The following is a 67,926-nucleotide window of genomic DNA, read 5'->3' as shown; positions in this document are numbered from 1 at the left end:
TGAGCCACACAAGTTTTAAATAATTTTAAAAAAATATCTATTGCTGAACTTGATTCCTAGGCCACAACTGTCCTTCTTTGCACACTTCACTGGAACAAGTGTGCATCACGGGGAATTGTTTCAGACTAAGCCCACACAGGATTTCATTAAAAATCCAGTACAGTATTAGTATAATAATACCGATATTTCATGATATTTCTGTATCTTCATGAATAAGATACAGAATGATTGGACCCCCTCTATTCAGCATGGGTTAGGCATCCTCTTCTGTACTGTTCTGGGCACCACAGTTCAAGAAGGATGCCGACAAACTGGAGCGAGAGCAGGATATGTAAGAAGGGGCTCAAGTTCTAGGAAGCCATATGTAGGCTGGATATCAGAAAAAACTTCTTCATTGTGAGAGCAGCACAGCAAGGGAACCCACGACCTCCTGGGGAGATGGGGCATCCTCCAACGCTGGAGGCCTTCAAGAGAAAACTGGAGAACCACCTGCCAGATCCGCTGTGACTTGGATTCCTGCCTTGAGCAAGGGGTTGGACCCAGTGGCCTCATAGGCCAATCTTCTAGCTCCATGACTCTAGGATTAGCCATGCACTCAAGCGGAGACGAGAGTGACCAGATGACCTCTGCTGGCTCTACCATCTATGCTGATGACAACTTCGAAGTCCCTGATCTGCCCCTGTCTGGCTCCTTCCCTTTACACCAGACAGCCCCCTCAGTAGGGAAGACCTTTGAAAGAAGGGACCTTCTCCTCCAGGAGGACAAGCGGCCACCCTATAGAAGGAGCTCACGTTCAATCCTGGAGCACTCTGGGGAGATTCAAAACTCCAGGGAATCATGGCCAGTCAGGCTAGGTAAGACTTGGTAGACCGACCAGGTCAGGTGATAGCTCCAGAGCATCATCTGCATTCCAGATTTACAGAAGTGCATTGCATCGGAATCATATCATGCATCTATAAAGCAAAGATGAGGGGACATAGAAAGGACTTCAGCCGGTAGGGGTTTTCTTGGTAGCAGGTAAAGGATGCTAGGGAAAGGCGGCGAGTTCCATCTCCAGTCCATGCTGATGCCTGGTGGAGGATGAAAAGACCACAAGAACTTTGGAAAGTTCAGCAGAGAGTGTTTCATGGTTTGGGTCATGGGTTCAAATTCAGCTTCATCCCCGGACTACCAAGAGACCTGGTTTGGCAAGTAGAGTGAAACATCCTGAGCTGGGAGAGCCGTGTGAAGGTCGCAAAGGTCTGGCCGGTGATCCGTCTTCCTTATCAGCCATTCATGTAACACTAATGAGCAGGAGATAACAGGGGAACCCCTTGGCAGCTAAAGGGGGCTCATGCAGGCGTGTGCCGGGGAGGCCGCTGTGCATCTGTGGGAAGGAGCAAGGAGTCCCACCCCCACCCCTTTTCTCGGGGCTTTGAATTTTAGGGGTTAAAACTTTGAAAAACATCACATTTGCTATTTCAAAAGGCAACCTGCCAGCGTAGGACATCCATCAATACGATGTCGAGACAGGTGAGACTGTGGGCTTGCATGCGTGTGGGTTCTGGACATGCGTGCAAGTAGGGGTGGGGGGGTGCCGGAGGTTGCTGGGGCAACAGCTGTGGGTGATAAGGTGCGTCAGAGGCCTGTGTGCGCCCTCAGGCAAGGCGCACCAGCCCCGACCCATGGAATGAGGTGGTGGGGACCTTGACTAGTTAATAAAGGTCACCCTGGAGCTACCCCTCCCTCCCTTCCTCCCTCCTTTCCTCCCCTAACGTGTTTCTCCCCCCCCCCCCGCCATCAGCATTTAAATCTTGGCTCCACTTGGCTGGATTCTGAGACCCGGTTGCTCCCTGTGCGCCACGCCATGAGATCTGGGCTCGTCCTCCTTCTTGTGGGGGTCCTGGCGGGAGTCCTTGAGGCCAAACCCCCATCTGCTGCCGCTCGTCCGAACATGAAGGCTGTGCCTGCAGGTGAGTTGCAGAGCGGTCAGTGTATGTTGGGAAGGGACCAGGGGTCCGTGGGTGGACAAGCAAGCCTGCCCTTCACTGCCCCCTTTGGTCCTAGGCCAAGAGGCCAGGACCCAACGCTCCTGGAGGAAACCGCCAGGACTGGGGGGCAGAAGCCCTTGGGAGGGGCAGGAAAAAGCCCGCTGGGCAAGACCAGGGAGGTGGCTGAGGACGACCAGGTCAGTTTCGGCCCTAGAGGATGGATGGATCTAAGAGGTTGGTCGCATTGGGGTGCCTTATTTTCCTGCCTGCTCCCCTCCTGGAGCTGGTCTGCTCTGAACGTGACCAGGAGGCATGAACATTGAAGGGTGGGCTTCTGTTCTGCCCTGGAGCCATGGCATGGCCTCCTGCGAGGAAGGTATTTCCCGTCCTTGACAACTTAGCCAGGCCCGGCTATGCACCACGATCGATCGTGGTTTGAGGCACGCTCCTTGCTGGCAACGGGGATGCCTCCCTGCACAGCCTCCTTCAAGGTGGAATCCAGAGCCCTGGAGGAGGGGGTCCCCAACCTTGGATCTCCAGATCTTCTTGGCTTCCAACTCCCAAAAATTCTGGCCAGCACAGCCAGGAACGTCTGGAGACCCAAAGTGAGGAGCCATTTGTCTGCAGAAAGGAAATGCAAGCAAGACATGAGCTGTGTTGACGGCTGGGGCAAAGAGCCACTTCCCTCTTGCAGCTCTCCTCCCGAGGAAACTCACCTGTAGCATGGAGTCACCTGGCATTTCAGGTGAGGCTCTTTCCAGTCCCGCTGGTGTTCTGTCATGTTCGCCAGTTCTGGTGGAGAGTCGCTGGGGCTCATCTCTGGCTATGAGCTGCTTCAGGTCCTGCTCTCGGTGAACATCCCATAAGTGATGCTTGTTCTTAAAGGGTCCCAGGGAGGGGACACCAACCCACACTTCCGACATGTTCCAGAGACGTGGGAAGTTCCTTGGGTGGGAGGCTACCAGTCCCAGAACAGCCTAGCCAGCATGGCCACTGTCCAGACTGGCCGGAAGAGTTTGAGGATTTTAATTTGAGACCCTTTACGTTTCCCATCTCTCATCCATGCGTAAGCAACTGGAGGAAAAGTAAGACCTAGGAGGAGGGAGCGGGAGAGAGAGAGAGAGAGACTGCCATGGACGTTTAGGGGGAAAAAGGGGGGGCCCTGGGGTCTCCGAGGCAATTTCAAGGCACGGGCGTGATTCCCAGAGCATCTCTTTTCAGCTCTGGGTTCAGTTCTGTCCTTTCCCTCTGCCTCTCCCTGGAAGAAGAAGCTGGTGAAGGCTTTGAGGAGCCAGAGTGTGCTGAGCAGAGATGCCCACAGGCGAAGGCATTTCCTCCTCTCTTTTTTTTCTTTTCTTTTTTTTAATAATTTTTTTTATTTTTTAATATAAGGGATGACAGAAAGGAAAAGGGAATTGGAATTAATGAGGAAGAGGGGAGACAATAACATACTTCCATCCATTCTGTACCTATTGCCATATCAAGATTTTAAGTTATTCTATTTACTCTTTTCTGCCTTCTAGATTGAGTTCTCATTTCAATATATGCTATTCATAAGTTGCCTGTTGATTCAGTCCACTTGTTAAATAGATCCCATCTTTCTGTTGCCTTTTGCAAGGGATAGCCCTTCATGACTTCTGATAAAATGTCCATTTCGGCTATTTCCCGTATATTTTCAATAGGATCTTCTTGTTTCAGTACCGTTGGTCTTTTCCAATTTTTAGCATATAGAATTCTGGCTGCCGTAACTATGTAGATAACTATATAATCCTTTGACTTATCTATATTTTCAGGTATCATACTCCATAAAAACAGTTCTGGGGTTAATGGCACCTTACAGAGCAATATTTGTTCCAACATAGCATGCACTCTTTTCCAATATTGTTCCGCTACTCCACATGACCACCACATATGATAATAGCTTCCCACTTGTGTTTCACATTTCCAACACTTATTTGATACATCTGTGTACATCTTTGACAATTTTTCTGGGGTCATGTGCCACCTATAAAACACCTTATATATATTCTCTTTCCTCCTCTTGGCCAGAATGCTCTTCTTCCTCTTTGCCTGGCAGGGGGTAGCGGGTGGGCAAGGAGCCCGAATAGTCCCACCTCTCACTTGGGATTGTGACCTAAGCCTCTATATAAGCACAGGGGCCACCAAGGGATGACTGCAGCGACACTCTGGCCATGCCAGTGCCCTAGAACCACCTGAAACCTCCAACCCAGCCCCCCCAAAAAACACATCCAGGGACCACTGTTTCACTCCTGTCCCCCGCCACGCCTGAGCCCAGATCCCTCCACAGGGAACTCGTGGCTTGGTTTCAACCACACTGCAAATGGGGGGGGGGGAGGGGAAGGGTTAGCAGGGAGGGGAGGGGCCAAGGATTCTCCCATCCTTCCTCCCCATCATTGTGTAGAGTGGCTCTCCCACAGAAGGTGGTCTCCATCCCTGCCTGCCTGAATGCAATCTGACAGGACCTGGAAGCCAGGAGCCTCTGCCTGGAAGGCTAGCCCTCTCCGGCTACAGTCCCGAGCATGGCCGAACATTCACCATAGCACCATTTCAGGGCAGACATCCTAAACCCCAAGGGGAAGAAACCGCACTTGTGGAAACCACATAGAAAGAGAGAACAGCCCCTGCAGGGTCATCCAGTCATCCGCAGGCTGGCACAGCAGCATCTACAAACCGAGCAAAATAGCCCGGTGGCTACTCGTAGCCTGTGGGCTAAGTCAGATGTCTCCCCCCAGCCCCGGATGTGGGTGGGGAGCCCTTCGCCCCCAGGACTCAGGCTAGCCCTGCCGGTGGCATCAGGAAGACTTGACTAACACCTGTTCCAGCACGGACAATTGCGTGGGCAAGAGTCATGTGCCGTAACCAACGCAACCGCCTGTAAGTTGCCATAGGAGGCCTCCTGGCCCTGTGTGGTGGCTACTCCCCAGCTGGAAACAGCTAGGACAAGGCAGAGGGGATGCTCAGTGGCTGGGCAGGGTCTGTCATCATGGGCTGTACGAGGGCCCACGTGTGGCCTGAGCAGATGCTGTGAATCCTGAGTGCAAAGCGTGGTCCCTTCTGGGTTGTGAGTGGGAGGCAGGGGGACGTTTGCAAGAGGGCGATGCAAGAGGGACACCCCAAGGAGGCCCAGGCCCTTCTCTGCCCCTTCTGTCTTCTCCGTCCCTCCCTTCTCGGGGCTTCAAAGAGGCAAAAACAGTCTCCACTCAAGGACGCGATGGTGCAAATTTAGATCTGGCAGGCAACTGGTTTAAGTTTTGTGAGTGAGCTTGGAAGGATTTTCAAGTGGACAAGCAGCCGCGTTAGGGTGGGGGGGAAGGAGAAAGGGAGGGAGAGCCTTGAGTGCCACAAAGCCAGAGGAGATCCCTTCCCCTCTGCTTGCTCACACTGGCCCCGGCCCCAAGCAGGCTCAGGAATGTGGTGGGACCAGAGCGAGGGAGGGAGGGAGGGAGGGAGGGGAGGTCAGGCAGGGTCTTGCAAACATTAACCGCTGCAGAGGCAAAAGACAAGCTCACGCGGTGCCCTTTGCTGCCAACTTAAAAGTCACGATCGCCAGGCAGGTAGAGGCACCTTCCAGCCTGCGGGGACCTCCGGGTCTCTCCCGGTCCCAGCGCCAAACTCTACCACAGGAGCTGCTCCCAGGGGATACCCTTTCTGGGTGCAGGTGGGGGGGTGCCTCTTCGGGGCAGGGCGAACGTGCAGCAAAACCAACAAAGAAGAGCAAGCCTAGAGGCCAAAACAAACGAAACAAACTCAGGGGCAGCAGTGGCTTTCTAGCTCTGGCCGAGGCACTGAAGCCACCGCCTGTTCGTTCCCCAGGGAACTCGGCCTGATCCATGAGAGACCAAGTCTCTGAAAGATAGGAAAATTCGATGGCCGGAGCCCAGCGCTGGGCCTGAAGCATCCAAACTCCACTCACTCCTCCCCTGTAGACCAGCTGTGTGGTTTCGGAAACTAGTAAAGTCTATCTGCCAGGTCTCCTGTGATCTGGATGCCTGCCCTGAGCAGAGGGTTGGATTGGATGGCCTCACAGGCTCCTTCCGGCAGGTAGCGCAGCTGGATCCGAGCCGCTCCAGGCTCCCTTCCGATGAGCTCGGAAGCAGCGGTGCTGAACACAGAGGCCATCCTTGGGGGGGCTATCCCGTGGGGAGGAGCCCCCAGCCCGCTGCCCCTCCAGATTCTGAGCCTAATGCCTTTCTGCCTGGAGGCTTGATTCTAGCAGCCACCAGTTCTGGTATTTCGCCCGACATTCTTCATCTTGTGGAGGCAGCTGTGTGTGTGTTTGTTTGTGTTGGGAGGGGAAAGAAACAGACCGGCTGGCCTGACCTGCTCCCCCCACTTTACCTGCTGGCCAAGCCAGCTCTTCTCTCACAACACGCCCACCTCCCACGTGGGCCCCACCAGGCCAGAAGGGCCCACAGACCTGTTGCTTTGAGCCTCGAAAGCAAACAAGGGCAGGGCTTTCGTGTCACAAGGAAGAAGTCGTTTTACTCCTGCTGGGCAGGAATGCAGACGTCACCGCAAAAGTCGCCCTCTGGATACCCAGAGTTTCTCTCCGCTTCCATTCTAAACATGGAGATCTGGATGGCATCCAGAGCAGACCAAGTCCTCTCCGGGGGGGGGGGGGTCTTCTCTTGCACCCCCAAATCTCCTCCTGATTCTAGAGTCATCTTGGACTGGGTATCAGGAGACGGGTCTCTCATGGGCTCCCAGAGGCCTCTGGTGGGGGCCCCGGTGAGATCTAGGAAGCCAGCCTAGAGGGGCCCTGGGCCTGATCCATCAGGGCCCTTCTGAGGTTCTTATGCTCCTTACATAAACTAGTCTTGGGTGGAAAGCTTCTCCGAGGGTGAAGATTGTGAGAGCAGAAGCAGCCGAGGCAGGAAGATTGTGTGCAGTCCTGGACGTGAACTTTCCAAGGAGGCCCTCTTGGTTTGGAGAACACGAGACCATGGGGATCAGGGAGGCTCAGAGGGCTCCCCCAACAGTGCAGGTCACTCATCGTGCTGAACTCACCTGGTGCAGAAGCTGCTCTCTTGTGTGGTCACAGTCGGGAAGCATCTCCATTCAGGCAGGGGTTGATGCCGGTGGTTTGCACCATGGTGACATGGCTCACGGGTGGGCTGCTAATTATACTCCTGCAAGGTTTAAAATCTACAAATATCGGTGGAAATGGAAAGTAAGTCCTGAACTTGTGCTCGTGGCAAGCATAAAGTCACTAGTTGGTTCACCTTGGTCTTCCAATGGTTGTCCTCCCCCTTTTGTTAAAGACACAGTGAAGTACATGTTGTTGTTTAGTCATTTAGTCGTGTCTGACTCTTCATAGCCACCGTGGACCAGAGCACGCCAGGCCCTCCTGTCTTCCACTGCCTCCCAGAGTTGGGTCAAATTCATGTTGGTCGCTTCAGTGACATTGTCCAACCATGTCATCCTCTGTCATCCCCTTCTCCTCTTGCCTTCACACTTTCCCAACATCAGGGTCTTTTCCAGGGAGTCATCTCTTCTCATGAGATGGCCAAAGGATTGGAGCCTCAGCTTCAGGATCTGTCCTTCCACTGAGCACTCAGGTTTGATTTCCTTTAGAATGGATAGGTTTGTTCTCCTTGCACTCCAGGGGACTCTCAAGAGTCTCCTCCAGCACCAAAATTCAAAGGCAGTCAGCCTTCTTTATGGTCCAGCTCTCACTTCCATACATCACTACTGGAAAAACCATAGCTTTGACTATGCAGACCTTTGCTGGCAAGGTGATGTCTTTGCTTTTTAAGATGCTGCTTTCCTCCCAAGAAGCAGGCGTCTTTTAATTTCGGGGCTGCTGTCTCCATCTGCAGTGATCATGGAGCCCAAGAAAGTGAAATCCATCACTGCCTCCATATCTTCCCCTTCTATTTGCCAGGAGGTGACGGGACCAGTGGCCATGATCTTAGTGTTTATGATGTTGAGCTTCAGAACATTTTTGGTGCTCTCCTCTTTCACCCTCCTTAAGAGGTTCTTTAATTCCTCCTCACTTTCTGCCATCAGAGTGGTATCATCTGCATATCGGAGGTTGCTGATGTTTCTTCCGGCAATCTTAGTTCCGTCTTGGGATTCCTCCAGTCCTGCCTTTCACATGATATATTTTCCATACTTGTATGTTAAATAAGCTGGGGGACAATATACAGCCTTGTCGTACTCCTTTCCCAATTTTGAACCAATCCATTGTTCCATATCCAGTTCTAACTGTTTCAGCCATTCTGCTTTTTCATTCTATTAAAACCTCTGTCTTCTGTGTTTATGCACATAAAACTGATCAACTCCAGGCTGGTGTCAGAGGAAGCACACAAACGCACATGCCAGAATGGGGACTCACAAAGTCACTGTCCCCAAAGTCATCAGGAGCAGGCCTCTTTGGCCAAAAAGGAGTGACCGCTTTGTCTCTGGTGCCAGTCCAAGAGCTCAGCCTTCAGCTTCAAGAGCTGGGCAGACGCTAAGAAGGCAGCGGAGCAGATCCAGCGTCGGCCTTTTTTCGCTGTGTTGCTGTTTTCATCCTCACCGCTGCCCTCTACACGGGTTGGCTGGGGGATGCTGAGAACTGTAGTCCCCAAACAGACCTTTCCAAGATTCTGGGAAGGAGGGGGGACAGAGGGCAGCCTTTCCGCAAAAGGGGAGAGCGAGAAAGGGATCAACTCCAAGCCACCTTGCTCTCCAGCTTCCCACTTCCAGAGCGTGCTCCTCTCCGGGCTACTCCCAACCACATGGGAGCGCCGAAGCTCTGGGCTGAGATTTTTTATCAGACCAGATTGATTTGTTTTTCAAGAGTAAGCCTGGCCGTGTCTTCTGTCCAGCTGGTCATTCCACTTTCCGATTGCAAGAGATATGATGTCGTCATGAAACAGATCCTGCCTTCCTGAGTGTTTGCCAAAGTTTCCAAAGCAAAGCAATGCAAAAGAGCGCATTTGACCTCAGAAAATGCAAAACAGAGAGAAAGGCAAGTTCACGGAGGATAAATCTATCAATGGCTGCTGTGGGTGGTTTTAGACGATCCGTGGCCCCAAGTTTCTCCCCGCCCACCGAGATCTCCAAACAGACAGACAGACAGACAGACCCATACCTGTCCAAGCACCTCTCCCTTCCCTCGGCCAAGACCGATTCGTCTGCACCACGTCTGCCCTGTTGGGCTCAGAGCTCCAAGAGCCCAGACAGGAACGATTCCTGTGCCTGATCTGCCAGGAGGAAAGACTGGGCACACCACATCGGGCCAAAGTGAACGGGAAGAGGAAGGAAGGAGATGGAGGGACGAGCAAGCAGGGAGGAGAAAAGCAAGGAAGAGGGTGGTCTTGTGGTCAAGGAGAGGAAGGGGAGGCCAGCTGCAGCCTTCCCCGCCCCCTCCCCTCCACCCCAGGGGGCTCCAACTGAAAGGGCCCCCCTGGCCCACACAGGGCCTTGCGCTGGCAGGAGAGACCCTCGGCCCTGGCAGCTCTGCTCCTGGAGACGACAGAGGGGCCCTGCTGTGCTGGTACCCAGGAAAGGGGCTTCCTTTCACAGACCGGTGCTGGATTCACTCGGGTGCTTCTGCTCACCAGGGATTCCAGATCCTCGGGGAGTTGTCTCCAAACACCGGGTTAAAACTTGGCCCTGAGCCCACGACGGAAAGAAACCCCCTGAGCTCCTCTGAGAGACTGGCAAGAAGCATTGGGATGCTTTCCCCCCCCCACCCCTCCCTCCCTCCCTCCCTCCCTCCCTCCCTCGGGAAGGCCAGTGGCTCACGGGGAGTCCTGGCTCTGAGGATCTCTCATTGACGATAATCGGAAGGAGTTTTTCGCCAGCCTCACCTTCTGCCGGCACCCAGATGTTCGTTCCATGGGCTTCATGGCAGGCTTCTCCTCCTGCCCCGCGTTCTCCCTGGGGAAAGCCAAGGCAGGCCAGGTGAGGCTTTTTAGGCCAAAGCACCAGCTTAACTGGAGCCCCCCCCCTCGCATGGATTGGATCTGAGTGTGGCCCTTGTCTCCCCTCCCATCACGAGGGGATGTCCAGTGGGACCCAGGGCCATTTACCTGGCCTTTAGAAAGCCAGGTTTTTGCATCCTGTCCCCCTCCCTGAAAGGAACAGGAAGGGGGGAGCCAAGCAGGAGGTCGGGACATCAAAGATTCTTCCCTCAACCCCATGTAACCCAGTCCATGCGGACTCTGATGAGTGGCGACCCAGGGCAGTTCCTGAGCTCAGTTACCTAACATGATACTGGTGGGGGGGGGGAGAGAGAGAGAGAGAGAGAGAGAGAGAGAAGCCCAGCCTTCTCTCAGCAGCCCCTGCAGTTTCCGAACGGCCAGCCAAGGTCAAGAGAAGCTCCAACAAGGGGAAATTCAGGAGCGAATAGGTTACGATGAGGGTCAGACCAAGAGGCAATTATGCAGCGGTGAAGAGCAGTTCAAGGAAGGGGAGATGAATCATCGTTTGGGCTCTGCAGGTCACATCCCAGTGGCCACAAAAGGAGAGGCCAGACCTCCACCGCGAGGTTGTGGCATCGCCTGAGCCAAAGGGCGATCCCGTAGCAGCCCCGGCTTGCCCTCGTCCCTACGCCCTGCTGTGGTACCAACCCCTCCCTTTGCGCCTTTTGTCTGCCCGAGGAAGTCTGGCCTCTTCCAAGGGTTGAGCAAGGGACGGGGGGGGGCTGTCCTTCCACCCCTCCCTGTCTCACCAAGAGAAACCCGGGTCAACTGGGCATCGGAGTCTTCTTGACCGAGCTCCGAATGGGTGCATATACCTTTGCAACCACCTAGGGAGGGGGAAGAAAGGTGGCAGAGAAGGGAAACACAGAGGAAAGAAATGCAAGAAATAGAAGCAACCACCATGACTTTGACCCAACTCCGGGAGGCCATGGAGGACAGGAGGGCCTGGCGTGCTCTGGTCCACGGGGTCACGAAGAGTCGGACACGACTCAACGACTAAACAACAACAAAAGAGGGGGAAGAGGTTAATTCCAAATCTATTTCTTGCATTCCTTTCCTTGGCGTTTCCCTTCTGTGCCCCCTTTCCTCCAGCGTAGGGACCCACAGCTGTTCAAATCATTCTGGCCCTTTTTGCTGCTAAGCCAGAATTTTTCCTCTGCTACTAAGGGCTTCTACTTTTTTCAAGTCAGAACAGTTTGAATGGATGGTTGTTGTGGTTTTTTTTTGGGCTCTTTGGCCGTGTTCTTAAGGTTTTTCTTCGTCCTAACCTTTTGCCAGACTCTGTGGCCATGGGCATCTTCAGAGGACAGGAGTAGGAACTCTGTGCTCTGGTTCATTTTGTTTGGGAGTTGAGTATTTATGGCTGTGGGATCAGCTTTTGTCCATTTCATGACTTTCCCCCCTGTATGATCGATCAGTTCTCTCTTTTTGCAGAAGGAGGCGGGGGGGTATCTGGGTGGTGTTTAGGTGACATTGGCAGTTGGGGTGTGGTGGTCAGGGAGGGTGTGAAACCCCTCCCCCACAATCTGTCTTCCAAACATCTTCAAGTGTTTTAATCTTCTTGTCAATAAGTGAATTTAGTGGAGTGGCATTAATTTGCTAGTTCAGTGCTCCACCATCTCTGCAGAATTTTTTTTTTAGAAAGCAAACCATAAACGGATCGGCAGAGGTTTGAACAGACAAAGGAAAGGGGGGTGCTATGTGCAGAAATGTGGATTGCCCCATGAGAAGTCAGGGTGGACACTGGCTCCGAATCCGTCCGTGGCCCCTGAGTGACCACTCAAAGCGAATGGAAGCAGAAGATCAGCAGCCAATCAAACTGTTAAATTTGGGGTGATTCGGCTTGTCCACCTCAGTCACAGCCTACAATGACTCCTCGCCTGCCGGCCCAGCCGAAACCCGAAAGGACTTTGCCTGAAAGACCGCAGGAAGACCATGCCTCAAACGGAGCAGACCCCCAAGAAGGCCCTGCCCAGCTGGCCTGTGAGGACGGCAGGACTGAGAGACTGGCCTCCCCCAAAGGCCCTCAAGCCCATGGCACTGCATGGGGGGGGGGGCAACGAAGTCTTTCCAGGGAGATGAAGGGGATTCCGGTTGGGAGAGAGAAGGACTGTCCCAACTTGCCCTCTGCTATCGATGGTGGGCAGGGGGTCATTTTCACAGCCAGTGCATGTGGCTGGTTCCAGCCCCGCGTCTTCCCTGGGAGCCAGAAGCCCCCTCCCCGGTTCCCTCCGGGGGCTTGGGCACCCACCCTCCCACCCAGGGGCTGTAAGGAGGCTGAGCCATTCCCTCTGCTCCCCGTCCAGGGCCCCAGGCGGCGGCTGGGGGTCACGTTTTCACGCCGGTCCCTGCGGCTTGCCCCGCAGGCAGGCGGCTGGCTGGGAAGGTCCAAACCACAATGACATCAGCAGGTGTCTTTGCTCAGGGCGCGGCCGAGGCGATGGCAAGCAAACAGTCCCGGCCCTGACCTCACGGTTGACCTCACTGATCGAAATGGCTCAAGAAGGGGCTAGGAAGGTGAGAAACCTGCCAAGCGCCCTCTGAGCATGCCTCCGTCTTGAAGAAAGAGGACGAGTCGCTCTGGGGCTAGAGAACGTCTCGAGGGATGGGTCCGAGTCTCCACTCATTCACAAAACTCAGTGGAGATCTTGGGCCAGGGCCAGTCTGTCGGCCTGACCTTCCTCACGGGTCTCTTTTGGGGGGAAAAGGAAAGCCACGGATGCTCGCTGGATTAATAAAGGCAGGGAATAGCTCAAGGCACCCCACGCCAGCAACACCTGCCTCAAGAAGGTCCACTCCAACCTGCAGGTTGACCAGGATCGGAGAGCCCAGCCGGTGCTCCAGAACGACACCCGGCTAGTCTGGAGGGGCAAGGACCCCTTCCAAAGCCCAAATACAAGGACCCCGAGATGGGCTCGCCAACGCAGCTCAGCTCAGCCAGGAGTGGGAATTCCTCGCCCGCCTTCGGTCTCCATCCGCCTCCGACCAGGGCCTTCAGAGGGCAGAACCTTTCCTCTGGGCTGGGCTCCCCAACAGCGGGCACCGAGAGTGTGCAGGGGAGTCACCCGGCAGTTGCTCCCAAGCGATGGGGCTGGATGCCTCTCACCCTCTTTAAAGCTGTGACCCCTCCGGTAGGAAGTGGGGCAGGAAGCAAGGGGCAAGGTTGATCTGCCACTGATCGTGGGGAGCTTGCCTGCCCCCCTCCCAAGCCTCGGACTGGAGCCGGAGCAGAGGCCCAACCATATTGCCCCCCCCTCGCCCTCCCCACCCCACTGCGTGTTCTGCTGGGATGGTTCTTCCCCCTCCGAGACCCCCTCAGCCGGCCAGCACCTCCTCTCTTCTGCCTGGGACTGGTGCACAGCTTGCAAGAAAGAGAGCAGGAGCGGAGGAAGAGGTTACCCAGCCAGGCCGGCTAAGTGGAAGGCTGGGAGGCTCCCAGGGCCCCCGCTTTCTTCTGAAGCGGCCGTTTCCTGGTTTGCATCAATGCCAGCCATGATACCTGATCCGCTCAGGTTGTGCAATCCCCGACGAGGAAGGATTCCAGCTCAGCTGGCTCTCTATTCATCACCAGGGAGCCGGTCCGCTTCCTCCTTCTGTCCCTCCCTCTCTCAGCCAGCCACACCTGGGAGAGCTTAAAGTGTGGTCTGGGGCAGGCTGAGCCCCACAGAGTCTTCCTCCGCCTCCTTCTCCTCCTCCTCCTCCTCTTCGTCGTCCTTGCACCATGAAGCTCAGGAAGAGCAGCAACAGCAGCAGCAGCAGCTGTCCACTTTGCCTCCTCTCCCTCGTGGGGCTCCTCGTCTTTGGCACTCAGCTGCTGAGCACCTCTGGACAGAACGCCACAGGTGGGTGTGCGAGAGGGCCACCCCCGCCCAGGAGGGCCTCCGTTGGGCAGCCTTGCTCGTCCACAGCCCTCTCCCCAAAGGCATCTCCTGGCCTCCTCTGGCCCTTGCCAGCTGCACCTGGTGGGCGCTGGACTCTTGGTGCACCAGGAGGGCTAGCAGGTTGCCTTTCTCTGCCCCAGGCCCTGTGGTTTGGCAGCCCCCTCCCCTCCCGAAAGGCCCACGCCTGCCTCCTTGCCCTTCAGCTTCTCTCGAGGCGACAAAGGGGGGAATTGGGGACATGAGGTGGGGCCTCAAGAGCTGGCGTCTCCTCTTTGCCTTTTCCAGCGGCTACAGAAAAAGCGGGCACATGTCCCGGCAACACACGGGGGGAGACCAAGAGTGGGAACTGCACAGAAGAATGCCAGTCGGATGCCAGCTGCACGGAGAACCAGAAGTGCTGCCCAACAGGCTGCGGGATGTCTTGTCAAGTCCCAGATGGTAAAGCTGGCCCTCCGCCACGCATCGCCGACCTCTGTCATTCTCCTGGCCCTTCTTCGCTTCTCTCCAGGGTGTGAGCCCCAAACGCTTTTCATCAGTCCGACAAGAGCGTGCCGGGCACTGGGAGTGTAGAGAGGCATGGAGCAGGGGTGAGCCGGTGGCTGTGGGGAGGGAGCCTGGAATGCCATCGCCCCCCCCCAGTTGCCCAGTTGCCTGCACCTGCCAGCGACCGAGAGTGCCTTCACACCGTGTAAGTTTAAGCCTGGTGTGCAAAGAGCGGCTTCATGGGGCCCAACCCTCACTGTCCTTGTGGGCCACACAGGTGCAGGATACCCAGTGGCTGGGGGGGGGGAGGCTCCTCTAACCCCACCACCACTGTCTCTGCTCTGCGGTGCACCAGAAAGCCAGGCTGGCTTGGCGGGCTGAAGGAGAGACCCACCCCAAGGGAGCTTCTGGACCAGGTTTCCTGAGAGAAGGTCCCAGTGGAGTCTCCTCCAACTTGCTGTTCCTTGGGTTTGGTTTTCCCCACCTTTTTTTCATGCCAGAAGAAATCCATGGTGGGGAAATGTTGGAAATGCATGCATTTGGCCCTTTTTTTTGGGGGGGGGGGGGAATAGCATCCCTCCGCTTGGAAGCTCCCTGGAGCTCTGCAGGGCAACTGATGCTTTGCCAACGTAGCAGAGTCTCATGGCTTCACCCTGAGGGGCAGGCATTGTTGTTGTTGTTGTTTAGTCATTCAGTTGTGTCTGACTCTTTGTGACCCCATGGACCAGAGCACGCCAGGCCCTCCTGTCTTCCACTGCCTCCCGGAGTTGGGTCAAAGTCATGCTGGTAGCTTCGATGACCCTGTCCAACCCTCTCATCCTCTGTCCTCCCCTTCTCCTCTTGCCTTCACTCTTTTCCAACATCAGAGTCTCTTCCAGGGAGTCTTCTCTTCTCTTGAGATGGCCAAAGTATTGAGGGGGAGGCATTCGGTCCCTGCAAAGGGCCACCAGGGCCGTGGAGCTGCAGGTGTGAGTGGATGGGTCTGGTACCCACAGGTGGGGGGGGGGGAGGGCCTGCCGTGGGATTGAAACAGGGTTGAAAAAAAAGGGTCAAGGAGGAATAACAGTGTCTGAGAAGTTACCTTATTTAAAGAGATGACCGGGAGGAGGACATGACAAAGGTGTCCAAAATTCTGTATTCTGTGGATACGGGGAAGTGTTTTATCACTGCAGGAGGCTGTTCTTGAGGCTGTTCACCTCCAGACTTCCCATCCTGTCTTTCTCCTTGGCGTATCGGAAAGGGACTGAAGATCAAATATCCCCCAACTCAAGTTCCTTTGTTTTCCTAAACTGAAGATGGTGGGGATGGATGGCGGGACTGCTTGGAGGTAAAACGCAGGCTCTTTGGTGGCGAGGCAGGCCACCCTCCTCTGGGGACCTTCGCTCTCCTCGCTCGTTTGAACCGCCCTGGTTGAGAACGGCGCTCATGGCCGGAGCCCCGTGCCTCTCCTGTGGGTCTCAGCCTAAGGGATGACATGAGCTCCTCTCGTTCACTGATTAAATCTGTGCGGAAAGGAACCGCAGGAGTCTTAAAGAAAGAAAAGCAAACATTTCTTGTTGTCAAACGGCATGTGTTTGCTTTATGAATGGCAAGAGCCAGCTTAGAAGAGGCCTGCTTCGGGGAGGGCGTATAAGCAGCAGTTGTATAAACACTGAGATGAAGCGTAACGGAGTCTTCAAAAGAAAATGTGATTCCCAATCGGTTGGGGTAGCTGCCTCCTTTGACTGCAGCATTTATAACCAAAGGTCTTTGGGTACCTGGAAGATTCTTACATTCCGTCAAGTTGCTTTTAGTTTATGGCGACCTTATTAATTAGCAGCCTCCAGAAAGCTCCACCATCAGCAGCCACGCTTAACTCTCGCCGTCAGCTTTCCCCAGCATTATTTCCTTTTCCCGATACGTCTTGTCTTCTCATGACGCCCGAGTACACTCGCCTCGATTGAGTTCTGGCAAGATTGGATCTAGGAGCGACTTGTCTGTCTTTCTGGCCACCCAGCGCATCCGCAAGGCTGTCCTCCAGCACTGTGGGTCGAACCTGTTCCTGTAGGCCTTCCTCGCTGTCTGGCTTTCGCATCCATAGGTCGTAACCAGGAATACCCATGTAAGGAGGAGTCCGTGGAAAGCAAGATAATCCACAGCATGATATCTGAAATATGCTGGAATGAATTGATTTGCCTTTAAGGTGCCACGACAATGTTATTTTTATTTCTATTTTTCTGGAACTTACGGTACCTTGAAAATTCAGATGTCTCACAGGCATCCCATTGCTTCTCTCTGAGGTACCTGGAAGCAATCTGTGCAACCCGACTCACACAGAAATGATTAGTTTTGGGGGGCCACAAGACTTCACTGTTTCAGATCATAGGAGGCGGGTGTTATTTTTAAAAAAAGGATTTGGTCTCTGTTGGTCTTGGCATCCTCAAAGCATTGCTTCAGCCCAAATGGCAGTGAGCGAGTTGGGTAGCCAGAGGCGATCTTGTCTTTCCGACTCTCTTGCCTCTGCTCCCTCGTGCGTCTCTTCTTAGGGTGATGTTCTCAGGGTCGAGCCGATTGGCCTCGCTTCCTTCCTTCCTTGGCTCTCTAAGGAGCAGGCACTCTTTTACTCCTCCCCGTGAGCCTTCTAGGGCATGCCTCCATGGCGCCAGGGTTAGAGGGCTGAGGTTTTTCTCTCTGTGGTGTAATTTTCTGGGTGAGCACCTGCGCACCCTCAGAGGGCCGGAAAGGCAGGCGTCTGATGGCACTGGAAGGGGTGGCCTTGCAGGGAGCAAAATCTCTTCAATCTGCACTTCCGTCCATCGGGAAGGACTCCAGCCCAGCCCCCAAAGAAGGAGTCCTGCCGCTGGACCAAAATGTTCCCACTCAGGCAGAGATCTGGAACGAGCAAAGGAGTGCTCACACCTGCACATTGTGTGTTCGCCACGAAACGGCTTGTGCTGGACTGTGCCACACAGGTGGTCCAAAATGCGAGCAATGTACCCATGGGACCACGCCCTGAGCTGTTCGATTTTAACGGCTTCTCCTCTTTTATACTTTGGAGACTAATAGCCGGTTTAGCTACACAGCCCTTCCTCTCCCACTGGGAGAAAACCTCACTGTTTCTTCTCACACGCCTCGTCTACTTTCACAACAGTTGTTCTGTTCTGTTCCGTTCCGTTCTGCTTTCGTTAGCCAGTTAATCACTTTGGGGCTGTGACCTGCATTCCCCAGCATGCCATGTTCTGGACGGGCTCCTTTTTCAGATCACCTTCCCTCCCATGCCTTCCTGAGAGACGGCGGCTTCTCGCCTCTCCTCCTTTCACGCCAAGGCCCCAGCCCCTGCCCCCTCGTCTCCCTTCTTGTGTGGCAGCAGAGGCGCAGCTGCCCTTTCGTGGTGCGGGTGGCCGGGGCCTCTGACTGGAGTTAGGGGACCACCCCATCTCACAGCCCTCACTAGGCTACATTTCACCTGTACCTGTTCTGAGGCCATATCTGCCAGCGGGATCTGAAGGCCTTCAGCATGACCCTCAACCGATGGGAAACCTTGGTGCATCACGGCCACTCCCAGTTTGAAGAGACCCTCGTCCAGCAGGCCGAGGCAAAGAGGCAGTCATGAGAACAGCAAAACCAGGGAGCTGGACAGGGGACAGACTGTATTTGTCTTCAGTGTGGAAGGGATTGTGTCACTCCTGAATTGGCCTCCTCAGCCACACTAGACGCTGTTCCAAGTCCTCCATATAGAGTACGTGACCATCGTCTCTCTAGACGGAAGGATGCCTACACATTCCAAGGCCAGCAAGCCGCCCCCTCCGCCTTGCACCAGAAGCGTCTTCCAAAGTCAGAAGAACCACAGCCTGCCTGCCTGCAGCCACAGAAGATGCTTCCCAGCTCATCTCAACATGGCCACGCCAGGGAGAGGCAGCCCCCAGGCTTTCTCTCCTGCCTGAGCAGGGCTGGCAGCTGTTCGGGACTTTCCCAGGTGTGTTTCCCATTGTTGCCTGGAGCCATGGCTGGCTTCGCCTGGATTCCTCCAAGGCCAAGAGCAGAGCGAAAACACACCTGGGGGTGGGAGGGGACCTGTGGCACACCTGGAAAGTGCCAGAGAAGCGGCCCGAAGGGGGCACCAGCAGGAGAAAGAAGTGCCGGGGCAGGCGAGGAAGGAGGTGGACCTGCTTGCCAGAGGGGTCTTTCTCCCCCACCACCCCTGGCCTTCTTGCTACTCTTCCTTGCCCTCAGGTTGCCTCTGGCTCCTGGTGATCCCATGAATGAGGGACCTCCAAAATGGCCTGTCCTTAACTGCCTCTTGCAAACTCAATCCTGTGGATTCCTTCAGGGACTCAATCCCTCTCATGTTCAGCCTTCCTCTTTTCCTTCCACCATTCCCATCTTTTACATGAAATCCTGCCTTCTCAGGATGTGCCCAAAGCAGGACAGGCTCAGTTGCATCATTTTTTTGCATCTAGAGATAGTTCAGACCTGATTTCCTCTAGGACCCACTTTTTTTTTTTTTTTTGGTCTTTCTGGTAGTGTAAGCTATGCACAAAGCTCTCCTCCCGCACCACCTTTCAAAGGAATCAACTTTGTTCCTGTCAACTTTCTTTATTGGCCAGCTCTCCTCACATTCCCCTCCTTCCCCCCCCCCATGCATGGTGTTTGGGAATAATCTTGGTCTTGGTCTCCAGGGACCCTTCCTCCTGACACTTGACGACCTTTTCTAATTCCTTCATCACTGCCCTTCCAAGTCTCAGTCTCCTTCTGATATCACGCTATTTCGATTTTTTCCTTGTCGGCATTAAAGTTGAGTAGTTCTTCTGTCCTTGTGATTTTTGGTCTTCCGCTGTGGTCCTGCTCTAGTGCTTCCTTCTTTCACTTTCACTAAAAGTCAGTTTCAGGTGAAACAAAACATAAATCCCATCCTTTGCTCATTGACCTGCTTAATTTTTATTTGCATACTTGTTTTTTAGCAAAGTAACAGAATGAAAATTTTATTAAACGTGTGTTTATGTGTTTGCATGTGTGTATAAGTCACATATGCATCACTGAAAATTTGAAATAAGATTTTTTTCCCCTAAAAGATAAAATTATGGGTTACATAAAGGTAGAACTGTAATTGTGCAATGATCCTTTAGATGCTTCCTGTGCCCCCGTTTCTGATTCTGAAAGCAGTCCTGCCAGGCAGTTTTGGCTGGCTGAAAGGCGCAGAGTAGGGTTTGTAACTAGACAGAGATTTGAACTCATGTCCCCCTATTTCAAGTGGATCACTCCAACCATGAAGCTATGCTGGCTGTCTCTATTCAGGGGCGGCTACATCAAGAATCCCAAAGGTTGAGACAAATTGGTATAGGGACCATTAAGACACTTAGTTTGCATAACATGTAAATGTGCATATATACACACATGAGGCCTCCTGATGGCCATTTGCTTCAAAATGGGTGCTATGTGTTACTAAGTCAGAACCAAATCCTAATGACCCAGAAAGGGATTTCAAGGTAAGTGAGATATTTACCAGTTATACCCCAAGCCCCATGAATTTCCATGGTTGAGTTGGAATTCGAACCCAGGTCTCCTGAGTCCTAGTCCATCGCTCTGTCCGCTACACCACATTGGGTTCCCTATGCAAAAGAGACGACCAAAATGAGGAGAAATGGGATATGGCAACCCCACACTCATACCATGGGCTTGGTTTCCTTTTGCATTTGCCCATCGCCTTCACTATCCGAAACTCAAACTCAAACCCACCGATCCAAGAGAACCCAGGCAATGCTGCTGCCGCCACCGCCACCTTTCAGGGGCGCGGCTGCCCCTTTCTCTTACCTTCCCACGGCCCACAAACTTTGCGAGATCCTTCTGTGTTGGAATACATACTGTGTTTCCCTGAAAATAAGACAGGGTCTTATATTAATTTTTTGCCCCAAAAAACGCATTAGGGCTTATTTTCAGAGGGTGTTTTATTTATTTTTTTCATGTACAACAATCTACATTTATTCAAAGACAGTTATGTCATCTTCTTCTTCTGGCTGCTGCACAAGGTTGGAGGGTATGGTTTCACTTAACTAGGGCTTACTTTTGGAGGCTAGGGCTTATGTTATGAGCATCCTAAAAAATCCTGTTGCTCTTGTTTAGTCGTTAAGTCGTGTCCGACTCTTCGTGACTCCATGGACCAGAGCACACCAGGCCCTCCTGTCTTCCACTGCCTCCCGGAGTTGGGCCAAATTCATGTTGGTCGCTTCACAGACACTGTCCAGCCATCTCGTCCTCTGTCGTCCCCTTCTCCTCTTGCCTTCACTCTTTCCCAACATCAGGGTCTTTTCCAGGGAGTCTTCTCTTCTCATGAGATGGCCAAAGGATTGGAGCCTCCGCTTTAGGATCTGTCCTTCCAGTGAGCACTCAGGGTTGCAGTCCAGGGGACTCTCAAGAGCCTCCTCCAGCACCACAATTCAAAAGCATCAATTCTTTGGTAGTCAGCTTTCTTTATGGTCCAGCTCTCACTTCCATAGATCACTACAGGAAAAACCATAGCTTTGACTTATGTGGACTTTTGTCAGCAACATGATGTATCTGCTTTTTAAAATGCAGTCTAGGTTTGTCATGGCTTTCCTCCCAAGAAGCAGGCATCTCTTAATTTCATGGCTGCTGTCTCCATCTGCAATGATCATGGAGCCCAAGAAAGCATAATCTGTCACTGCCTCCATGTCTTCCCCTTCTATTTGCCATGAGGTGATGGGCCAGTGGCCATGATCTTAGTTTTTTTGATGTTGAGCCTCACACAATTTTTGCACTCTCCTCTTTCACCCTCACTAAGAGGTTCTTTAATTCCTCCTCACTTTCTGCCATCAGAGTGGTATCATCTGCATATCGGAGGTTGTTGATATTTCTTCCGGAAATCTTTATTCCAGCTTATGATTCCTCCATTCCAGCCTTTCGCATGATGTATTCTGCATATAAGTTAAATAAGCAGGGGGACAATATATAAAAAATCCTACTAGGGCTTATTTTCAGGTTAGGTCTTGTTTTCAGGCAAACAGGGCAATAGTTATGCAACCCAGCATGTATGCCTAGGTATGCAAGAAGGCTTGGGCTGGGCGTTGAACAGGTTGGAACTTGTGTAACCAGTCCGATTCTGCCTGGTGTTCACCAGTGGGTGTTCAGAGGGTTAACTGCTAGAGAAATCGATAGAAAAAGAAGTGACTGTGAGTCTTCTGTTAGAAATATCCTGCGGAGTCTGTTAGGCGTTGTCTGTTAGGAGTCTGCTTTTCTGCTAGTCTGGCAACTTGTCTGTGGCTACGTCTGATAAGAATATGTTACGTCTGTCAAACACACAAGTCTTATGTCAGGTAGAAACGTTTATAAGCATTTTTAATTTATTCTGCATATATGTTACATCCTTAAGGTTTTACCAAGACTAAGTGAATACTGTTGCAACAGCTAGCGCAGGTAAGGGAGAATGCCATTCATGATCTGTGTGTGGGTTTGTTTTACACTATGCTTGAACCCCTTCGTGTGAGCACTCGGGACATTCGACATCCTGGGGCCTCCTCGCTTAACCTCTTTTGCTTGCCTGCCTTCCCCCCACCCACCCCACCGCCACCCCCACCAGCAGCCGAATGCCTGGGCTGCCCAGATCCATTCCCTGCCCAAGGGCACTTGGGTCGCAGGGCATCGCTCAGCAGCTGGCTGGGCGGACGGGTGGGTCTGCCGTGCTCACTCCCGGCCTTTCTTCCTTTCGCAGAGAAACCTGGCTCCTGCCCCAGTGTCATGCTCGGAGGCATCCCCCAGCTGGGGATCTGTCTGGAGATGTGCCAAAGCGACACGCAGTGCAAGGGCACCTGGAAATGCTGCAGAAATGGGTGTGGCAAGAATATCTGCATGGAACCTGGGCCCTGAGGTGAGTGAAAGCGGGCCCTGTGCACGCTCTTCGGGCAAGGGGAGGGGGCAAGGGGAGGGGGCAAGGGGAGGGGGCAAGGCCAGAGGGAACCAGGAGCCTCTTTCAGAGCGAACGGCTCCTCCTCCGTGGACAGAGATGCCGGGCACATTATTGGTGTTCCCCACCAGGCCACCCCCACGGGCACTCCTTTAGCCTGGCATGCCTGGAGGTGGTCCTACTGATGACACCGCCGCTCCAGAAAGCAGCAGGATTGGCTCCCCCTGGACATGTCTGTCAAACACATCATCCCCCACATTGCATTAAAATAAAGGCAGTGTGTGCATGGGTGGGTCTGGGATGAGGTGGCAAAGGGGTGTGTGGGTGCCTGGCATCTCCTTGGAAGAGTCATGCGGAGAGGGGCGGGCCAGCAGCCTCAGAGGGGGCACAGTTCGCTTCAGGGACCTAAACACCCCCACACCTCCAAACAGGCCACCCTCGGCAACAGAAGTCATCATGAAACCCAGCCACTGAGATGTGGCTTCTTGCTGGTTGTCTCTTCTCTTGCCAGAGGCTGGATGTGAAAGAGGTCTTTTAAAAAAAAATAATAATTATGACTTCTGGACAGTCCCTTCAACATGCAATGTGTAGAGGACTCTGTTTCGTTTGAGAGCCGAGGCTTTGGTCGCTGTGAGTTCATGGGCAGAAATACCAGTTCAACCGGCCGGCAGCAACGAAGACGTTAGGCTAAGCAGGTTTCCTGAAGGACTGCTTGAGGTCCCCTCGGTTCCCAAAAATAGCAGCTGCTCCTTTCCAGCTTTTGTCACGGGGAGGATCTTGGTCTCCCGCTGGGTCTTCGGAGGGCTGCCTCCCAGGCCAGGGCGTTTCAGCAGCCCCTGCCCGAGACCTTTTTCTCAGGCCTTGGTCAGCAAATGAGGAGGGAAAGTGGAGAAAAATCCCCTCCTTCCATCTGCACCTCCTTCCTTGTCTTGCTTGGCCCCTGGTCTCGCAGTTTTGATATCACATGGTGAAAATATGTAGTTTTGATTTCCCCTCCCCCTTTAACCGTACCATGTATAGTGTTTGCTATTATCCACAGTTTCAGCATCTGTGGGGGATTTGGAACCAATCCCCTATGGATATAGGGGTCTTACTGCACTTTTAGCCCCGTGCGTAGTTTCCACTGCCTGTGGCTGCAACAGGGTCCAATCCTGCTCTGAAGCTGCAGGGGGATGAGGAGCCGCCCACTACCTTTGTGTGTGTGCTGTGTATGGGTGAGGGAACACCTCACGTCCTCAATAAAGCTCACAAAGAGAATTGCAGTGAGGACTGCGAAGGAGCCACTTAGACCAGATGGCAGGGCCTGAACAGTTTTTTTGTGTTCTGTATTGATTTGGTTTCTTAGCAGACTGTGAGTAGGGCTCTGATGTTGAAGGGGCTCTCAACGGAGTTAAAGGGGGTGCCCCTGCCCAAGGGGTTCCCACTTGGAACAAGCCATGGGAAAGACAGTCCGGGTCTTGTGATAAACCCCCTCCTCTGCCGCGGCCGGTCCTGGCTCAACCCGCTTTCCCTCTTTGACTGTCCACAGGTGCCGCCTCGATCCTGCAGAGCCTCCGAGGGGCCCTGGGGGGCCAGCCCTCTTTTGACGCACCACCAGCCTGCAAGGAGGTGACGACGCTTCCAGCTCTTGGAGCCCCTTTCGTACTTTTGCAGTAAAACTCTCCCTTTGCACAGCAGACCCCCCGACTCCTGTGGTTTTGTGGCTCCTCCTTGCTATCGTCTCAGGATTCCTCGCTTCCTCTCCCCTTGCTTTGCGCACGTCCAGGGGCCTAAGCAGAAGGGGCCGCTTCCCGCATTTTGAAAAAGCTCAAAGGATGGAGACGCCGGCACCCTGGTAGCTGGCCTTTGGAGACCCACCCTCCGTCCGTTCCGGTCTCTTGCCTCCGAGCTTAGCAAATTCAACACGCTTTGGGGCACAAAGCTTTAAACTTGCCACCTGGGACAAAGGAACACATGTTGGCCTTTCTGAATAATCAGCAGGCCCAAAGGGGGTTGGAATCCTTGACACCACGAGCCCCCCCCCCGAAGAATGGACCCACGGCCTCTTGTGATTTTTCTCACTTCCTGTTGTCCTGGGGGTGGCCATCCGGAGAGAGGGGAAATCCAAGACGGAGCCAAGGAATCCCTGCCTGGAGGGTTTTTAAAAACCCTCCATCGACCTGTCTGGCGGGTCCCCGTGCGGTTCGCCGTGGCATCCTCGCCCACCCCCATCGCCAGCCACCTCCTTGGGGTATCAACCCTTTTCATGCAGAGGGCCGTGCCAAGGGCACACCTCGGCCCTATGGCGTGTGAGGCTTCTGCCGTCTGTCACGGCCTAAGGGATTGGGTGGATCTGCAGTCACGGCATCAGGAAAATGAGGAAGGGCTCTCGTTTTTTGCATGATTTCGTAGGGCGCCAGGGAGTCTCCCTGACCCCAGAAGAAGTCTTGGCCTGGCCAGACTCAGAACATCCCCGAGGATGAGAAATGGGGGTGGGTGGGTTTGCTAGCCAGCCAGTCGTAAGTCATCCCCTTGGGGGAGTGTCTCCATCTGCTCTTAACCTGGCGGGGGGGGCAGGGGGCCAACCCCTCTGCTCCCTCAGCAGAAGTAAGAACAGACGCTCCGTCTCCATGGAAAAACGGCAGCATCACAACCTCCCAGTATGGCCAGAGAAGCCAAAGAAGGGAGTGGTGAAGTCGGGGTGGGGTGGGAGAAGCCACCTTCCGGTTCCTACTTTCCTGTTTCAGCTGATGCTCAGCTTGGGCTGCTGCTCGCCTGCCCCTCCAGCCATCCGTGCCGAGCCCCAGAAAGGGCTGGGGGGGGGGAAGGCAAGGTCATGGGGCTGATGGGCTACGTGGGGAGGCTCTGGAGGGGAATCTCCGGAGACCCAAGAGCCACCCGTGTCTCGGTCAAGCCACAGACACCATTACAACCTCAGGGCCCCTCTTCTTAAACAAAATGAGGAGGGCTGGAGAGCTCGGGGGTTTAGGCCTCTGGCTGGGAAGCCAGAGGTTGGGAGTTCGATTCCCGGCTGCGTGCCTCCCGGGAGAAAAGCTGGCCAGGGCGGCAAGTTCTCACCGTTCAGTCAGAGTGGACTTGATGGCTCGCAAGTATTCTCATTTATTTAACTGAAAAAGTCCCTTTCCACCCTCTAGTGGCCAGAACTGAACTTTTAAAAAAATTAGTGCAAAAGAGGATTGCAATCGAACATGGAGACGAAAAATAACAACCTCAGAAGAATGAGGTGACTTTTTGGAGATCATTAATCCATAAGGATGATGTACAGCGGAGGCCATGTCACGCACACTCACACAATTCTCAGCACAGCACAACTTCTTGTGCAGATGCTACTTGCAACGTTAGAGGCGGCATGGTGTGCCTCAGGGTCAGCTGTTAGGATGATGCCTTAGTCGTGTTCTCAGAGACCCCTAGAGGGCACCAGCCTGTCCCCTCCACGCAGGGAGACTCACACCTCGGAGGCCCCTTGGCGGCAGGTCCCCGACAGTAGCAGCTGCACAATAACCAGAGAACGGCGCTTTCTTTCAAAAGTGATGGGGCGCTTGGTTCTCTGGGCCTCTCCTGTTAACACGGGCCCAGGAGGGGCAGCCGGCATCTGCCCATGAGGCAACTTTGGCTTGGCGGGGATGTGTGGGGACTGTCTTCCCCAAGCTTTTCGGCCCCATCCTCCCATTCCAAGTGCCTGCATCGCTGGAACAAGAAGCCTCTGCCCACCATCCTTCAACAGTTTTCTCTTTCTGGATACCTGAGCCTCAGATTCCTCCCTGGCTCAGGTCCCTGAGAAACCAGGCCTGGAATCTGCCTCTCTCCCAGGGAGATCTCCCACAAAACAGAAGCAGGCTTCTTTGCCCGACAGGCAGCCTTCCGGGCAGGGACCGCCTCTCGCCACAAGCAGGTGGCCGGAGCACGGCCTCCCTGATGCTTTGGGTCTCCCTGTGAGCGGCACAAGCACCAGGCAGAGTCCCCGGTCAACGGCACCCAATGGCAGGTAGGAAGTGGACGAAGGCAGGAGCACCCGAGCAGGACCAGGAGGGCCCCAGCGATGCTTTCATCCACTTTTTCAGCTCCAGGCACAGAACCTCACGAGAGTCTCTACCTGAAACTAAAAGGCCAAGGCTGGCACCCTTTGGCTTGGATGCGGAACAGGAGGGAAATGGCGTGAATGTCTCGAGGGCTGTAGCAAGCCGCCCGTTGCATGCCCAGCTGTGCAACCAATCTCACCACCAGCCGCACAATGGCCATAGAACGGGGGAACGTGCTGGGGGAATGAGGGCGGTGCACGTAAGAGTGCCAGGATTCCCTTCTCAACAAAGGGAAGAATAAACCTGGGACGCAACGCCCTCATGCTGGAAAAGTGAAATCAGGCACAAAACAGTTTCTCTAAGGAGAGGAAGACCTTGACCTCCGGAAGTGGCATGTGGGCTACTGAATTCCAGCCAGGTTTCTGATGACAGAGGCGGTTCGACAGGACACGTTCCCTAGAGGCTAAGGCAGCCGAAAGGATCCTTCCTCTCCTTTGAGAGAGGTCCGTGTCCAGCCACAAGAGCCTCGGTTTCAGAGGAAGGTTGGGACGTGAGTTTAATATGCTGTGCATCCGCGATGGGCAGGCCTTCCGTCCCCGAGGCAGTGCCTTGAAAGCAAACTGGAAGCACAAGAGGAGCAGGGGCTGCAAGGCACGGTGGGGCCTGTGCTGTCTCCGGTCGAAGTGGTCTCTCCTGGCCCTTCTCTGGTCTCCAACTGGGAAGGGCAGGAGACCTTGCCTCCTCGCTTGGCTCCTTCCTCAGTGGGGAAGCAGGGCTGTGCCCATGAGGCGGCTTTTCCAGGAGCTGGGAGGGTTTGAGGAGTGGGCCAGGTGCCCTTCATCCCTTCACAGGCCAAATCAGGATGACTCCCTGGACCGATTAGGCCAGCGCACCTGAGGTTGTCCCCTCCGACTCAGACACACTCCTTCCAAAATGAGAAAAAAAAGTTGCAGGAATAAAAAAATCATGAGAGATCATTAAAAAGCAAATCCAACAAAATGAGCTTGTGAAATAATGCCTCTCCAGGACTTTAATCACGCCTTGCAGCTCAGAGGCAGAGGAAATTACTGAGCATTTATCCTAGCAGAATGCAGCCCTTTGGCACAGCCAGGCTTAGTCAAAGAAAACGAACGCTGTTCCCACATGCGGTCATTATGAAGACATCCTGCGGGCGCATTTTTTTTAGGACAAAGAAAGAATAACAGTCCCTTGGAGAAGAAGGAAGTAGATCCTAGGAGTATACATCTTTGTGGAAACACAGTTCCTTAGACAGCCAGGAAGGTAGAGAAATACAGTACTAGATCCATCTAATTATCTTTCCATCTATTGCTGCCAACGGATCCAGGCCACATGTTGAAAGCAATCCAGAAAGAAGCCCAACGGATGCTCTCTTAATGCTAGACTTTTCCTTGTTGAGGTTGTACTTCATACTGAGGGTAAAGCACAACCAAACGTGTGTGTGTGTGTGTGTGTGTGTGTGTGTGTGTGTGTGTGCCTGCCTGCCTGCCTGCCTGCCTGTCTGTGTCTGTTTCAGGAGTCCAAAAGAAACAGAAGGTGCTTAATCAGGAACACATCTAAGTGAGGTGCAGCAACCCTTTAGGTCCCCATAACCTTGCCTTGAACCCAGACCTCCCTGCCCAGGTTGCAGCAGGCCTCCTGTTCCACCTGGCCTCCAGGAGGAGGACCTGCTCCCACACCTGGCCTTGGCAGCAACAGCCGGGCTCGGAAGCCCCTCTTCCTCAGGGACAGCCTGCTCGGGTCTCGCTCTGGGCTCTTCCTGGTCTCCCCGTTGGGCGTCCGCCTTCTCCCAGAAGCAGAGGAAGTACAGGCTCTGCAAGAAAGAATCCATCCATCATGAATCGGGCCAGTGGACCGGCCTCCTCCTCCTCCGTGGCACTGCTCTCCGTTCCCTTCCGCCCTGTGATGACCTGACAGCTCTGGCGATATCAAGACAAAAGTGCCCAGTGACAAAGGGTGGCTTGTTCAACCCGATTTGGGGGAGGGAGGCCTGCCACCCAGTCGGGGGGGGGGAGAGACTCTGCTTGATGACCTCAGACCTTTTCTCAGGAAGTCGGAGGAGAGGCCGTTCCGCCCCTCTCTCGTTGGGCTTGGCCAGGGAGGCAACCGTATATAAGCCAAGGGAGCCTAAACCGGGGGCACCTGGGCAGGTTCCACGGAGCGCCATGAAGCCACGCCAGGCTCTTCTTCTGGGGCTCTTCCTCTCAGCAGGCAAGCTAGAGGGCTGGCTAGTGGGCACGGGGGGGGGGGGGAACGACACATGGTTCTCCTGCCAGGAGGAGTTCAAATGGAGCAGAGGGGCATGGATGGATGGATGTGTGTGCATCCATGGGGGTGGAGAATGACACAGTTTCCAAGGATCTGTCCAGAGCACTGTCCAGTCAGGTGGGTTTTCAGGGGAAGGGGGAAAATCATCTTCAGTTGTTGTGCCCTGCAGATGTGGACAAGAGGCTGGATCCAGTCCATCCCACCCCATGTGTCCTTGTGACCCTCGCTCATCGTAGAGGGTTAGATTGACTGGGTGGGCCCAGGGGGTGGCCCGTGCCTCGTGACGGCAGGGGAGGGAGCCTTCTGCAGTGAGAGAGGACCTCTCTGGACCCAACATCTTGCCCCTCTCTGAGCAAAGTGCTGGGACAGGTGGTGGCTGAGCGGGTTCTGAGGCTCCTGGAAGAAACTGAGTCTCTGGACCCGTTTCAGCCTGGTTTCAGGCCAGAGTTTGGGACCAAAACAACCTTAGTTGCCCTGGCTTACTTGACTAAAGACAGGGGGGGGGGAGTGCCGCCCTCTTGATTCTTTTGGACCTCCCAGTGGCTTTTAGTGCTCTTGCTCACGGCATTCTCTTGGACAATCTCTCTGGAATGGGAATGGGAACCGGGGGGGGGCTGCATTCCAGTGGCCCCATTCCTGTCCTTGGAACCAGTTCCAAGTAATGTCATTGAGTGACGTGTGCTCTGCTCCACAGCGATTAAACTGTGGGCTGCCTCCGGGTTCCACTCAGTCTCCTGCGCTGGTTAATATCTATGTGAAGCCCCCCCCCGGGGGGGGAGGTCCTTTGGAGTTTGGGGGGTTGGGTGCCATCAAGCTGCTGGCAACACTCAGCTCTACCTCCTGTTATTCTTGGGGCTGGTTGAGGCTGTGCAGGCCTTGGGCCAATGCCTGGAGGCTGTAATGGACCCGATGAGGGCCAATAAACTGAAGCAGAATCCTGACAAGACACAGGCTCGGTGGTGTGGTGGTTCCCCGGTCTGGGAGTCGGGTAGGAGATCTTTTCTGGGGGGAGTTGCAATCCCTCTGGAGGAGCAGATGCATCCCTTGGGGGTGGGGGTACCCCTAGATTCATCTTTGTCATTAGAGGCTCACATGAGCTCAGTGGCTCCGAGCGCCTGGGACCAGCTTTGATTTGTCCACCAGCTATGGCCGTTTCTGGACAGGGATAACCTAGCCACAGCAGTCTATTCTGTTGGAACCTCTGGGTTAGACTGCTTCAATGCAGGGACTGCCCTTGAAGATGTCACTGATGCTGGAGCAGCTGGAGCATGAAGCAGCTGGACTGCTAATAGGAGCATCCTAATCAGAGCCCACATGGCACCAGTCCTGAAGGGTTTGGCACTGGTTTCCATCACTCTTCTGGTCTGAGTTCAAGGCATGGACTGATGATTTATGAAGCCCTAAACCGCTTGGGACCTGGACATCTGAAGGTCCGCCTCTCCCCGTGCAAGCCTGCCTGATCACTAAGATCTGTGGGGCTGCCTTCTTCTGTGCCCCACCACCGAGAACAGTCCATCTTGGGGAGACATGGAGGAAGGCTTTGTCTGCTGAAGCCCCTCCAACTGTGAAATGCCCTCCCTTTGGAAGTTTGATTGGCACCAAGATTAGCATGATTTGGGTGTCAGGTCAAGACATACTTATTTGTGGGTTGAAGATTGTGGCCTCCACAGGTTTTTGTGCCAGGCTTTTAATGTTTGATATTTTCCTGTTTGATTTTTAATTGTTTTAAATATTTTATGTTTTAACATTGTTTTTATAGCTTTGTAACCTGCCCTGAGATCCTAGAATATAGGGAAGGCTGTTGTTGTTGTTTAGTCGTTTAGTCGTGCCCGACTCTTCATGACCCCATGGACCAGAGCACGCCAGGCTTTCCTATCTTCCACATAGGGAAGGCTACAGATATTTAAAATAAAAATAATATAATATAAATGAGAAACAGAGTGTGCACAAGAGAGAACAGGTGGGGAACTCCCATACCCTCTGAAGGCAAATGGAGCTTTGCTCTCTGCTACCATAAGGGATCAGCAGCATCCCTCAGCATTTTGAGCATGCCCTGCCCTTGCTGAGAGGCATGTCCTTCCTGGCAATGGTGTTTGCAGCAGGAGACCCAGAGAGAGACCCAGAAAAAGCTGCCAGACCGGCAGGGATGAAGCTGGTAGATGAGCCTCTGCTTGCCAAGATCTTCTTAGGCCAAACATTTGGGTGTGACCTGTTCTGAGAAAGGGACTAAGATGCTCTCAGACAGCAACCCTGAACTGCATCTGGTCACTGGAGAGGAGAAAGCCTGGGGGTCTCATGGGATTCCTCAACTTTGTGGACAAATGACATAGCCTGCTTCTCTCTGGCAAAGGGCTGCAGCGTGGGGTGTGGGACTCCTCCCGGGGGGGGTGGCCTGGGAGCCTGAGGGTGTTGTCATCTTCCAAAGGCTTGACACACACCCTATCCCCCCCCCTTGCTACCCTTTCTTGCTCTCTCTGGTCATCTCTTCACAGCTGCCCTCCCGACGAGAAGCCCTCCGCTTCTTGCACCTGCGTCTTCTCCGGAAAAGGCCGGCCAGTGTCCGCCGGGAAGGGACCGAGACCTGCAGCCCTCCCAGGTCTACTGCGTCGAGGACGCCACCTGTCCTGGCAGTGAGAAATGCTGCACTCTGGGGAGGATGAGGATCTGCGTGCAGCCTGCAATGGGTGGGTGGCACTCTCTGATTGGGGGTGGGGGGAATGCAAAAGGTGAGGGAAAAGCCCAGGCCATGCTCTTGGGAAGGTCAAAGTCTCACAGGTTGGGAAACCAAGGGTGTCTCCCTTTCCACAATCCTCCTGGGAAGGAGGTAACCAGAGCATCAGTCTGTTTCTACATGGACGATAAAACCAAAACACAATGAAAAGCATGAAAACCTTTTAGGGTTGTGAGAAATGCTCACACCCTTGCTACCTAATACAGGAACCAGGCAGCCACGAATTCAAGCGGCTCTCCATTATTAAAAGCACTTCTGCAAAAGCGGGGGTCCTAACTGGGTAGGCACACCGACCAACACAGATAGCTCGATATTTATTCCCTCTTCCTGACCACGGGATCCCCCCCCTTTGTTTCCCCATTGGTCAGGTACTCTAAAGTGTACAACCCATCCGGTGCATCTAAACCGATCATGTGAAGTCCCTGTTTGCATCCCCTGTTCCCCTTATTAGCCAGACCCCAGACTCCTATTTATTTTCCCCCCTTATTCGGTGCATGTTCCCCTTTCCTCAACCTTCTTACGGTCATTCTTACTGACCCATACGGTTTCCACAGGATTAGCTGAGCTTAATCGCTCCATCTTCTTGTCAGTACAATAAGGGCACCTCCCTTATTTGTACTTTCCTCTTATAATTTCTCAAAACTTCCCTAAATTCCTTATGTCAGCTAAATAATCAACAAAGAGTACATACTGATTATTTTACCGTGACCATTTACTCAATCATCCTGTCCTTGCCGGGACTGGCAAAAGCAACCTCTTTCTTCCTCCCTTTATCTCAGTGTGAACTTTCCTCAATAGCTCAGCAATTTAGGTCTCTGGACCTCCCAGGAGTAGGCTGCTGTGGTCTAAATAGGGTCTGTTGAGTCCAAATGGCACATCGCGCTCCAGAGAAATTCCAGCTCCTTCCACCATCCATCGAACAGTTCCCCATCTCCTCTTCAGAGAGGCAGTGGGAGTGAAATTATTATTTTTGCCTGTGCAAGACCATCACTGATATACCGAATCACTTAGATTAAATAAAACATGTTTTTCTTTGTCTTTGTGTGAAATACCAATTGCGAAACTGCCTGCAGCTGTGGTTTATTTATTTATTTTATTTATACCCCGCGCATCTGGTCTAAAAGACCACTCTAGGTGGTTCTGATTGGCACTACACATAAAGGAAAAGAAAAATAAATAAATTTAATCTAAGTGATTCACACAACAGCAATGACCTAGCAGAGTTAAAAAAAAAATTCACTCTCCTTGCCTCTCCCCAGGAGAAGCAGGGGAAGCATTCAATTTGCGGATATCTTGGCTCGTTTATTAAGCTGCATTGTGATGCCAGGAGGAGCTTTCACAGCTTTGACAGCTTCAAGGCTCCATCTTAGTCCATTCCCTCTGACTGCCTGTGCCTGGACTGGACTAAGCTGACCTGCACCAAAAAAGTAGAAGCCACTGACAGAGACTCCGAAAGATGCGGATGACCTGTGGTCTAACAGGAGAAACTGCCCCACTCTGGTGATTACGATGTGCGGCCACTGGAAAAAAGGAGGAAATCAATCGGCCCATTGCCATGCATAAAACAGTGGGATAAATGTCTGCCACAAGGAGCCCTGAGCATTCCTCTTTGGACCTGAATGCAAAATGTTCCAAACCAGAGTGGGAACCAGCAGGAACGACAAGGGATAAAGTCAGGCTAGCCTTTGTGGGAGAGTAGCTTCACTCTTGAGGAGACCCAGGGCGCTCTTTCCTCAGAGAGCCTACCCACCATGTCCAGGCAAAACCGTATTGGTGGGGAGGAGTGTTATATGCCAAAGGACACTCTGGCCTGGGCTTTGGGTCATTCTGATCACGTCCGGTGTCCTGCCAGATGGAATGAAAACCGGTCTTCTGCTCTTGACCACCCTACTCACCAAATACTGGCTCCTTCTGAATGTAGACAAATACTCTGACCGTAACAGGAGAAATGCTCCCGTGGAACGCTGGCAGGCAACTGGACCAGCTAGTATTGCGGGTGTGGTTGGCACATGGCATGCATCCTCTGTGCAGGAAAGAGGCTCCAATGTTCCTCTCTAGCAACTGCTTTTCAGCTATTGCCAGCCACTCTGTTTGGCTTCATTCTTCCTCTGCTGCTTCTGCTCAGCACAAAGTCAAGAGGATGATTGTCATCCTGTCCTCCTCCAGCTTGTGTTTATTTGTTTGTCTGTTTGTCTGTTTGTCTGTTTGGTTGGTTGGTTGGTCGGTTGGTTGGTTGGTTGGTTGGTTGGTTGGTTGGTTGGTTGGTTGGTTGGTTGGTTGGTTGGTTGGTTACACCAAAACACATTCAAAACAAAAGTTTTTTAGGGAAAAAACCGCACATAGGCAGCCGTTCATTGAATGAGAGCTTGCCTGGACAGCGAGGTCTTTGCCTGATTGCAGAAGGGCCACAAAGGTGGGGCCAGCCTGGCCTCCTGTGGGAGGGAGTTCCAGAGTCTAGGAGCAGCCACAGAGAAAGCCTTGTACAATGTCCCCGTTAAATGTAGCTGTGAAGGGGGTGGGACCAAGAGAAAGGCTTTAACACGCTGAGCAGACCAGGACAAACTTCTGGCCATGGAGTTAATGAGTGAGGCAAAGGGCAAGAGGGCAGGTCATGGGGTGGGTTGGGGGGCAGAAGATGCTCTCTTGAGCCCTGCTGGGACATATATTGCCCAAATGCCCCATGGCGGGATCCCTCCACGAGGGAGCCAGAGAGGACCCACTCCCTCTGACTGGGGGGGGGGGTCCTCCTGCTGGACCACAGACCCCCACCCACCCCTCTCGCCCTGGCTCCCAGCTGAGGCAGCAGAGTCTCTCCGGGCACCTTCCTGCAGGGCTTTGTCCTTCTCCGGGGACACTTCTTGGTGAGCCTTTCCTTGAGGGAAGGAGTTCCCTGACTCTGCCCCATCCTTTCTTCCCTCCCATGCGTCAGTGGGCCTGGGCTACTGCCCCAAAGACTGTTCGGCCGCGGAGGAGGAGGAGGAGGAGGCCTGCCGGGTGAGCTGCCTGGACGACACCTGGTGTGGCCCGGGGGAGAGGTGCTGCCAAGAGGACTGCCGTGTCCGCTGCGTGGCTGCTGAGCCAGGTAAGGGGGTTTCTGGGGGTCGGCAAAGGCCGGCCGGCCGGGGGGGCGCTTTTCCTGACAGAAGACCTGACAGACCCCTGCCGGGCAGACGAAAAGAGGGATGGAATTGCTGGACCCGAGAGTGGACGGCAAAGGTGGAGGGTGGCGGCCGAAAAGGAAGCGGTTGGTCAGTCGGGGGAGGAAGCCTTGCCTTGGCAGACCGGCTTCTGGCAACCTCTTGCCCCCCCCCCAGCCAGGCCCGGAGTTTGCCCGAGGAAGAGGGTGCAGCCTGCCAGCTATCCCTGCGCCAACCAGTGTGAGGACGACCGGAGCTGCCCCCCAGGCATGAAGTGCTGCTTTGACGGCTGTGGACTTGGATGCATGAACCCCAGGACAGGTAAGAGCCACCCCGGGGTTCCTCTGTGGGCCCTGAGGGAGAGGGAGGGAGAGCAGGAGAGAGAAAGCAAGAGGTCGCAAGATTCTGGAGGGTGCCTCTTTCTTTACCCAGCATGTTGTTACTCTGTGGAACTCTTTGCCACAGGATGTGGTGATGGCATCTGGCATCTAGATGCCTTGAAAGGGGGATTCCCGGAAGAAAAGTCCATTGCAGGTGACAAGCCATGATGGGGATGTACAGTTTCCAGGCTTCAAAGGAAGGGACCTCCAATGGTCAGATGCAGGGGAAGAGGGGTATCAGGAGACAGGTCTCTCATGGTCTCTCCTGTGCTCCTAGCGGCATTAGATGGGGCCACGGTGAGATCCAGGAAGCTGGACGAGAGGGGCCCTTGGCCTGATCCAGCACAGGGCTTTTCTTAGGTTCTTATCATGATGCCTGACTCCCTTCCAGGGAGCCCTGCTCCTACCTGTAAGCAGGCTAGTGCCTAGGCGGACAACGGGCATTGTGTGTGCATGCATGTGTGTGCATGTGTTTGTTGCAAAGTAGGCACTCTCTGCCTGATTAGCATAACTCTCAGACTAATCCAGGGTGGGACAAGAAGTTTGGCTGCCCAGGGATTTTCCGGCCATTCACGCGCTATGCCAGGTTGCTTCAAGGCTCAGACACAAACATGAACAGCTCGCGCAAAGGAGCCCAGCCAGACATGTCAGGGAGAAGAGACGATAGATGCTCACAGACCTTTCAGTCCCTCTCAGAGTCATTCTTATCTGCTCTCTGGACTGGGCAGCCGATGCACCCTGACCAGCAGCAACAGATGCAGCTCTTTACGACAGAAGGCGCAGGGATGGGCAAAGCTGTACCTGTGGTATTTCTGCCTTGTCAGGTAGCAGCTCAGTAATAAATGAGTGGAGGAAGAGGCGGATCAGAAGTGTGTGGGAGGGAGGGAGAGAGAGAAACAGGGAGAGCCTCCCTCCATTAGGCTGGCCCAGCAACCCAGCAGAATGTGACCTTGTTGCTGCTTCAACATGCAGATCCCTCCTTCCCTCTGCCGGTCACGGTTGCTTTATTTGTTTAATTAAATGCTCTGGTAGCCTTTATTATCCCTGCTGCGATCTCAGCAAAAATGGCTTGGAGCTCATTCTCGCTGCTGGCTCTAACCCAGCAGAAGTCAAGGCATTTTTCGTATCAGTTCCGCCCAGGGTTTGGAAAGCTACTTTCAGGGCATCCCTCTCCCCTCCAGCAACATTCAGATAATTAGGAAAACAAGGCGGCTTCCTCCAAGCAGAAAAAAAAGGCTCTGTTACTCCTGGAGCTCGGTGTCTTAGCTAATGCTATTAAGCCAAGTCTCAAGCAATAATAACAAGCGGACAGTTTCTTGGAGGAAAGGGCGACAGGTTTATTCAGGTAAAATAAGGGCGCCCTTGGGTGCCCAGCAGGGTGGGTGACCCCAAGATCGACAGGGTTCAAGTTTTTTATACAGTTCTTTTAAAAAAAGAATAAAAGTTTGCAGCAGTTGATTGGTCCCTGAGGAATAGATGCTCATTGGTGAGAATTTTTTTGCATCTCAGCGAAGCAGTTACTCATGGGCAGAGCAGCTTCTCACTAAGGCCCATGGAGTCTTCTTTACAAAGCACTTCTTCCTCCTCCTCCTCCTCTTCTTAAGCATTTGCTCCCTCCTTACAGCTCCTGCCCTTCAAAAGGCACAGCCCAAGGCGCAACTCTGCCCCTCTCCCAAGGAATAAAGCGGGGGGGGGGGACATGGCTGTTGTCAGGCAGGGACCTGCCTGCCTTTGGTCCCAGGGACAGGCCAGAGTCAGTGCCTCAGAAACACGGAATCGGTTGTCAAAGGCCCCCTGGAACATCGGCATGAATGCCATTGAAACCGGGTCCTCCCCCTTGGAGGGATGCCTTGCAAAACCTGGTCCCAACAGCTGGACTTTAGGAACGGGCTGGCAAGGGCGGCCTTGGGAAGGTCAGCTCAACCGCAGCAGCGAGAGGGCAAAGGTGACGCAGAACCTGCCGGCCGGCCAGCCTTTCTAAACCTGCCCGCCCGCTGATGAGGAGGGCCTGTCTCGGAGAGGCTGTTTGCCAGAGATGGGAGGAGGCGCCTCCGGAGCAGAGGGGTGGGGGTGGCAGTGGGACCCCTTCTGAAAAGGCAAGGGAGGAAGCCCTCCGTGGCAACCCCAGAGGGGAAGAGGGCCGTGCTGGAGTCCAACTCCCTGTCCCAAAGTCAGGAGGCAGCGGCGCCTAGAGGAGGCCCTCTGAATCACTTATGGTTCGACCGTGGAACGAAGGGGTCGCCTGCCTGTTTCACAGACCAGAAGGAGCCCCTGGGGAAAAGCTGACGGGGGGGGGCTTCTGTGCATCCGTGTGTGCGCCTGGCAAACCTCTAAGCACCCGAGTGGAGGAAGGAAAAGGTGGCCAGGCGCCCCTCCCTCCTGCCTTCTCCCCTGTTGCCTCTGAACAGATTGTACGCCCCATGCGAAGACCTGAGTTTTGCACGCAGGCGATGTCCCTCGTATTACGGGATCCATCACAACCACCACCAGTCCCAGCTCAGATAGAATCAGTGGGGCAAAGAGTAATCATTCAGCATCATTTTGAAAGGCCCTTTTGAAAGCCAAGCGCATCACTATTCAATGTTCCACATCCTGAACATTTCTTAGGGGCTTCATTTTTTTTCTGTCTGCTGTCATTTTCCCGTCTAGATCCTGTCCTTCACCAAACCAAGGGAAACGCAGTTCTCCTCCTCCACCCCGGCTTCAAAGCTCTTCACAGTAGCACCACTTGGCCACTTTCTTAACAAAAATATTGTTAATAATCTGGCAGGTGACTCCCTTAGCGGTTCTACGATGCCATGTTTTCTTCCTGGATTCTCCGTTTTCCAGTCCTCTTCTGTGATTTCACACATTGTTAGTATTCAGGAAGGACCGGCTGTTTTGCCTCAAAAATGCCAGGGGCATCTGAACTCTGGAGACAGCCAGGCCTTTGTCTGGTGCAAGCTGAGGCAGGCATGTCCACACACACACACAAGGTGATATCACCAAAGTGAGCCCAAGGGCATCCTCGAATAAGGCACACATTTATGCTTCTTTAAAAGTCTACATGCCCATATTTAAGGCAAACCAGGGAGCTGCTGGTCTGTGAAATGGGCAGTGCTTCTGAATCCTCCTCTTTTTCCAGGAGAGACCCCGGCATGCACTGAGGTGGCACCCACAACACCCCCGAAGACATGCCCCGATCTCTGTACGGATGATGCCAACTGCCCGAGAAACATGAAGTGCAGCTCCACCGAATGTGGCTTCCAGTGCAGAGTGCCCCACCCAGGTACCCGTCTCTCTGTTATAAACACAACTATCCACCCTGCCCCACAAAGACATAAATACTGAGATCCAGACCAAAACAGTCATCCCCCAAAATATAAAATAAGACATGTAAAAAGATCCTATGGGAAAGTTCAGTATGTCAGACCTGGCATACTGTGGAGGGGCGAGGGGTCCTGTCCGAGGAGAGCCCACCGGAACCCATGGCTGGCATCCTTGCTTTGGGTGCCGGCTGCCCCCCCCATGTCTCCCCAAGGCAGAAGCTCTGTCATCACCATGGCTCATTCCTGAAGGCCAAGGAGATCACTGGCCAAGGATGACACAGGTCCCATCAGCAGAGGAACAAGCCAACACGCACCCCCTGGCGATGTGGTGCGTGGCACTGTTGGGGACTGTAATGGGTGTTGCTGGAATAGGTTAGGTTTTGTTCCTCGCCTCTGTCCCCATGTTGGGTGCCCTGCAATGTGGCTGTCGATGCTTGCAATTGGGGTGGGGTGGGAATGGTCCAAAAGCGAATACCGGCCAGCCACCAAGGGCTTGGGAGAGGGAAGTGGCCTGGTCGAGAAGGGGTTGTAGATTGTCTAATATAAGCATGTGTAGTCTCAGTTGTGGGCTGGGTGGGTTGGTTGTTTTGCTGTTTGGTTGGCTGGCTGGTTGGTTGGTTGGTTGGTTGGGTGTCCTTTGCAGGCCATGGAAAGCACTGGGTGGGCAAGGGGCACACAGTTTCCCTCTGGTTCTGACAGCAGCTGCAGTTTAACAGTGTTGGAGGGGGAGGCCCGTGCACACCACAGGGAGGATGTGATGCTTCACCTAAGAAAGCCCCTGGTTTCCCATAGGGCTCCTCAGCACTAACACAGCTGCACCCCAGCCAAGACCTGAAGGAGCAAGGTTCATCTCAGCCTCGGTGACCACCCCCTTCGAGGGGCTGATCAGGGGGTTCCTGACCTCTGCCCCTCCACGTGAGTGCCAACCACATTGCCCCCATCCCCACCCTGCCCCAGCTCCTCGATGCCTTGCCAGGTGGGTGTCTGCTTAAGCCCGGTTTGGACCTCCACTCCGCTAGCCAGAGGGGTCCGCGGCTGGCAGTGTCATCCAGTCAGTGGCCATGGCAGTTCTCCCAACAAGCTCTAACTTCAAAGCTCTCTACTCTGCTGCCTCTCATTGCCCTTCTCTTCCAACTTCTTACTTCTTGCTTCCAGCATCAAGGTAGCCCCTTGCAACCTCTACCTTTCCACCTGTCCTCCCATCCTTCCTGCCCCTTTCCAGGACTCCAGGGGCCTTTCCTGCTTTTCCCCCTTTCTTAAGTTTCACCCTCAGCCAAAATCTGTCTCCGGTCCCCTGCCATCTCCAGAAATGTCTGCTATTTCTGCTCTCCCTCTTTTACAGAGCTTAAGAGTAATTAGTTACAAATATCGTTGCTACATATAATTACGGGATGAAACGAAGAAGCATTTCAAAGGTAACAAGAGGAGGAGTTGGAGTTTAACAAGGGACATTTCCAGTGGCTTTCAAAGGCCATTTTGATAAGAACCCTTTGCATTTTATGCCCTTCTCTTAATGATTCTCACTGGCAAAGGACAGTTTCGTTCAGTTTCGTAACAGCTGTTCCTCACCCTTGAATGCCGTATCATAAAATCTTCTTGCATGTTCCCACTTCTCCATCATCCCATTCCCTTTTTAACAAAAAAAAAATCAATTCATAATTTGAAAACCAAAAATGTGTATTAAAAACCACCATAACTGAGTGAAGATTTTAATTTAAAATTAAAAATAAGCACAGTTTTTCTTGATGCATAGCATTAGTAAACTGTAATTTCACTTATTGAAAGAGCAGAAATGAGACATATGAGAACGAATAGTTTGGTTTTCTTAAATGTTTGTGTATGTTTTTGGCTGGGAGAGAAAACCAGAGAGCATATCGCTTTGTGACTCCCAGCTGCTGTTGATGATGATGATCCAACCAGGGCAGCAGCAGCAGCAGCATAAGAGTTAAAGGCAACTCCATAAATCTCGCCTGGCAGATGAGAGAGCAAGCAAATGAACAGTTCTAGTGGTGGGCCAGCCGGGCCTGCTGACCCCCCAGGAAGGAGGAATGTGACAAAGTCAGGGTTTTTTTCCTTGAAAGAAGAAGAAGAAGAAGAAGGCAGAGGCTTTGCCTCCCCCCGCCCCCCGCCCCTACCGCCTTCACGTCCTCCTTCTTTCCTGCTTCTGCCCACCCACTTCCTCACTTATTCCTTCCCTCCCTTCTCCCTCCTGGGCACAAGGACCTCCCTGGTTCTCAGCCATCCTTGGTTTATAAGCAGCCCAGCCTCTGTGCTTGAAACGGAGTGCCTGGCACTTTTCCTTCCTTCAAGTCCTCTGGTCCACTGAAGGGCATGCATCTGGCCCTTGGCCCTCTTTGCCAGAGATATCAGAGGCAAGTGGCCTGCTACTAAGGAAACCTTGGGCCACGTAAAACACGTGTCTCTCCCAGGCGACCGCCAGGCTCTGTGGCTTGTGCTGGACTGGATCTGCCCACCGGCAAGTTCAAGCCTTAATATATATCATCCTCACAACTTGCCCATAAACCAGGTTCCCTTTTCCCCATCTGTCTGAAATGTAGCAGGTCTGATCCTTTGAAGTCATTGGGAGAACACCTGAAAAATGTATGTTGACATGGATGGGAAAAAAAAACGCAGGAAACTGCAGCCAGCAGAAAAGCCCTTTGCCTCCCCTTGAGTGAGCGTAACATCAGCGGTACTTTAATAACGAGAAGAAACAGGAAAACTGCAATGAGCCGTGTGTGTTCTTGTACATCCCTACCAGAAACGGAGCGACCCGGGGTGTGTCCCGATGCTTCCCAGGACACCACAGATTTGTGCCAGGATTGGTGCAAAAACGACAGTGAATGCCCTGGAGCAAAGAAATGCTGCCCAGTCGGGTGCACGAGGGCCTGCCGAGAGCCCAGCCTGGGTAAGTTGGCCCCAATTGGCAGACGGGACGCTTCCGTTCCGGGTCCGAACAATGAATGGAAACATTGGCACCGAGAAAGTCCTGTCCCTTAAAGGGACACTAAGTTACTTGTGCAGGAATAGAAGGCGTTCTCTTGCCCTGATGTGACTCCAACGAACAAGTTAATCGCTAATCATTACCATGGTTTAATATTAACAGAATCAGTATTAGAGTACTTAAATGGAAACAGTTTCTCTACGTGGGAAAATGAAGCCGGAAGAACAGCCGGTCTCTTCTGAATGCCTCAGCTCTACTGTTAGGACACATCCCGGTGGACATATAGCTCGCCATTTGGATCGCTTTTAGTGCCCGCTGGTTCAAATCAAATTACAGTGTCCACACATGTTTTGACTTAAAAGCGACCCATCCTGCCCAATTTTAGAGTTGTCTTGCTCCTTTTTTGGTACAGTACATGGCATGATTCAGAGGGCTCCTACTTAGCCATTGTATAGCTGTGCAAATGGTTCATTTGCACCTAAGTAGAGTTGTGGGCAGTGTGTTATATGAGGTGACAACCCAGCAATGTATTTGGTGAGTTGTGGCATTGAAAGAAATGATGGAGAAGCACCCATCTTTATTTTTGTCTACTCCTAGATGGACCCAAGTTGTAGCTTTGGACTACAAAAGTCCAAGAGCATCTGGGGGCCTCAGGTCTAATGTACTATTTTATATATAGATATATATAGATATATATATATATATATTACAGCGCTATTCTATATAAATGAGATACTTTGGTGGTAGTATGTGTGCCATGCTAGGTTGATGCATTGCTGTTGTGCTATATCAAAGGAAGGAAGGAAGGAAGGAAGGAAGGGAAGAGGAACTGCAAAAGAGGCAAAGGGCGGGAAGGGAGGCTTCCTGTGGGATTTGAGAGGTTGACCTCTCTAAGGGCTGCTCCGCTTGACTCCCCGTCTCTGCCGCCGCCGTGCTTCTGCCTTGCAGTGAAACCAGGAGCCTGTCCCTTGCAGCTGAGGGGCTCCATGGGGCCCTGCCCAGACGTGACTTTGCAGAACTGCAGCCACGATTTCGACTGTGAGGATGCTCAAAAGTGCTGCTCTGTGGGCTGCAACACCATCTGCCGGGAACCGGAGGCAGGTAAGGCTGGCCCAACTTCTGAGATTTAACCGGGGGGAGGGGGGAGGCCATCTTCTTCCCTTCCTCCCTCCTTCCAGCACCGTCCCTTCCCAGGGCACCATGAGAGGAGTCATTTGGGGGGGGGGGTGGCTGCAGCTCAGTCCCCAAGGGAGCGGCGAGCAGAGCCATCCACAGCTGCTGGTCCCGGGGGCTGAGTAGAGGCTCTCTGTGCCTTCTCGGTTGCGGAGAAACACCAGTGGCAAAGAGCCATTTGCGTTCCCCTCAGGCGGCTGGGCTGGGCAGAGACATATCCGATGACCCCGGTGGGATGGCACCACTTCCAAAGAACAAATGACCCCTTGCAAATCTAAATGCTGGTCTGGAGGATGGAAAGGGTGTCCACAGGTCTCCTGGCAGGATTGAGATTCAGGGGGCAGCCCTGACTGGCTGTTCGGTTTGCACCCGCTCTCCTGTTTCCAGAGAGGCACCCCTTGCTCTGTGTCACAGCCTCCCTCTCCTTTCCTCCTTGCAGTGCGCCCCGGATCCTGCCCCTTAAGGGTGGCAGAGAGCACGGCCGTGGAGTGCCTCTCCTTGACCTTCTGCGTGAAGGACGACGACTGTGCGCAGGCCCACATGAAGTGCTGCTGGCTGAGCTGCGGCTGGGTCTGCCTGCCCGTTGCAGGTACGGTCTTGAGGCAGGAAGAGAGGAGGGGCCACACCTTCCTGGGGAGAGGGGACCAGATGCTCAGGTGTCTGGTTCCTGTGGTGGAGGACGGCTCCCACCTGTAGCCTGAAAAAAGGTGACTCTGTCTGGAGTTAGACGGGAACTCAAGTTCTATCCTTGATAAGGTTTTCCTTGCAGGTGTCCCCATGAAGGAGCCCTTTCCGATTACAGGTGAGATGCAGTAAGAGTTTGGAATCTCAGGTAGGGAGAGACAACCTTCGGTGGCTGGCTGGTATAAAATGAGTATCTGCTTCTCGACTGCCCAAGGCCACTTAGGGAATATCTCCAGGGTATAAAGGACCCAGGTCCTCCTTCCCTCCCTCTTCTCCATCAGGAACTGGGGGCCTCCCCCAGAGAATTTGGGGTAACATTTCTTGATGGCATTTCCTGTAGGGACTCCATCTCCTGAGCCTGTTCAGAAGGAAACGGAGGAGCTGATGGAACATAGGAAAGCTGCAGGTAAAAAGGCTTGCTAGTCCATGCCACCAAGGAGCGTCCAACTGATGGCGACCCCATGGATGTGGTGGTGTGTCTTCCAAAAGGGCCCGTCGTTTGCAGCCCTGCTCAGGGCTTCCAAACAAAAGGCTGGGTCTTCCTGGGGGCAAAAAAAAAAAAAACACCACTCTGTGGTCCTGTTTGATAACCAGTTAAATTCCAAGTGACTCTGTCATTGTGTATGAGACAATCATTCAGTCACGAGGCCCCTGAGATCATTGATGACGTGCACTGTCCTTTGCAGACGTGACCTCTAGGAACAGCTCTGCGCCTTCAGCCGAGGAGTGAGCTGCAGAAGGGGTCGGCTGAATGAAATCTATCTGGCATCGACCAGAGACCTGGAAAGAAGTCGTGGATGGGGTTGCTCAAAAGGCTGCTGCTTGTAGGCGGAAACGGAAGGGAATAAATGGCATTCAATCTTGATGTGTTTTTCTAACGATAACAACATTAATAAGATGAGCCACCATTTGCTCTTGCACAGAGAAATCTGTATGAGTGAAATGAACCGGGCACCAGGTGTGAAACTTGCACCGTCAAGCGAATCCTAACCCTAACTCAGGAGAAAGTTCCCATATCTATCAAAGAAAAACACAGAGTGGAACCTAACACACAGCCCTCTTTGTGACCTCCTGGCTCAAGGAGCTGCTTGATGCAAGGGCACTGGCCGGTTGGCAGGAGCAGATTCAAAGCTGTTCTTCACTCGGGGGGGGGGTGTGGAAGGAGGGTTTAGCCCAGTCCAAGATCTGAGAGGCAGTTCCGCAGCATCTCCTGAGGTCTAGGGGCGCATCCATATCACAAACCTTACCTGCTTTAACCAACGCACCCGGGGAATTTAGGTTCATGGCCTATGTTTCAAAGGCGATTCTTATTCCTCCGTCAAGATTTTAAGGGATTCCCCTCAGATTCCACGAGGCAGCTGTGACAATTAAGCTAGCGCAAGCCCACCTGTATGTCGGTGGAGCGCCTTCCACGAGGTCTCACCAAGAGCCGGCTGGGCATCACACTCATGAGACCAAATCCTAGAGTCGGAAGGTCCCAGCCTGGCCATCAAGTCAAAACCCTCTGCTCAAGGCAGGAATCCAGATCAAAGGAGAAGGTCCTCACCCACCACCCCCCATCACCGGGGGGGGGGGGAGAGTTTTCCACTAGCCAGTTATAGGGTACTCTAACATGTTGTAAAACAGCAGCCTGACAACCACACAGAGATCTCAGCCTATTTCCAAATAACGTCCATCCTAATTTCAAACACGCCTGTTCAGACCTCTGACAAAAGCAGCCTCATCCGACTGGGTGGGAAGAGAGACAAAGGTTATGGGGAAGTGGAAGCACCTTTGATGGGACACACAAAACACACATGGCAGGAAGGCTCGTGGGGGGGGGTTGTATGAGGTGCCTCCGGCTGCCCACTCCCTGGACGTGCCAAGAAAGGGGCAGCCAGGAGGGCAGCCAGGAGGGAAAGAGGGAGGGCAGGTGCCCCAAGAACACACCCCAAACGAAAGGTGCCAGCAGGGCTCCCTTGACACGGGTGGTGCCAGAATCCCATCAAAACGGTGGGTCTGCAGGAAATCAAGAGAGGAGGCATCACCACACCGCTGCTCCGGGAGGGCCTCGGGTATAAAGTCCAGCCCATTTGCCATAAGCCCAGAAGATGGAAGGGTTTTTTATGTATTAAAATGAGTTCTGCACCAGCTGGGGGGGAAGAATCCTCAGGCGGACCTCCTCTGGTCTGCCCGTCAGCCTTTTTCTTCCAGTCCCATGAAAGGGCTCAGGGTGGTGTTGGGCATGGGGCCAAAACTCCAGAGGTTGAATGAGGCTCTGGCCTCAAGGAATCTTCTTAGAGTCTGGCTGAATGTGAAGCCTGGCAAGAGCACTCTGTTATGAAAGACAAGCCTTGAAACTTAAGGACGCTCGTTATGCAGAGCCTCCTATCAGACGGCTTCCATTCTTCCCATTTAAATTTAACAAAGCAAGAGACTTAGACATGGGCAGAAAACAACATGAGAGAGTTCTTAGTGATTATAATATAACATATTGATTATGGCTAGACATATACAAGCCAAGATACATTTGGCATAGTAACATTCCGAGCAAGAACATAGAAGGAAATGACCACCAAAATCCCGACACGTGGCTCCACTGTGCCCGGTCGAGGAAGCAAAAAGAGTCGTCCCCCCCTCAGGCCGTGCCAAGGCCAAGCTGCCAGAGTGACACTGACCTGCCCCCCCCCCAGGACTGAGCTTTGGGGCAGCCTGATAACTTTGTTGACACACCGCAATAGGGTTCTGAGAACGGGCACGAGGTGGGCAAGAGGCAAAGGTGCCACGAGCTGACCTACCAGGCCCAGCCTTGGCATCGGGGGGGGGGAGGGAGAGAAAGAGGGGAGGGATATCTATTCCGGGACTGGGTTCACCCCGGCCAGTTTCAGCTGCAGACATGAAGAGCCGCCCCGTCGCCCTCCTGCTCCTGGGCTTCCTCGCTCTCCGAGCGGAGCCCGGCTCAGCCAGCATGAAGAAAAGGATTGCCGGTAAGGGCCCACAGGGGTGGAGGGCAGGGGGGGACGTGCAGAAGGCGGCTTCTCTCGCCATCTGCCCTCACCTTTCTCACCAACCGAGGTAGAAGCGGGGGCCAAAGGGAGCCCTTTTCTTTTCTGCTTGTAATGACGGTGCCCCCACCCAAGCATGGTGCCCTCAGCATGGTGTGACCCCTCCCCAGACCTAGAAGACTCTTCCTGGGGGGAACGGGTGGGCCAGGAGGTCCCCCTGCAACCAGCTGCGGGCGGCCCTTTGAGAGGGAAATGACCCTCCTTTTGAACAAGTGTTTGGACTGTGCTTGTAGTCAAAGGATGGGTGGTGGGAAGACAGGCCCCACTGGAGGTTCGCCTTGTCCTATTTTCACATGCAAGCTTGCCACACCACCCACCACTCTCTGGAACACAAGGAGACCCCAGAGGTGGGTCCCGCTGTGTTCGGATCCCGCTGTGTTTGGGGTGGCTCTGCTCCCCCTGTGATCTCCCTCGCACAAAGAAGGGGAAACACCGTGCGCTCAGCTCTCCCTTTAGCCCTGCTCTGAATCGGTCCCCTCCGAGCCTCATTCCAGTGAGCCCAGCTGTGGCCCCCTCTCCCAATCTCACCGACACCCCTCCGAGAAGGCAGAGCACACCCGTGGGGTGCTTTGAAAGCTGTTGGGGTGCGTCGACTCTCCAGCGTGTGGGCAGATCCCCCCTGGCTTTGTCCCTCTCTCTCTTCCACCTTCTCCCTGTTGGATGTCCAGGGAAGAGGCAATCGGCGGTTCTCGCTCGCTCGCTCTGTGCGCCATGCCTAGGACAGGGACGTCAGGGCCAAGAGGGGGAGGGCAGGAAGGATCTTGGGCGAGGCCAGAAAAAAGGGAGGGGGGCCTGTATGAGGTGCCTCAGCCTCCCCACTCCTACCCAACCATCCTCCGTGCAGGGCTTAGCCGCTGTGAAGAAGGGCACAATCCCAGAGGGGGGAGGGGAGGGGGAGGGGGTCGCCCCTAACCCATCTCACCCCTGACCTTACCTAGAAATCTACCCCGCCTCTTCCTTCCACATCAATGGGGGGGGGCAGGTCTTCTGCTCCACCCCTAGCCGAGGGCAGCCACAGCTGGGTCTTGGAGGGTGCAGGGCATGCAGCCCCGCTCTGTGTGCCAAGAGAGCAGAAAGGGGAGGGGGGGCACCTTTGCCATCCCCTCCTCTTTGCTACCTGCCTCGCTTGTTCCAGTCTGCAGAAGGGTGGACCAGTTCCGGTTTGGTGCAGGACATCAACCTCCTAATTCTGTATCCCCCTCCTCCCCTCCGTCTAGGTGGGAATCAACACCAGGAGAGAGAAAGAGGGACGGACGAGGCCCCTTTCCAAACTCCGGCACCGCCAACAAGTGGCCCCAACGGTGAGAAACTGGGGAGAAAATGTGTTGCTTGGTGTTCCCTCCATCAAGTTGCCCCGGATTCGTGATGAGCCTGTGAATGAGCGATCTTCGAAATGCCCTGTTCTCAACGGCCCTGCTCACCTCCTGGGGATTCAAGCCTCTGGCTTCCTATAGGGAGTCTATCCATCTTGTATTGGGTCTTCCTCTTTTCCTGCTGCCTTCCACCTTTCCCAGCGTAATGGTCTGTTCCAGAGAATCCTGCCTTTCTCATGAGGGGTCCAAAATAGAACAGCCTCAGATTCAACCTTTTTTGTCTCCAGAGACAGTTCAGACTTGATTTGATCTCGGCCTAGGCGAGGAAAGCGGAAGGGTCGCAGCAGGAAACAGGAGGCGCCACCGGACCCTTTTGCCCGTTTAGCCCAAAGGGCGCTTGCCTCCTGAAAGGCTAGCTGGGGTGACGGGCTTTTTCTTTTCATTAGCCAGAGCTGGTATGAGTTCGGCTAGTGGAAAGCCCCCCCCCATGCACACGCCCCAAGAAGACAGATTGTCCCAGCAAGCCTTTGATGACCGGCTCCCTGCCACGCCTCTGCTTAGCAATCGGGAGGAGAGTGGCTTGTGCCCGGCTGCAGCTCCTCTGGGAGAATTGGGTCCTTCTTTCGGTCACTGTTGAGCCGCCCAGGCGGACGGGGGCACCACCTGACCTGACTGCAGGGAGGCCCGCCTGGAGCCCCTGCCCCGTCCTCCACCTGCTCCCACGACCCCTCTTCCCGTGGACAGACGACCTTGCCCTCTGTGGCCTGGCAAAACCTCCCGGTCTGGATTTTCTGATGCCAACTGGCCCTGGGTGGCCACCCCCTGCCCCACTCTGGCCTTGGGACCCGCTTCTGTTCATGCTTTGGGGCGTGCCAATGATCTGGGGTCCCTTCTTTCCTGCCCAGGGCCCCCGAATCCTGGCCAGTGCCCAAGCGTGGCTCCAGGTCTTCCCCGACCCACCCACGCCTACTGCGGTGAAGGTCTTGCCTGCCCGGGAGACGAAAAATGCTGCCTGGTTCGGAATACTAGGAAATGTGTCCTCCCCGATGGAGGTAAGCGCGCCCTCCTCCCCATCCGGAATCCGAGTGGGAGGAATGGGTGGCCGGGAGGGAGGGAGGGAGCAGGAGGACCCACAGACCTCTAAAGAGGGGCCAGCGCAGCTCATCCGGGTCTGGAGGGGCCTATGGGTTGCGCCCGTACTTCTTGGAGATCCTGTAAGGAGGGAAGCCCTCGGCCCGTAGGGACGCCCCAACATCCTGGCAAGCATTTCCGGAGACATCCAGGCGGCAGGGAGCTGCGTGGCTGCCGAGGCCCATTTTGCTGCACCCCACTCTGCACAAGGTGGCCCACAACCTCCCCCCCCCCGGGAGGGTGCCAGCTCCTGACCTCCGGGCCCCTGGCCTGCCCTCTCTCTTGCAGTGCACCCTGGCTACTGTCCCCGAGGAGGAGGAGGAGGAGAAGGAGGAGGAGGAGAAGCAGGAGGAGAAACGGTCTCCTCGAAGGCCTGCTCTGAGGACACGGACTGTGCCCGGCATGAGAAGTGTTGCCTGAAGCACAGGCGACAGAAATGCACCCACGCTGTCCCAGGTAAGAGCCCGCCGGGAAGGTCTGTCTCCTGCGAAGCAGGGCAGCTTCGCTCTGCATGGCAGGCGCCTCGGGCACACTTTTCTGCGCTTCAGAAAGGAAAGTGCCCCGAGAGGTGCCAGGGGCAGAAACCACTCGGCACCTTCTTCCCCCGCCCTGCTGACCCATCAGGTACCGAGGCATCACCCAACGCCACCCCACTGCCCAACTGCCCTCCTTTTTTTGTTGCACACGGCAGGCAAAACATCTGCTGGGTGAGTCCCCACCTCGGAAGCTTTTGGCAGCGACTGGATCGCAGGGAGCATCCGAGGAGGGTGGTGTGTCAGGTTGGCGGCGGCATTGCCCCTCCCTTGAGAACAAGCAAGAGGAGGCCGGGCGGAAGGGCGCCCAGGGCCCACTGGGCTTTGGCAGTCAGCAACGCTTGGTCCGCCAGGTGTGGCCCCTCCCTGGGGATCCAGCAATGGCAATCCATCAGCCTCAGCCCCCTTGGCACCCCATTGTGCGGGCATCTGCCTTTCTCGACCTGGCCCCCTCTTTAACCCTTTCCTTCTCCCCCAGCCCATCCAGGCCTTTGTCCCAAAACAAGACTTGGGCGGGTCTTTGTTCCGTGCAAAAACCAGTGCAAGGATGACCGAGATTGTGCCCCCGGGAAGAAGTGCTGCTTCAGCCTCTGTGGCCTGAGATGCGTCTCCCGCGAGACTCACCAGGATGAGGAGCCAGACCAGGGTGAGGAGACCCCTCTGGAGAGGCTTTGGAGAGGTGAGTTGTGGCTCTCAGGAGGAGGTGAGCTGGTTGGTGGCAGGGGAGAGAGAGAGAGAGAGAGAGAGACAAGAGCATCTCGTCTCACCCTATTGCAAATCTCTTCTTACATTGTTCTGTATTTATACATTATTTTATGGGGATACTTTGCACATGACGTTGATTTTGTGTTTCAATTTGCACCCAGCCACCTGACCTTTTAAAAGGCCCTTCCCGGTCTTGAGTGGTCAGAAAACGGTTTCCTTTCATTTGACGGTGAAGGCGGCTGGCCGGCAGGGCTGTAGGTGTGGAGGCCGCCTGCGTCCCGAGGAGTGCATCCCTCGGGGGCAAAGCTGAGCTTCCTTGGGCTGCTGCATTCCAGCAGGGTTGGGCATCCTCACCCCAAGCCTCCATTGCAGCTTTATCAGATTGCATTTATTTCCTGTCCTAGAAATCCCAGCTTGTCCAGCGTTTTCCCCTGTTCTCTGTGCATTCATGGCATGAGTGTCTGTCAGCCCTCAAAAGCATCCAACATTTGGGCTCTGACATCTCTCTGGCTATTTTGTGTTGCCTTTTTGCCCAGGCCCCACCTCAGACCCTCTGGTCTCCCTTCTAGTCCCTAAGTCCTCACCCTGAGCCTTTTGTGCCAACATTTGCCCGTTCATCTCCATCTTCCACGGGTCTTCATGCCAAGCTTGCTTCATCCGCTTCGGTCAAACCCAGCCCCTGTGTGTCCCCAGCAGACGTTTAGGGCAGGAACTCTGCCCTCCAGGGGTGGCCCCACCCATGCTGCTGAAATGGTCGGGACAAGGAAGTCACCGGCCTTGAACCACAGACAGGACCACGGTTGCAAGCCTTTGGAGGCATTTCTTCCACCACCTCCCTGATGTTTAGGCCAGGAAGGAGCCCATGGAAAGCCTGAGTGGTGACTCTGGCCAAGGGCGTCTCTACCTCGTTTTGAACATTTAGCCCAGAGGAAACCTGTCTCCACCCACACCGTCTTGGAAATGAGATAAAGCTACATACGAACATGGTTTCTGCCTTGCCCTCTGTAGGTACGCTCCATAGAATTTCTAGCCCGGTCATTGCAAAATATTCCTCAGCCGTGTGGCTTTGAAACTGTCACCTCTTGCTCCAAGCCACGTTGCATCCCCAGTCCTGGGACATCAGGGCAAGCTTGTGCAAGGCGGTGGCCGTGAGCAGCCTGAGTCACAACGAGCAGCGCTCCTGCTCGGGGATGGATTTCTCAATGCTTTTGTCCAGTCCAGACTGAGGTTGTGTCACCGGAGAAGCTGTTTTGGGCAACCGTCACTCCCTGTCTGTGGCTCAACTGTCAGCCAGTCCCAGCCTCTGCCGGCTCGCCTCTGCGGGCCTTATAAGATCCAGGCCAGCTCAGCTCTGGCATCCTCTTCCTGGCTGGCATCATGCGGGGTCCCCGGCTTCTCCTCTGGGGCCTCTTCTCCTCTTGGACTCTCTTCTCTTTTGCGGTTGATGGGAGGCAGCCGGACCTGCCTGTAGGTGAGTAGGGAGATTTAGACGTACCCCCCCTTCCCCTTCATATGAGCTGCGCTGGCTGGGGGATATGTGTGTGTGTGCGTTTTTGGGTCAAGCTGGAAAAGGGTCCTGTGTCAACACTTTGTCTTAGCTGGTTTACTTTCAGACAAGATTCTGTTTTTGCTTAAAGGGTTTCCGTAAGCTGTATTAGTCAAGGATCTGCTCATAACCTGAGTTAGATCCTAACAAGCTCAGGTCACTGACTCAGGCTTGACTCAGCCATGTATGAAGATCTTTCCCATTAAAAGTTCCTTTTATAGCACTTCCCATTCTCACACATTTAATTATCATACCCTACAAATTCCTTAGGACCTTGATATTGGGTGGAACATCTTCTGAACCACAGGACAGCTACCCGTCCCACTCACTCCTTGCCGTCTTTGATGCTAAGAATCATGACACCCACGGGGGGGGGGGGGCAAAAGAGCCACAATGAGGAAATGAGTCTTCTCCATCGTGGCCCCTCCTCTCTGGAACAAGCTTCCTGCAAAGGTCTGCCAGGCACCCGCCCTCTCTGTTCATCGGAGGCTAATTCAGACAGAATGACATAAAGCCACCTTCTACTAGTGGTGACTATGGACCTGAGATGTTCAAATGAGTTTTAATTTATGTGCTTTTATTTAAAAGTCCTTTCAGCTAGTGACAGGGTTTAATCATGTTTCATTGGATTTTTACATTTATTCCGCTATGTTGTTCTGCCAAAGGCTGGCTTTGACTCCCGGGGCCTTTGGCCAGCCTGAACGGTGGTGCCGAGGTGGCACCAAGTTACCCTCTTTGGCTCCCGGGTTCCTGCTTGCCCCAGGCACACGGTGTGACCCCCTCCATCCTGGCAGCAGCAGGGCCTGCAGAATTTGGCCACAGGGGATGGGGTTTCTTCCCAGCAGCTTTTCTGAAATGCGCCGCGTTCTTTATAAGTGGGGTGAAAAGAATGGGAGAGTCTACAAAATAAAATGTGGGAGGGAGCAAATGGACAGATGCCTGCCTCCCCCGCCCCCAGTCCTGGTCTCAAAAGCCAGTCCTTTTGGCATTTCGAGACAGAGACTCTCCCAAATGTTCCTTCTTCATTGTGGCAATGAAAATAGCTTGGTTTCTCTTTTCTTTTGAAAAATGCCTGGTATATTTGAGAAATAATAACACGTGAAACTGAATCCCACAGTTAAGGAGCTGCTGGCCTTCCCTGATACCTAAACCTGGCCACTGACTCACTCCACCTAACAGTGGGGCCGGCCCTTCAGTCTGTTTGGGAAAGGTCCCCCGCCCCCCAATTGCTCTTCAGGAGTGCAGCCAGACATGGACCCATCGGTGGTATGTCGAGATGGGCCCGAAACAAAGCACAAGCCAAAGAACCTTGGCAAACTAGACTAGACTCAGGGTTCATTTCGTGACCCAGTCTGCTGAAGCAAAATGGAGCGCCAGACCACCAGTTTTCCTGCCCGTCTCTTGTGCTATGATCTGTTTCTCCAGCACCCCTGGCTACCCATCCAACACAGAAGGGAAGCGTGAGTTCTGATTTGGGGGGATTATCTGTTCAATAGCATCTTTTGTTATCTCTTTCTATAGGAGCTACACTTCACCCTCGTCCAGGTGAGTAGGAGGTTTCTTGTGGGTCAGGCGGGTGGCTGGTCATTTCAAGCTGCTGACCAGAACCAGGAGACAGAACTGCTGATGCCTCCAGGATACTCAGAGATTCCCCCCCCCCTTTTAATCTACATTTTCAGTGACTTGCTAAGAATTTGAAATGCTTGTTTCCCTGATCTTAGAAGGAATTAGTAATGACTGATGAAGTTTCCAGTTATAAGCTAATGTTTAGGATGAGTGTAACTATGTAACATGTTGAAAACAATGTAACCAGTAATGCTTTTAGTTTCTTGAGAGAGTTACATTTTAAGTCCTCTGTAAAACATTTTTTTGAATGGGCAGAATTGATACAATCAAAATGGATATTCTACTCAAACTCATATTCCTTTTCCAAACAATTCTGATTGTTTGAAAACAAACAATATTCAAGGAGCTTGAAAAATGCATTTCCAAATTCACCTGGCAGGGGGGAAAACCCAGAATTAAAATCAAGCACTTACAAGACCTAAAAATAAGAGGAGGGATGGGGCTCCCGAATTGGCTTCGCTACTATAGGGCATCTGCATTGATATGGAATAAGGAGTGGATAACATTGGGAAATACTGTACAAGGCTCTAGAAATTAGAAGGATATGATTTGAATGGGGCTGGCATGCATTCTTATGGTATAGCAGGACTGAGGATTTTAAACAATTTAACAACCATATTTTAAGGAAGGCACTCCTGTCAATGTGGAATAAAGTGAAAAACCAAAGGTATATCAAAGTATCGCACTGGGCGACGCCCTTTGAAGCATTTGCTCTACCATATCAGAGAGAAAACAAGAAAATAGTAAGATACAGTGAGGTTTTAAATCTTGATGGTTCTATCAAAACTCAACAAGAGTTAGTAGATCAAGGCAGCAAAATGGATTCGTGGGTGCGATCACAATTATTATAAAGGTTTGCTAAAGATAATCAACAGGGCCTTTACTTAGAAAATACCCCCCCCCCCTTTGACATGTACTCCCCAGAGACTTAGAGACACCAACATTGCAGGGAAACGTTCCTCCAACTCTCTTTGACAATCCTCCCAAGTTTGTTGAAGACTAGATTTCAGACTTCCAAGTTTCACACCCACAAAGTGGGTGTCTCCCCCTCCCACACACAAAGAAAGTGCCCTTTACCAGCTGGCTTGCGGCACTGCTGGAATTCCCCTCAACCCAGCGGGTGTCTCCTCCGGGTCTAGATTTCTGCAGGCTCCCCTCGTCTGTCGGCTCCACTTGCAACGCCACCTCCGGCCTCCGTGTCTTCTACAACTCCCAGGCTGGACTCTGTGAGAAGTTCATCTACAGAGGCTGTGGCGGCAACGAGAACAACTTTGCCACCCAGCTAGAGTGTCTCCAGACCTGCTCAAATCCCAGTGAGTAGATTTGTTCCAGCCAGTTGTCTGTCTGACTATCTGTCTGTCTGTCTGTCCTCTGTCTATTTCTCCATCTATCTATGGCACATTTACAACTTTCACACTCCGGCTGCCCTTGAAGCTACAGTAGGATCTCCTTATCCACGAGATCAGTTTCTGATGGTTCACGTATCCATTGTCTGTAGATATTAGAAATATTTAAAGAAAACACCTAGAAATATATACCCTGCTTCCCCAAAAATAAGAACTACTCTGAAAATAAGCCCTAGTATGATTTTTCAGGGTGTTCGAAATATAAGCCCTACCCCAAAAATAAGCCTGCCCTCCACCATTGTGCAGCAACCAGAAGATGAAGTGACTGTAAAATAAAACATCCCCTGAAAATAAGCCCTAATGTGTTTTTTTGGAGCAAAAATTAATATAAGACCCTGTCTTATTTTCGGGGAAACACAGTACAGTACAGTATTTCTAAAGAGAAACTGACCACTAGAGGGAGCCAGAGACCATTCGAGATACCGTGTTCCCCATAATCCGTGTTTTTCAGTGGGGGTGAGGCTGGAAACTGATCCCCAATGAATGGGGGGCGGGTTCAATACTGGACAGCTTTTCCAAAAGACCGCGGCCAGCCACACCATGACCAGGATCACTTACAAGGAACATGCAAATTATCTGTTATGGCATCTTCACTGGCCCTGGTCCGTTTCTAAGCCAGTTCAAGGGCTAATTATCACACACACACACACACACACACCTGTGCAGTTCAGCTCCAGACCACCTGAAAGGCCGGCCGTGTCTTCCCTATGAACTCTCTGGGTTGGGTCCCACCACCCTCAACCCAACATTTACTGGTATCAAGGTATAATATGGAGAATCCTTCAAGTTATGCTGCCATCAGGGCGAGAATTTTGGGGAACCTGATGCATTTCAACTTACAGAGCCTCCACATCTGCTCCTTACTTCCTTCCTTCCTTCCAGATATCTGCCAGCTGCCAAAGGATAAAGGATTTGGCGATGCCTTCCGACCCCGTTTTTATTACGACGGCGCCTTGAAGACGTGTCAGAGGTTCCTCTATGCAGGCCACGGGGGCAATGCAAACAACTTTTGGGAGGAAGGATTTTGTCTCCAGTTCTGCGCACGAGATGGTAAGTCTTGGATGGCTTCGTCCTAAAGCTTGCAGGCCTAAAGAAGAGGATGGGCCCCAGAACCACCGGTGGTCCCTCAGCAGGTGGGGCACAAAGTCCGGGGAAGGACCTTCCATGTCTTCTCATGGCTAGGAAAAGAAAAGGTGTCTGCAGGTGGGGCTTCCAGCACTCCAGGGCCAGGCATCTCTTCCCCCATCAGCTCCGTGTCCCTCCTGCCCCAAAGCATCCACCGCAGGGCAGGCAAGAGGTGGCATGCCCTTCTGGAAGAGGGCTGATCTTCCTATTCTGGTGCCCCTGGCCCAGCAGCCCACATCAGCCCCCCCCCACGGACCTTCTGTGGGCCCACCATTGATGGGCAGAACCCTCCAGGTGCAGCAGCCCCCCCCCCCATCGTTGCAGGCTGGGAGGCCGTGGCTTTGCTTTCTTCTCCCTCCGCCAAGTGGGCAGGCAGGCAGGCAGGCAGGCCTCTGTTCTCCAGATGTGTGTCAGCCAACAGAGGGAGGGAGCATTTACAGGGTGCCATCTTTGGGGCTCACATCCTCCAGCGGCTTCTCAGGGGTTGCAGGCTCTCTAGCTCCCCAGGGGTAAAAGGGAAACGGGGCCACATGGCTCTCTGCCAGGACCCACAAAGTCGCCTTTAATAAATGGGCCAGTAACGTCTCAGGACATCCCTGCCTCCCAGGGCCCGGGAGATGGGGCAGAGCAGCTGCTTGCCTAGGGAAAGGAAGTGCTTCCTGTTCCTGTTCACGGCTTTGGGATGGCAGGCACAGGAAAGGAGCCACCGTGCGCCGTCAGAGCCGGCAGCCCCTCCGTCAGTGGGAGGCACCCACCCAGGCCCTCCCTGGAAGTTGCCCTCCTGGGCTCCTCGGGTGAGCCTCCTAAGAACTGCAGCGGCTGCCTCAGTGACTCTCTCTCTCTCTCTCTCCTCCTTTCTACAGAGGCAGGACGATGATCTGGAGAGGGAGCATCAAGGCTGAACAAATGGCCATCGCCTTCTGGATCCTTCTTCCCTTGTTTCTGGGTCTCGAGAGTGACCGTCCCGCCAGCCATCACACGGCTTTGCTTGACCTCCCCTCCCTGGCTCTCCTGCAGGTCCATTTCTAGCCCCTCAGCCCCCCTCTTAGCCTCCCCGCCAAACCCCCCTCTTTTGCTGCCTTCCTCTTAACCCCTCCCAGATCACAGTCCCTGAGATGCCAACTCTTGCCCCCCTCTCCCCTCCCTCCCTCCCTCCCTCCCTCCCAGAGGCTCCTTTTCTAGGGGAGCCCTTGGCACAAGCCACCACCCACCCACCCACACCCCACAGCTGCAGGGCCCTGCCCTTTATGCATCCCCAGCCATGCTGCCCATCCCTCCCTTCTCACCTGTGGCCTGTCATCGTTCCTGCGTGAAATGCCTTGTGTGTGGATGGTGAAATATACTTCCCAGTCGGGACCACAGCCGGACACTGTTTCTGGTTCTTATTTGCTTGGCTAGGGGAGGACTGAAGACTCACCAGCTCTATCTTGTGGCTCAGCCCCTTTCTTTGCCCGCTGGCCCACTATGGGGGTGAAGCGACAGGGAGGGTTGCCAGCTGCGCAGACCAAGGCTTGGGGGAGGGATGGAGTCCCCAGCCCTCCTCCCTGGCCTCCAGCAGCTGCCCCTCTGCCTGGGGCCTTTCCCAAGGTCCAGAGCCCCCTCCCTCCACAATCTCTGCTGAAATGGGGGGGGAGGAGGGATTGGTGTCAACACAACCCCCAATTCCCTGAGGTCAAGGGGTGGGGTCTTTCAGGCTGGTGGGCCATGGGGAAATTACAAGGGCATGGACGTGCAGGCACACATGAAAAAGTGAGGCAGGGCAGGTGTATCTCCTGCACACACACACCCCCAAGGAAGCCTGATGTGGGCCACACTTGTAGAGACCCAGTCACGCTGAGCCCATGAGCCTTGATGCTGGTTGGGAATCGGGCTGGGGCTGTGGGGCTGTCCACCCAGGGCAGCCACCCAGCAGGGTGCAGGTCCCCAGAGAGGCCCGAGGTCTGGCAGGCAGCCATGCTAGTGGGAAGCCTCTCTCTCTCGCGCGCGCGCTCTCTCTCTCGCTCTCGGGCAGAGGTGGCCCTCCTCTGCTTCTGGAAACCTGCCACTGATCGGAAGACCCTCAGCTCCAGGGCAGCCTCGTTGCCTTCAGCCCTTTAAGCAGCAGGGTGTCCATTTGTTCTCTCCAGCGTGGCCTGCCACTGGCTGGGGGGGGCCGTCCGGGGCAGCCTGGGTCTCCTGCCGCCTCGGCACCCCTGCTCACCTTTGCCAAAAGAGAGAGAGAGAGAGAGAGAGACACCTATGGTGGGAGGCAGTCCTGGGAAGGGTCTTGTCAGCCTTCAGCGTCAGAGGCTGAGCCAGCAGCTTCCAAAGAAGGGCAGGGGGGGCTGGGCTGAAGCTGCCCCCACAAAGCCCATCCACTGTGGGCCCTGCTGCCCAGCAGAAGGCTGTCAAGAGGGCTGGGGCCACTGCCTGCCCTGGACCCCTACTCGGTCCAGGAGAGAACTCCCCAGGGCCTGTTCTCTGCACCCCGTGCAAGGCGGTTCTCTGACGGGGACCACATTCTGGAAGCAAAGAAGGGGCGCAGCACTCGGGCTGAGGTGGGGAGCCCAAGACCCAGGGGTTTAAGCCTCCAGCGTGACAAGCGGTCGTGGGGCAATTCACCCCATGGCAGCCTCCTGGGGGGCAATTCGCAGAACCCGACGAATGTGGGAGGGGTTCTGGTGGTGACAGCAGGGTGGGGAACGGACTCCTTCTTACCTCCCAGTCGCTCTCTCATGCACACCTGTGGACGTGCACACATGCTTCCCTCCCTCGCCTACTCCCGAGTCAAGGGGCCAAGGTTGCTTTGCACTTGGAGGGCTCCAGTGGAAATTCCCTGGGGAAACCGGCTGTGAGGGTGTGGGGGAGAAGCCCTTGTCTCTGTCTCTTCCCTCCTTTGCTTGTTTCCAGTGGAATGTGAGACTGGAATGGCTCATTTTCCTTCTTGACCTTCAACCAGCACCCTTCAGGAGGCCATCAAGCACCAGCGCCTGGCCATCAGAAAGCAAATATGGAATAGGACAGGAAGGGTTCATGGAAAGGGGCCAGGAGGGGGGCACCGCTATCACTCACTGCCACAAGGAAGGAGTCATGCCCGTCCTTGCGGTTTCTGGGCCTCTGGGGGCTACCGTTGCAGGACGCAGAAGGAACCAGGCCCTGGAACCCAGCCTTATGCAGTTTGGTGGGTGGAGGGGTGAGGAGATGGGGGGAGTCTTTCCCTTTGGGGCTTTTGCCTGAAGGTCACTTGGATAAAGGGGCCAGGTGGGCATTGATGGGCCATCGGCTGCAAGCTGGAGGGGGAGGGCAGCCCAGGTGGTTCCCTCCGTCTCTTTCCCTGGGTGGGCTTTCTGTTGTAATTGAACTGGCCTCCCCAGTTTTCTCTTTTCTCCCCGGGAAGGCGCTGAGCCACACCCTTCTGTCCTCACATTTTCCAATGGGCCCAAGGCAGTGTGTTTAGAAGTGACTCTATTTTATCCTTGCAAAAACTCTGTGCCGTAAGATTGGCCGAGAAGGGGAGAAGGAGGCTGCCCCACAATTGCCCGGTTGGGCTCCTGGCAGGAGCGATTTGAACCTGGGTCTCCTTTTGTAAGTTGAATAGGCTTCAGTCCTGGTCCTTCACCTGCCGCAGTTTTTGCAGGGGCTGCCCAGAACATGGTTCCTCCACTCCCATGGGAATCTGGCACCGCAGAGCAGTGTCACGAGTGTTGGGACATACAAGCACCACTCACCCACCCTTGCCAGTGGCATTTTGTAAACATTTAATGCTTGCAAGGTTCTGCCAACAACAAACCAAAATTATTACATGGCTCCAGAGAGTATTCTGACTGCCTAAAATTCTCAAGCTCTTTCACCTTTCCCTGTTATGCTCCCACCACACTGATAATTCGCCAAGAGACCCTGGCCTGAGTTTGATTCCTTTTCATTTCTGGAAGGGCCTCCTTGGCCCCTGGCATTTGGCTCTGGCCCTCCGTGGTCTTCCTCTGTTCTTCAACCAGGTGTCTCAATAGAAAGATGGGCTCCTGAGCAGTTTGCTTGGGCAAAGTCCATTTCCTGAGGAAGCAACACGCCACAGATGCCGTTGGAAAGAAATTGTGAAAATGCATCGTAATCCAGCCAAGACAGAAAAGTCCAGGTGGTCTGGGGTCCTTCCTGGAGGCCTAATGAGCCACATAAAATGGTCCACAATCTAAGGCAGACAGTTGAAGATCTGGCAGATCCAGAAGAGGACTTTGAATCTCTGAGCAAGGTGCAAGGTACAAGGCAGCGAGGCCCTGTGGCCCTGTGGTCCCTCACCTGGTGGCAGCGGCGGGAGCAGCAGCAGCAGCAGTAGTCCTTGGGTTGCAAAGCCCCAAGCCGCGGGGGCCAAGAAAAGGGGCCAGCCCTTTGCCAAGGCAAGGGAGCAATAGTGCCAAGCACCAACCCCTCCACGCTGGCACCATTGTTTTGAGAAGAGGGAATAAAGTCAAGGGAATTCCAACAAACGAGGAACCGAAAACCCAGCTTGGACTTCATTGGTCAGACAAACACATTTTCTGCAGAGAGGTGCAGCTCCCACAAGGAAATGGGGGAACAGGCTTTTGGCAGGTTAGCTGGGCTGGGCAGCCCTAGGAGGCACCAGGGGCAAGGAGGTGCTCAGGCAGGACCCAAGCCCCCCAGCACCTCTGCTCCCCCCCCTCCAAGGTTGGCTTCCTGGAACAGAGCCCAAGATGGACATACTCTCGGTGGGTTCTTTCTTCCAAGCCAAGACAGAAGCTGGAACAGCCGAGATAAGCCTGGCCTTTTGCATCAGGGAGTGGGGAAGTGGGAGGAAATTTTCCCATGTCTAGCTGCTCACAGGAGGGCTAGACAGCCCCTGAAAAAGAACAAGAAGGAAGCAAAAAAAAAAAATACAATTAGAAACTGGCTTTTAACACATGTCAAAAATTAAATATCTGGGAGTGTATATTTCAAAAAAAAAAAAGCACCCTAATGAAAAATAATTATCTTCCAATACTTACAGAAATACAACAAAATTTGGAAATTTGGGATAAGCTATAACTTTCAATGTTGGGAAGAATTGCTACTATAAAGATGAACTTTGACCAAAGCTTTTATTCCTGTTCCAAAATTACCAATACTGTTGAATTATCAATATTTTAAGGAGGTAGACACTGTGTCCTCTAAGTTTACTGTATATGGCAAGCTAAAAAAACAGGAAATAAAACTCACATAAAGAAATAAAACTCAAATAAAACTCTACAGGACTTAAAAGAAAGAGAAGGAATGGGCTTACCAAATTGTCTACTATATTATAAAGCCTGTGCTTTGAACTGGATACAGGAATGGATTACTTTGGAGGACCAAAGACTTTTGAAACTGGAAGGACATTATTTAAGATGGCCAAAGTATTGGTTCTCTCCTTCCAGTGAGCACTCAGGGTTGATTTCCTTCTAGGAGGGCCCAATTTATCTCTCTCTCTCTCTCTCTCTCTCTCTCTCTCTCTCTCTCTCTCTCTCTCTCTCTCTCTCTCTCTCTCTCTCACACACACACACACACACACACACACACACACACACACACACACACACACACACACACACACACACACACACAGTCTGGAGATTCCTCAGCCACGCCCCCCCCCCATCCAAGGGTACTCACGGGTATAAACGCAAGTTTTGAGACACTCGTCTTCCGTCTCAAAATTATTCTTGTTTCCGCCACAGCCACCGTAGATGAATTGCTCACACTTCTGGCTGGAGGAGTTGTAGAAGAAGCGTGAAAACATCGCCTTGCAGTTCCCACAGACAGAGGGAAGGTGGCAAAAGTCTGGGGCATCCAAAGAGAAAGAGAGAGGGTGGTAGAGAAGCAAAGACACAGCAAGGTCAGTGACAGTGGAAATTAAGGATAAGAGGGCGAGAAAAATGACAAACCACCATAGTAATCACTGCGATGCATAGTCCCAATCTGAATTATGTCTGCAATAGGCCTGCTTGAATGAGTCAACCCTCTGGCAGAATCCAGACGAACATACCATTGCACAAAGGGACAGCCTTCATTTGCAAATGAGGAAGCAAACGGGGCTCACGAGGACCAACGGGACAGAATACGGTTCACCATGTAAAACTCAGAGGTGGCCACGTAACCAACAGATTAACAACCAGAAGGTGGGAGTAAACTCCTCTAACTGGTCGTGAAACAAAGCAATGGGGATTCAAGAGCGATGGTGATCCACTTAGAGGACCAACCACCTCCCACTCGGAGGCCTGCAAAATCCTGTTGGACTGGGCAAAGGGCGACGTGAGAGGACAGCCTTTATGCCTTCCCGAAAGCGCTGTGGCTGGAGAACGGGGGGGGGGGGTGATGCTCCCCTCAGAGGGCACGTGAGATCTGCCCGGGATCCCAGCCTGGATCGCCTCCGGATCACACGGCTTTGAGGCTTTTCCTTACAGGTCATGCTGAAGACAAATGGTCTACCCTTCCCCCCCCCCCGCCTCCTCATTTTAGGAACCCAAATGTCCAGCTCAGCCAAAAGGGCTTTGCTTCATTGTTTCAGAACTAAATCTGGACGTTTCATGTTAATACAATCTTTATACAATCCAGGCCAAGCTGGGCTGGTTCTGTTTAAGGTTCAGGGGATTCAGCTTAAGGAGACAGGCGGTGGGTAGAGCTTTCTCCTGCTTTCTTTGAAGTGCCTCTCCGAATCCACACTGAAAAGCCATCCTTCAAAAGCCTCAACGTGCACCTGCTAACGCTTCTGCCAGGATGAATGGGCACCCCCTCTCCATTCAGTGCTGTGGTTTTGCCTGTCCAGAAGAGGCTTGCCCGGCCCCGGAGGAACAGGATGGGTTGGAAGTGAAGGCTCCTACTTCTGTGCAGAAACGTAATGGCCGTGACAAGCCAGACAAGCCACAAGAGCTTAAGGGATGTGCCGTTCCTTGGGGGAGGTCAGGATTGCACCCTGGGAGTCTTACATCACCTCACCTGCTGCAGGGTTTTGGTATCGTTGGCGGTTGCCAGCAACAGTCCCGCCCAGGCCTTGTGACAGAGCCAGAGGGAGTTCGCAACCAGGACACAAACACAGGAGCACAAAGTAATGTGAGACGTACTTCCACAAAGGAGGGTGTAAGAAACATCCACAAGGCAGGGAGGGGCCCTTTGTGTTTTGACGAAAGACCCGAAACACAGAAGAGACTCTCTTAATCTTTCATCGGTTACTAAAAGAGGACACCTCCTAAACACGAATGATTCATGCGGTCCCTCTTTCGAGTAACCTTTCTTTCACCCTTTGTCTGCCAAAGGGCTTGAGATATTTCTACTCCAATGGTGGTGCTGGGGGGGGCGTCAGCAGCCAATCAGAATATCTGGAGGGAGGGAGCAAGACTTCTGAATCTGAAACCAATGAGGAAGACCCTTTTTTCCTCCTGTCATTCCAGTTGGGTGGCATTTGGGCTGAATTCCTGGCGCCCGCCCACCTGGATGGCATTTGCTGACTGACTGACTGCCTCCCTCAGTCCTAGATCCTTTCCTCTTTGTTGGCCTGGACAGGTGGCTTCTTTTTGCCCACAGAGCACCATAAGAGCAGAAGCAGCGCATCAGAAAATTGTCCTTGCGTTTGGCCTGTCAAAATCAGGAAGGGGTTGTCTTGTGCGAAGCCCTACAAAGCCCCGCAGGGAAAATGGGACGCCCCTCACAAAAGTCACCCGGCAATCGGGGCGGCCCCCCTAGCCCAGGCGCCAGACTCGAGGAAGGGCAGGGGGGAAGCAAGGTGCAACCTCGGGTCACCCACGAGGGCCTGGCGGAAGGAACCCCTTTCTCCCTCCTTGACTCCCACCTTCTCTTCCTCCGGTCTTCAAAGCAAGGTGTCCCCCCCTTCCCTGCCAGGGAGGGGCATGGCAGATCCAGGGTCAGTCTGCTCAGCCCAGGTCGAGCTGAAGGGAAAGGCCACCCCATAAGATGGAAGATGAGAGAGCTGGAAGGAGCGACCAGCGGGAGAGTGTCCTCAGCAGCTGATCCCCCCCCGGCCACCCCTTCCCCTTCCCCCCACTACGGTGGGAGGGCCTACCTTTCTCTTCTGTGAGCGTGATGGTTTCCATATTTGCATCAATGCACATGAATGAGGACAGGCGCCTTCGGTGCAAATCTACAACCTCCTCCGTTGCGGTTTTATTGAGGTGAAGGGAAAGTTTGTTTCTATTCAATCCTAGCCGTTGCTTCTACGTCTCCATCTGACGACATACATGGGCACATTGTGCTTCATGCAAACCCGGGTCCTCTTTTGTCATTGGGGGGGGGGTGATGGTGGGGGGTAATGGCTAAGCAGTCAGGCCAGACTGCCTGCCTTGAGCCCAGGTTGTTGCTGGCACTGTCAGGCAGGCAGGCCCCGATCCTCCTGGTCACCCACGCAGGGAGAGCCCAGAGAGGACTCCTTCCTACCTTCTCAGCTTCTCTCAGGGCAGGTGGATGAACAGGTGAGCAGGTGGGCCGGCCAGGGTGCAGGTGGAGACAGAGCATCCTTAACATGATACCTGAGAGCCGCCTTCCAAAGGCAGGCTTGCACTTACATAATGCAACTTCCATCATCATGATGATTCCAGTATCACTCATGCCCATTGCCTTAAGGCATATTCAGATGTCAACATTTCAGAAGGAAGGCAGCAATAATGGATTTCCTGGAGATGTTTGTTAGGATATTATGGAATTATGTGGGTTTCCCCCATCAGATGCAAAGAAATACATCTGTGAATTCTTAGTGTTACTAAAAGCCAAACAGAGGGACGGTCAGGGTCATTTTTTGAGCAGCTTAGCCTTCGCCACTGAATGGAAGCACCAGGAAGAGACCAGCGGAGGGGAGGGAGGGAGTCACCAGCCCACCCACACCCTTTTGCCCTCACCAAAGATGGCTTCCTGGCAGACGTAGCCACAGTCCCCCGGGCAGCACTTCTGGGTGTCCGGGCACTGGGAGTCACTGGAGCAGACGGAACAGGTCCCGTTCTTTTGGCAGGCGCTGCAGTCCTTCTCGTCAAAGACGTCGCCCAGGGGTGGCACATGGAAGCAGTAGCCCGCCTTGGCTGCAAAAGGAAGGTGTGCCGGTGAGGGCTGCGGAACAGGGAATCCCGAGGAATCCACCACCACTGAGACGCCCACGGCCTCCCCACGAAAACAAGAGGGGCTCCTGTCAGGGCACCAGCCAAGCTGGACACTCTGGGTAAAAGCCAGAGTGACCGGGGGTCTGGAGAGACTGGGATTCACCTTCTCAAGGGAACCAGCTTGGGGCCGCTCAACGTCCTGCCCTTTAACCTCCCCCGGGGCTCGACCACCCATGGCAAGACCTCCTGTTTTTGCATCGGGTTTCACATTCTTGATAGCAAATTAAAAATTTCCAACTACACCACGTACAGCTAAGCACACATCTGTTTTAGTGGGGAAGCAGGGTTTTTTAAAAAAAAATCCATGAGGGGGTTGTTTATTTTAAATCAATTCTGGTCTCTTTTTTTAAAAAAAACTCATTGGGTCCATGGGATCACCCGTGTCAAAGTAAATAGTGTCTGGGGGGGTCTGCGGGGTTGCCATGTCTTGGGTGCCAAGTATAATAGGTTCTGGATGCCTGGCTGTCCAGATACTTCCATTCTTTCCCAATCTGTTTCTGTTTTAGTGCTGCATCAAGCTAGCGCTATGGCACTGCAACACTTATATTAAAAAATTAAGTATTAAAAACTGTGATTTGGACCAGACATGACGACACTTTAGGGGCAGAGGAAATGGCCGTTAGAATAGTTTGTGGGCTGTTTCGGAAGCGGATGGTGCTGGCTTTGCGGAACGAAAGCTGCTGAGCCTGGAGTCCTGGAGTCTCAAGGCAGGCGAGCCCTAACTCAAGAAGGGCACAAAGTACAGTTGAGGTGGAGAATTGTTTTCAGTACAGAGAGAAAACGGGAAACTGGGATCTGGAGTTCCAGAGTGCCCATATGCCACACAACTGACAAAAGTTTTTCCATGTGGAGGACACACACACCCCAAGACAATAAACAAAATTTCTAAAAGCCTGACCCAGCTCCTGTGTTCATTCAAACATGTCAGCCCACCCTCAGAAGGTTGTTTTGAGAACTTTAAAAGGGAGCACGGTTGTATTTGAGCTTCTGGAGGTGAGAGAAGGAGATGCCAAGGGAATAAGGAGTTCCCAGTCCTAAGCTCTGAACATCAGAGAAACCATCCCCATCCCCATGGCTGCTGTTTTGCACGTGGGAGGGGAGCGAGGCACAGGCCGTGAAATCAGATCGGCTGCTGGGCCCCAGTCAGGCCACAGCCGCCTGCCCACTGCAGAGGGCAGAGGGGAAGGATTTCATTCCCATCCATTTTTTCAACGAATTTCCCAAAATTGGCAGATTTCCTTTATATTCAGAATGGAAAGGGTTTCCTTTTAAAAATAAAAAAAATTAAAAAATGAATGCAGGCAAAACCAAAATTGACTGTAGCCTCTACCGTGTGTGGCCCAGGACTTGAGTGCTTAACTCTTAAACTGGAAAGCTTAAGTGCTTGAGGGTGACACCCCCCTCCCCATCTTAAAGTCGGGCTTGCAACCCCTCCGGTGCCTAGCCGTGTCTGTGCCAAATTTGGTCAGCTGCCTCATTTTTCAAAGAGGAACCTCATCTTTCAGGGAGGGGGACCAGAGGGGGTCCCTCCGGGCTGCTAGAATCTGTGCCCACGAAATCGAGCCACTGGAAATGCTTTAGAAATGCCTTCCAGGTCGCTTTCAAATCATTTACCAAACTCTGGAGATCTGACGTGGTCAAAACATAAGGTTTTAAAACTTGGAGGGCAGGGGAATGTGGGGAATCAATAGGTTCAAATTGTGAGATTTGCTGTCAGTTCAGACATCAGTGGCACCAAGAAAGCCACTCCGATTTTCTTTTCAAAGACTCGACCCCGGATCCCACCCACCTGCTCCCTTTTTTCTGGGGGGAAAAGGCTTGGTCTTTGATAGGAACTCTGACTTGGGGCTTGATCAAGCTAGACCCAGGGTTGCCGACCTCCCTGGCCACCCCGCAAGGGGCATCTCTCCCTCCCACTCCATGGAAACATGCAGGACGCCCTCCGTGTCCAGCACTAGAAAAGAGGAGGAGGTCCTGCCTCTAAGAGCTCGCCAGGGGCATCCTGGGTGGGCTGCCTCCTCCCCTGGGTCGCCTTCCCCCCCCCCTCAGGCTTCTCAGTGCCTGCCAGCAGCGCCTGCCAAACTCACCCACCTTTGCTTTCCCGGGGAGCTGAGGAGGAGAGCTGAGCCCCGAGGGCCAGAAGCAGCAGCAGCTGCAGCGCCAGGGAGAGGAAGTGGCCGCTTGCCCTCATGGTGCAGCTGGCGTCGGTGCCCGTGGCAGTCTGAGCTCAAAGAGCTGAGCCAGGCTGGATTTAAAGAGCTGGCAGGTGGGGCCGGCTCCCAGGGGTGCGCCAGGGCCTGCCACGCGAGAGGCTGCTGTCCGTGGTGGCAGATGGCTGGCTGGCTGGCTGGCTGGCTGAATTCCCCTCTCATCCAGGCCCAGTGGAGCCCTGCCCAAACAGGCACGCTCCCCAAAGACGGGGGAGGCATAGCTGGCCGACACCCAGATGTGGGGAGACCAGTTTGACGAGAGCCCGGCGGTGGGGGCCTCTCCCTTCCTCTGGTATCAGGGGAGACTGGGAGGGGAAGGGCCAGAAGGGGCCAAGCCGAGAGAGGTCAGGCTGGTCCTGCCTCCGCCGCAGACTTTGGGTTGACCCATGGCTGCCCGGAGACCTTCTGGCAGAAAGGGCCGGCTAGTATCGCTCTGTTTCAGCTGCCGGCCTCCTCCTGCCTGGAGATTCTGGGACCTGTGCCCCAGAATAAGCCACCTTTTCAAACAAGGTGCCCTTCCAGGTAATGGGGAGACACCTGCCCTGCCGAGCTCCCTCGAGGTTCCCTTGCATCCCTTCCTCTGCCTCCTGCCTCGCCTCCTCTGAGAGGAGAGCAGGCTCTTCAGTTCTGGGCCCGACTGGGGATAGCCCCTCATCCGAAACGGCTAGCCTGTTTCTCTTCCTGCAACGTACTGTATGCTGCTGCGGGGGAAGATGGGTCAGGAGGATCCAACAGGGTAGAAGATTTCAATGTGTGTGTGTGTGTGTGTGTGTGTGTGTGTGCGCGCGTGCGCGTGCGCGTGCGCGTGCGTGCGTGCGTGTGTGTGTGTGTGTGTGTGTGTGTGTGTGTGTGTGTGTGAGAGAGAGAGAGAGAGAGAGAGAGAGAGAGAGTAATCTTTCCCAAGCTCTGGAAGGGCGGAAGGAAGGGAGGGGGCTGATTTTCCACAGCTCTCTTGTGTGTGTGTTGGGAGGGGGTGCAGTTCCAGCACAAGGTGGTTGCAGTTCTGCACCAGTTTCCACCAGCAGGTGGGAAAGCAGCTTTGCCCGACTGATGTTGAGTAGGCAGCTGAGCAGAAGGGAAAAGCCAAAAGGACGCGTGTGGGTGCACACAGAAGCCAGTTCTCGCTTAGCATTTAAAATCCCTCTATTCAACAACTCCTAGAACTGCAGGTTGACAAACTATCAGCAGCGTTTCTTCTCTGCATATAAAGGAATCTTAATGGCACGTCACTCTTTTCCTGGCCATCTTGCATTCTGCAACGCACTTGTTTCTCTTTGTTCTCTCACCCCGTTAAATTCACAAAACTTTACTGAAATGCTTTTGCACTATTAAGACTGTGTGTGTGATAGTGGA

At 53.7% G+C, this 67,926-nt stretch overlaps 4 protein-coding genes across 6 annotated transcripts; 3 read left to right on the top strand and 1 right to left on the bottom strand.

The window, feature by feature from the left end:
- The first annotated feature begins 1,485 nt into the window (after nt 1-1,485).
- LOC110086206 (waprin-Phi1) lies at nt 1,486-23,841 on the top strand. 2 transcript variants are annotated; one of them, XM_020807002.3, is made up of 4 exons: nt 1,486-1,512; nt 1,784-1,952; nt 21,974-22,129; nt 23,694-23,841. In XM_020807002.3, the coding sequence occupies exons 1-3, from the start codon at nt 1,501-1,503 to the stop codon at nt 22,126-22,128; spliced, it is 336 nt and encodes a 111-aa protein (XP_020662661.1). In that variant the 5' UTR covers nt 1,486-1,500; the 3' UTR covers nt 22,129; nt 23,694-23,841. The 2 variants fall into 2 exon arrangements, with proteins under 2 accessions (XP_020662661.1, XP_020662660.3); XM_020807001.3 differs by lacking the exons at nt 1,486-1,512; nt 1,784-1,952 and adding exons at nt 13,459-13,746; nt 14,071-14,223.
- Nucleotides 23,842-30,773: 6,932 nt separating this feature from the next.
- LOC110086232 (uncharacterized) lies at nt 30,774-43,690 on the top strand. 2 transcript variants are annotated; one of them, XM_072996574.2, is made up of 11 exons: nt 30,774-31,154; nt 34,131-34,283; nt 34,516-34,659; nt 37,843-37,986; nt 38,819-38,941; nt 40,788-40,934; nt 41,919-42,071; nt 42,583-42,732; nt 42,913-42,945; nt 43,168-43,233; nt 43,514-43,690. In XM_072996574.2, the coding sequence occupies exons 1-11, from the start codon at nt 31,127-31,129 to the stop codon at nt 43,555-43,557; spliced, it is 1,185 nt and encodes a 394-aa protein (XP_072852675.2). In that variant the 5' UTR covers nt 30,774-31,126; the 3' UTR covers nt 43,558-43,690. The 2 variants fall into 2 exon arrangements, with proteins under 2 accessions (XP_072852675.2, XP_072852676.2); XM_072996575.2 differs by lacking the exon at nt 38,819-38,941 and having other exon boundaries at nt 30,775-31,154.
- A 1,856-nt stretch (nt 43,691-45,546) lies between these two features.
- Nucleotides 45,547-56,623, top strand: LOC110086220 (uncharacterized). The gene is made up of 9 exons (XM_020807028.3): nt 45,547-45,793; nt 47,089-47,172; nt 48,090-48,236; nt 48,604-48,771; nt 49,327-49,527; nt 52,621-52,644; nt 53,865-54,038; nt 55,014-55,181; nt 56,120-56,623. Exons 1-9 carry the CDS (start codon nt 45,703-45,705, stop codon nt 56,131-56,133), a joined length of 1,071 nt encoding a protein of 356 aa, XP_020662687.3. The 5' UTR covers nt 45,547-45,702; the 3' UTR covers nt 56,134-56,623.
- Nucleotides 56,624-58,908: 2,285 nt separating this feature from the next.
- On the bottom strand, nt 58,909-67,458 carry LOC110086202 (eppin). Its single transcript, XM_020806997.3, has 4 exons — nt 66,455-67,458; nt 64,109-64,285; nt 60,876-61,043; nt 58,909-60,087 (listed from the first exon to the last, which is right to left on the bottom strand). Exons 1-4 carry the CDS (start codon nt 66,552-66,554, stop codon nt 60,077-60,079), a joined length of 456 nt encoding a protein of 151 aa, XP_020662656.3. The 5' UTR covers nt 66,555-67,458; the 3' UTR covers nt 58,909-60,076.
- Nucleotides 67,459-67,926: the final 468 nt, after the last annotated feature.

This window comes from Pogona vitticeps, chromosome 4 (genome assembly GCF_051106095.1).
Source record: "Pogona vitticeps strain Pit_001003342236 chromosome 4, PviZW2.1, whole genome shotgun sequence".
Lineage (NCBI taxonomy): Eukaryota > Metazoa > Chordata > Lepidosauria > Squamata > Agamidae > Pogona > Pogona vitticeps.
This window is presented reverse-complemented; position numbering and strand designations above follow the sequence as displayed.

Coding starts and splice junctions, on each gene's coding strand:
- LOC110086206 (XM_020807001.3), top strand. CDS start 13,626: ATGAAGCTCAGGAAGAGCAGCAACAGCAGCAGCAGCAGCTGTCCACTT. Junction 13,747..14,070: donor CTCTGGACAGAACGCCACAG/GTGGGTGTGCGA, acceptor TGCCTTTTCCAG/CGGCTACAGAAAAAGCGGGC. Junction 14,224..21,973: donor GTCTTGTCAAGTCCCAGATG/GTAAAGCTGGCC, acceptor TTCCTTTCGCAG/AGAAACCTGGCTCCTGCCCC.
- LOC110086232 (XM_072996574.2), top strand. CDS start 31,127: ATGAGGATCTGCGTGCAGCCTGCAATGG. Junction 37,987..38,818: donor GTGCAGAGTGCCCCACCCAG/GTACCCGTCTCT, acceptor GGTTTCCCATAG/GGCTCCTCAGCACTAACACA. Junction 38,942..40,787: donor CCTGACCTCTGCCCCTCCAC/GTGAGTGCCAAC, acceptor CATCCCTACCAG/AAACGGAGCGACCCGGGGTG.
- LOC110086220 (XM_020807028.3), top strand. CDS start 45,703: ATGAAGAGCCGCCCCGTCGCCCTCCTGCTCCTGGGCTTCCTCGCTCTC. Junction 48,772..49,326: donor ATGCACCCACGCTGTCCCAG/GTAAGAGCCCGC, acceptor CTTCTCCCCCAG/CCCATCCAGGCCTTTGTCCC. Junction 49,528..52,620: donor TCTGGAGAGGCTTTGGAGAG/GTGAGTTGTGGC, acceptor CTCTTTCTATAG/GAGCTACACTTCACCCTCGT.
- LOC110086202 (XM_020806997.3), bottom strand. CDS start 66,554: ATGAGGGCAAGCGGCCACTTCCTCTCCCTGGCGCTGCAGCTGCTGCTG. Junction 64,286..66,454: donor AGCTCCCCGGGAAAGCAAAG/GTGGGTGAGTTT, acceptor TTCCTTTTGCAG/CCAAGGCGGGCTACTGCTTC. Junction 61,044..64,108: donor CTGCCAGGAAGCCATCTTTG/GTGAGGGCAAAA, acceptor TGGATGCCCCAG/ACTTTTGCCACCTTCCCTCT.